We start from the raw sequence: 70,828 nt of genomic DNA on the forward strand, positions 1-70,828 counted from the left end.
ATAGTATAAAAGTGGAGTATAATATGTAGTGTGTAATATAGTATAGTGTGTAATATAGTATAAAAGTGGAGTATAATATGTAGTGTGTAATATAGTATAAAAGTGTTGAGTATAATATGTAGTGTGTAATATAGTATAAAAGTGGAGTATAATATGTAGTGTGTTGTATAGTATAAAAGTGTGGAGTATAATATGTAGTGTGTAATATAGTATAAAAGTGTTGAGTATAATATGTAGTGTGTAATATAGTATAAAAGTGTTGAGTATAATATGTAGTGTGTAATATAGTATAAAAGTGTTGAGTATAATATGTAGTGTGTAATATAGTATAAAAGTGGAGTATAATATGTAGTGTGTAATATAGTATAAAAGTGTTGAGTATAATATGTAGTGTGTAATATAGTATAAAAGTGTTGAGTATAATATGTAGTGTGTAATATAGTATAAAGTGTTGAGTATAATATGTAGTGTGTAATATAGTATAAAAGTGGAGTATAATATGTAGTGTGTAATATAGTATAAAAGTGGAGTATAATATGTAGTGTGTAATATAGTATAGTGTGTAATATAGTATAAAAGTGGAGTATAATATGTAGTGTGTAATATAGTATAAAAGTGTTGAGTATAATATGTAGTGTGTAATATAGTATAAAAGTGTTGAGTATAATATGTAGTGTGTAATATAGTATAAAAGTGTTGAGTATAATATGTAGTGTGTAATATAGTATAAAAGTGGAGTATAATATTACACACTACATATTATACTCAACACCTTTATACTATATTACACACTACATATTATACTCAACACTTTTATACTATATTACACACTACATATTATACTCCACTTTTATACTATATTACACACTACATATTATACTCAACACTTTTATACTATATTACACACTACATATTATACTCAACACTTTTATACTATATTACACACTACATATTATACCACTGAGGTCCCCTTGATGAAGGTCTCGTCCCCACACGCTGCTCCCCAAGGGTGATGGTTAAATACAGAGGACACATTTCACCGTGTCACCGTGTGCTGCGCTGCGGTGTTTCACAATGATTGTGGAGCCGTGAAGGTGTCAGGGAGAACATTCCATAGTCGGCCATGGATTTTAGTTTGGTTCTGGGTATCGAGCCGGTTTGAGTGGAGTGGATCGGCAGACAGGAAGACAGGACAGGAAGCCAGCGGAGTGGAGAACAGACGTGAGGCTGATGAGTTTTGGACGTATATCTTGATTTCTCTTTTTGGAAATCCCAAAGAGAAGGTGTGTTGCAGTCTATAGTCCAGTCTATAGGCGACAATGGCATGGATCTTGTAGGGTGAGAGTGAGGCGGAGTTTAGCGGTATTTCAGAGGTCTTGCACAGGTGGTTGACATGGGATTTTAACGCCAAGGTTAGTGACTGTTGCGGAGGTAGAGGATAAAGAGGACCGACAGGGCCAAGGACAGACCCTTGAGTGACCCCACACGTGACAGAGCTGTTTCGGGCGGGGCAGAAACCTGATGGAAATTTTCACATAGATTGTTTTGTTGAAGGTGGTCCTGAAAATGGATATGGTGATGTAGTTACAAATACAGGACATTTGTATGAAGAGTGGGGTTTTCGGTCTGATTACGGCTTTTTTTAAAACAAAGGGGACATGTGCAGCTTATAAATGAGGTAATGAGGGGACCTGGAGCAGATAAGGTATAAGGTTTCATCCTCCTGATAATGTCCTTCACGTCTTCCAAGGTGACTTCAGGAAAGCAGATCCAAACGCTAGAGGGTTATTTTTCCAGTTATATTTAAATATGAACAGAGTAGTTCAAAGGTCAAGGTCACCTATCAGATTTCACTTATATAACAAATGTAAATAAGATTAAAGGATTCTAACGCTCTCGTTTTTTAACCCTGCAGCTACATCGTGTTCAACATCTTCCCCACCATCGCCGACATCGTCATCGCCATCGCCTACTTTGCCTCCTACTTCAACGGCTGGTTTGGCCTCATCGTCTTCATCTGCATGGCCCTCTACCTCAGTGAGTAAATCTGCGGCCGCCGCCGGCTCGTCCGTGCGGTTAAATACTGACCCGGTGATCTGCTGCCGACGCAGCCATAACCGTCATCATCACCGAATGGAGGACCAAGTTCCGCCGGGAAATGAACCTGCTGGACAACGCTGCCAACTCCAAGGCTGTGGATTCCCTGCTCAACTTTGAGACCGTAGGACAACGTTATTCCAGAATACATGTTTAAATCAGAAAGAAAGGGGACTGATTGTATTTCTTTTAGGTGAAATACTACAACGCCGAGAGCTACGAGGTCAACCGCTACGAGGAGGCGATTGTCAAGTATCTGGTAATAGTCGCAGTCGTCTGGAATGAGAATAATTCGTCTTCGGTTGGTTGTGGATGGAGACGGGAATGTCTGCTTCTCCCAGGCGTCAGAGTGGAAGACCAACGCTTCGCTGGCCTTCCTGAACCAGACTCAGAACATCATCGTTGGTTTAGGCCTGCTGGCTGGATCGCTGCTCTGCGCCCACTATGTCAGTGAGGGCAAGTTTCAGGTGTGTGTGTGTGTGTGTGTGTGTGTGTGTGTGTAAAGGACATATGAGACATAATCAGTGAGAGAGCAGTCGTCCCTCTTCACACCCTGTCTCTCGCTGCATAGGTGGGAGACTACGTTCTCTTCGGCACCTACATCATCCAGCTGTACAGCCCTCTCAACTGGTTTGGGACGTACTACAGGTGAGACGTCCGGCTGAGGGACACGAGAAGTGCCGTATAGTCGTTATTGTTAAAAAACGGTAATAAAAGTGATGTTCATCCCCGCACAGATTGATCCAGAAGTCTTTTGTTGACATGGAGAGCATGTTCAAGCTGTTTGATGAGGAACAGGAAGTAAGTGTGTGTGGTTGTCCCGCTTGGATGCCAGTGAAGTGGGACATCGGAGGGATTTATATAAGCCGTGTCCTTTCAGGTGAAGGACGACGTTAATGCAGGAAACCTCCTGTTCCAGCTGGGGAAGGTGGAGTTTGAAAATGTGAATTTCAGCTACATTGAAGGGTGAATTAGTGGAGAACATGTGATCACGATTCTGCTTCTTGGTGCTGTAACCAGGTTTCCATGGTGACACTGAACTGAAATATCGCTTTTTTCCGCAGGAAGGAGATTCTGAAAGATGTTTCCTTCACTGTGTTACCAGGCCAAACTGTGGCACTGGTGAGTTTGTGGGAACCACGTTGACCAAGGTTGCCGTGTTCGTGCGTTTACTTCACTCACTTCATGTACTTTTTACAGGTCGGGCAGACAGGGTCGGGAAAAAGCACGATCATCCGCCTTCTGTTCCGCTTCTACGATGTCCAGGGAGGGTGCATCCGGATCGACGGCCAGGACATCACCAAGGTGAGAACTCCACCGTGAGATGGGACGGAGACCTGAGACGCTGGGCCTGACACTAGTGTGTGTGTGGGTGTGTGTGTGTAGGTGAAACAGACCTCGCTGCGTGCACACATCGGGGTCGTCCCTCAGGACACGGTGCTGTTCAATGACAATATTCGCGAAAACATTCGCTACGGTCGAATATCCGCCACTGACCAGGAGGTGGAGGAGGCGGCCATCGCTGCTGACATCCACCACAAAATCCAGAGCTTCCCTGAAGGTGAGAACGGCCGTTTCATTTGCAGTTCTGGTTTTATTCACTCTCTTTTTTACTATGAGACAGTTACAAGTTACTCTAGATATGGTCTAAACCGTCCTGGTCACGTTTCATCAGGATATGGCACCCAGGTGGGAGAGAGAGGCCTGAAGCTGAGCGGTGGGGAGAAGCAGAGGGTGGCCATCGCTCGCACCATCCTCAAGGCCCCGCAGATCATTCTGCTGGACGAGGTGTGTCCCCGCGGTGGACGTGGCCAAAGCCGTCGCATCGTGGGAGGCGTCGGTTTCATGTTCTCCTGTCTGTGCAGGCCACCTCGGCACTGGACACGCAGACAGAGCGCAACATCCAGGCGTCGCTGGCTAAAGTGTGCGCCAACAGGACCACCGTGGTGGTGGCGCACAGGTACCGCGTCATTTCTATACCCCCGTCTCCCCCTGGACTTTCTTCACCTGCCAACTTCCTTCCTGCTCCAGGTTGTCCACAGTCATTGCTGCGGACCAGATTTTAGTCGTGAAGGACGGCCACATTGCAGAGAGGGGCAGGTGAGTGACGGTGCGAACGGCGAGAACCGCTGGCGCAGAGAACCTGTGCAGAACCCGTGCGGGCCGTGTGTGTTCCAGGCACGAGGAGCTGCTGGCGAAGGGAGGACTCTACGCTGACATGTGGCTGAAGCAGCAGCAGAGCCAGGACGCCGACTCCGCGTCAGACTCCGAGTCCAAGGACCGGCAGTCGGAGAAGCTGCAGTGACGGGCCCGTTCTGGGGTTCCGTTCCATGTTCCGACTATTTATTTCAGATGTTTGGTTTGTGAGAGTGTGGATAGCAGAGAGCATCGTCTTCAGCATTAATATTTTTTACGCTTGTTATACTGTTAGATTCTGGTGTATACTGTAATATATTTAGAATTTATTTAAGAATTCTGAACAAAGTCTCATGTTAAGGACACAATATCGCGCTGACAGCTCTTATGATCCGATAACGTGAGGCTCAGTGTAATTAAATCAATTTAAAAAAGACATTTGTTGCTTTGTGAGCGAATGTCGGTGCCATGATAGAAATTCGGATGATATATTCTCATGTACAGGGTTTGAGTGTTTTTTTGGTGTTTTTGTGTTGGTATATGATTATAATGAATATCAATTCAGTACGCTGTCCAAATCTTTGAGTCTGGTTTGTGGCCAGTTGGTTTGGTGATTGAGGCACGCTGCTCCTGCGCCGACAGAGACGTGCAGCGGCAGCGGCCTGTTTGCCTACATCAATAACAGCTGGGGCAGGAAAGCTGACCAGCTTGCAGACATCCTCAATGTCACCAAGACCAAAGAGATGGTTGTCACCTTCAGGAAGAAACCGACTGCACATCGATGGATCGAGATGGTCAGCAGCGTGAACTTCCTGGGTGTGCACATGACAGACGACCTCTGCTGGAGCCTCAACACCACCTCCACCACCAAGAAACTGAAGAAGGCCAACCTCCCATCGTTCTACCGGGGGACCATGGAGATGTTCTCTGCTGCTACATCACTGTCTGGTACGAGAACTGCACTGTGGCTGAGTGAAGACAGCAGAGCGCATCGTTGGGGTTCCACTTGTGTCCTTTTGTGCCTGTCAAAGCCCCTTGAGACAAACTGAGATTTTGGGCTATAAAAGAAGTAAATGTCGTTGTTGTACACACAGTACATTTCAATCCATCTCACAGGAGATAAGATGACCCTTTATTAGTCCCACAAGTGGGAAATTTACATTGTCACGACAGAAAGTGGGCGGTACGAGATGTATAAAAAGAAAAGTGTACATGTACAGAGTGGATATATACACACACACATATTGCACAGAAAAATAAAGGAAACCGTGTAGTGGATGTGTGTGTTTGGCAGAAGATCTCTCCAGTTGGTACTGTGAAGAGTCTCAGGAGCTGCTCTGGGTTGCATTTATTAAGATGTTGGGAAGTGCGTCGCGCCGCTTCCTCCACAGGAAGTGGTCGCAGGCGCATCTCTTGATCTGATGGACCCACTGTCGTGTGACCGACTTGTCTGACGCTCGAAAAACAAAGGCCTCTCGCCGCATATCTAGGACCTCAAAGGTGTCCTCACAGTCCTGCTCTACTTGCACCACACAGTTGGCAAGGTGGATGGGCTTTCGAAGGACTGTGAACTTCCTCCTGCTTTTGTCCTTAATGAGCACCAGGACCGCGTCCCGTATCATCTCCAATGTCTCGTTCTGCCCTGCTCTTGGACCGTCCCCGTCCGCTGTGTCCCCTCGGATGCGCTGAGCGTGCACCATCAGCAGGCCCCGTACGTCCTCAAATGTCGGCGGCCGCCCGTCAGCAGGCCGCAAGAGCTGCAGCGGACCCTCCATGACGAAGTGCGTCCTGGCGTGGATCCACCCGAATGTGTCGATCAACATCTCCCGCCTCTCCATGTCGATGGCCTGGCGCTTGGCGTATCTGATGCGGCGGACGAAGCGCAGAGGCCATGGAACCTTCAGCTCGAGCGACTGCACGCGGCTCTTGGCGTTTTGCAGATGGGCGTGGTCTGGGTGACCTTCGGTGGTGTTCTCGATGATGTTGTTGAGCAGCGGTAAGCTCTCGGCGACATGCTGGATCGGTGTCTTGAGGAATGATCGCAAGTTCTGGCGTCGCAGTCGCTTGTTTTCAGCCTGAGACACATCCAAGAAAAGCCTGCAAAAAGAACCGATCGATCTATGCTTGAGACCTCATCTCCTTCACTGAAAGTAAAGGAGCATTAGGAAGGTACTTACCTCAGGGCCGGCTTCTTCTGCTGCAGACGCTCCAGCATGTTGACAGAGGAGGGCTGCTGAAGGCGGTAGGCCTGAAAGGCTGGAAGCATGTTGGCAAATTCCGAGAAGATCTCTCCAATGCGTACTGTCAAGAGGTCCTCGTCGCCCTGTAAAAGTAAGACAAGTAAAGATATCCTGAGCACAACAGCACCACCACACCAGTACACATCTACTCCACTATACAAGAGCAGAGACCAGTGCAACCGGGTGTGACCATGTTCCATTTGGTCTTACCTGATTGAGCGCATGGTCAATGCTCTCCTGCAGGCGTTCCACGAGCCGGTCATTGAGGCCAATGAGTTCCTCAAGGTTGCAGAACACCACAGCCAGCTGATTATTGTTGACTTGTCCCAATAGCTGCAGGGGACAGAAGAACTCCTCCTTCATGATGTGCAGGTCCTCTCCATGCCTGGACATGGTGTCGAGGAACTCCACAATGGCCTCCTTCCGGCCTGTGCGCATCTTGGCGCACCTTTCGCACGCGACTTGGCCAGATTTCCCGTCTTTCTGGCCACACGCGGGACACTGGGCCGGTGGGCCACCGTCCACGCGCTCCACATCAGCCCCAGCACGATGTTCCTCATTGGCTTTATGTTCGATTACTACAGTCATTACGTTCTTCTCCTTGGGCTCATCCAACGTTGGTTCCAGCTGAGCCTCCTCCTGTCTCTCCTGCTGCACTTCCATTAGCAGTAAACGTGTCTCCTGGTTCTGCTTTTCCAGTGACGTCGTCAATACTGAAGCTTTTTGTTTCAGTTCCTACAATTCCGTCTTCATGATTTCTAGATCGTTTTCCTTCACTTTCCTTTTCCTAAAGAAACGTGAGTACACTTTCCTAAACCACCCAGAAACTGTGCCCGCTTTGTGACCATGTCCTGTACTTTTTCTTCCTTTCATTCTTTATTCCTGTGAAGAAATGTATATGAAGACTCCACTGAAATTAGATGATTGATGCCTAAATAGATGAGTGGCAAGAAGTACGTCACTCGTTCCTGATTGGTCGGAAACTACCCTCTGCCAGATCGTTATTTACGTTACGTACATTAACACCTGCTTCAGGTATAACACACGTTTGTTTGTGTTATAATTTACCGTCATCTAAATTATATTTAACTCGCGGATAGAAATAGGTGATGGAGTTTGACGAACGGTCAACCAATCAGGATCTGAGAGAGGGTGGTATCTGGCCAATCAAGGACGAGTGGGCGGGACTGTGCGTCTAGTTGGGGCGGAGCTCGGCTCGGCTCGGCTCGGCTCTCCTCGTACCGAGAGCGGGTTGAGGTGAGCGGTTCCGGACGCTCCGTGGTGCCGGGCGGCGTGTTCTTGTCGCTTCTCGTGTACATGTGGCGTTTCTTCGCTCAGGATGGATTTCGGCGAATTGTTTGACGAGCGGACGTTTCCGTTTTCGGACTTCCAGGAGTTCACGGTAGGTCTCCCGCGTTAGGGGGAAATCGAGGCCGGGGATGCGGCGGGCCTTGTTTTTCGGCCTACTGAGTTGAACCCAGAGTCGGTTTAAATAGTGAATGGGCCGGAATGAGCGCGCTAGATACCCCGGTTAAAGCTCCGGTCTCCCTCGCAGTTCCTCCCCGGACACCAGCGGCTGTCTGACCGCGTCAGGAAGCGCCTGTACTACGGGCTGGAGCAGGACGGCGCGCTGGACGCGCTCTCATGCCCGGTAACAGGTGAGCTGGAGCCGCGCCGGCCGTACACGGTCCTCAACAGGTTCTGCATGGAGGTACACTTCAAATTCCAATTTATTGGTCACACACGCAGACCAACACGGTATGATATGCAGTGAAATGCTTTAGCGACTGTTGCAGACCACAGTATTGCAAATATTGCAAGTATACAACGATTACCAGTATGCAAATATTGCAAACATAACCAAATATTACACTTTTATGTCTTTAATATAAATCATAAAATATGCAACTGCAATGTATAAAGTGGAAAGAATTGTGCAAGAGTTTATTAAAAAAAAAATGTGTAAAAATTCTGGGGGGGTTGAGTCCAGGGTGATTGAATGTGGAAGTGAGAGTGGATCGCTGGTTAAAGTTGGCTAGAGATGGCCAGATTCGAGTGTGCCAGCACTAAAGACGGCCCTGTCCAGCAGTGCCGACATAAAGCGGCCAAAGAAACGGCAGAAGACGGTGAATAAAGCGGATCGTGTGAGCAGGCGCCTGTCAGAAGGGACTCGAGGGACCGTCTGCAAAGTGACAATAATTTAAAAAAAAAAATGCTCAATAGCTCAACTCCTACACAGCCCAGGGCAACAAAGACCCCGTTATGATCCTCCTAGGATTTCTTTATTGTAAGTATGTTTTTTTAAAGGAAAGTGTGATGCCACCAAATTCACGCCGCGCATCTAAAGTCTCTTTTATCACGCTACATCCCTTAGTTTTGGGAAATGTGCTTCCGTTTATTTTTAATGGGGAGAAACATCAGTGGCTTTGCGCGTGTTAACGGTGTTGCCACCAAATTCAAATCACGAACGCTTTATAAGTGCCAAGATATAGATTTATTTCCCAAGTGTGTGTTGTGAAGGTATTGATTTTAAAAATTATTTTAAAATAACCCGGGGCAAATTTCCTAAATTCTCCCTGGACCATAAGGATGCCCTAAGTGTATATGTGAATTTGGTGGCATCATGCTTGATTAGTGCAAAGCTGTTAATATATATTTTTTTCTCCCTTAAAAATGACTAAAAAAATTAACAAGCACATTTCTCAAAACTAAGAAGTGACCACAGGCATATAAAAATCAGCAAAGTGCAGGGATCTTGGTTTTATTGGGAAATTAGACTGCGTAGAAGTTGAGTTATTGAGCATTACGTTCACTTGTGTGTGTTGGTTTGCCGGTCTCGAGCTCGCTGTCCGTGTCCCCGCTATTGGATGGCGCTGCCTTCTGTGCTGGCACGACGTTTCATCCGGAACTTTCTCCGTCACGTAGCTCCCACAAACCACACATTTGTGTTCACATCTCTGCTCCTGGAGTGCATTACCGGGTGTAGATCGGTCATATTGTTCCGGTGTTGCAGTGGACTCGGAGGAACGTTGTTCCACATTTTCTGTGTACATATGCACCAAATAAAACCCCCTAGTACAATTCCACCTCGATTTCCATCTGTAGATATGGACAGAGTTAAATGAGGTGTGTGTGTGTGTGTGTGTGTGTGTGTGTGTGTGTGTGTGAGCTGCAGTTCAGGTGTAGTGCTTGTCCCTCACCTCTTCCCATCACTTGTCACTCAAGATATTGCTGTGGAGCTTCTGCAGAAGTCCGCGCCCAGTCCGATCCGCAAACTTCACAAGAAATATGCTGCACACGTTGCCAGGTGAGCGTCGTCGCTTCGTTACGATTCTGTTTCCGACTTCTGAGTTCAGAAAGCCACCGCCCTTTATTCATGTTGACTTGTCCACGATAAGAAGCTTTTTATTGTCATTGTACGATAACCAGGTAAGCGACCGGCACAACAAAATAACATTTTATTTTTCCCCGTTATGTCCACCCTCCGTCTCACCAGGGAGGCCTGCATCTCACCCTGCGCCATGATGTTGGCTCTCGTCTACATCGAAAGACTCCGGCACAGAAATCCTGAATACTTGCAGCAGATCTCGTCCTCAGACCTCTTCCTCATATCCATGGTCGTTTACGCTCTTTCTAGTTCAAATGTACATTTACATCTCTGCCATTTACCCGATGCCCTTGTCCAGAGCACCTTACAGACTGGAACAGTCCCCCTGCAGACGCTCGGGGACATGATGATAGACCTGGGATTTATATTAATAACGTGAACCGTATTAACGTATCGTGACGAGAATACGCTCGGGGACACGGTGATAGAAAGCGGGGTTAGAACCTGGGATTTATATTAATAACGTGAACAGTATTAACGTATCGTGACGAGAATACGCTCGGGGACACGGTGATAGAAAGCGGGGTTAGAACCTGGGATTTATATTAATAACGTGAACAGTATTAACGTATCGTGACGAGAATACGCTCGGGGACACGGTGATAGAAAGCGGGGTTAGAACCTGGGATTTATATTAATAACGTGAACAGTATTAACGTATCGTGACGAGAATACGCTCGGGGACACGATGATAGAAAGCGGGGTTAGAACCTGGGATTTATATTAATAACGTGAACAGTATTAACGTATCGTGACGAGAATACGCTCGGGGACACGGTGATAGAAAGCGGGGTTAGAACCTGGGATTTATATTAATAACGTGAACAGTATTAACGTATCGTGATGAGAATACGCTCGGGGACACGATGATAGAAAGCGGGGTTAGAACCTGGGATTTATATTAATAACGTGAACAGTATTAACGTATCGTGACGAGAATACGCTCGGGGACACGGTGATAGAAAGCGGGGTTAGAACCTGGGATTTATATTAAAAACGTGAACAGTATTAACGTATCGTGACGAGAATACGCTCGGGGACACGATGATAGAAAGCGGGGTTAGAACCTGGGATTTATATTAATAACGTGAACAGTATTAACGTATCGTGACGAGAATACGCTCGGGGACACGGTGATAGAAAGCGGGGTTAGAACCTGGGATTTATATTAATAACGTGAACAGTATTAACGTATCGTGACGAGAATACGCTCGGGGACACGGTGATAGAAAGCGGGGTTAGAACCTGGGATTTATATTAATAACGTGAACAGTATTAACGTATCGTGATGAGAATACGCTCGGGGACACGGTGATAGAAAGCGGGGTTAGAACCTGGGATTTATATTAATAACGTGAACAGTATTAACGTATCGTGACGAGAATACGCTCGGGGACACGATGATAGAAAGCGGGGTTAGAACCTGGGATTTATATTAAAAACGTGAACAGTATTAACGTATCGTGACGAGAATACGCTCGGGGACACGGTGATAGAAAGCGGGGTTAGAACCTGGGATTTATATTAATAACGTGAACCGTATTAACGTATCGTGACGAGAATACGCTCGGGGACACGATGATAGAAAGCGGGGTTAGAACCTGGGATTTATATTAATAACGTGAACAGTATTAACGTATCGTGACGAGAATACGCTCGGGGACACGGTGATAGAAAGCGGGGTTAGAACCTGGGATTTATATTAATAACGTGAACCGTATTAACGTATCGTGACGAGAATACGCTCGGGGACACGATGATAGAAAGCGGGGTTAGAACCTGGGATTTATATTAATAACGTGAACAGTATTAACGTATCGTGACGAGAATACGCTCGGGGACACGGTGATAGAAAGCGGGGTTAGAACCTGGGATTTATATTAAAAACGTGAACAGTATTAACGTATTGTGACGAGAATACGCTCGGGGACACGGTGATAGAAAGCGGAGTTAGAACCTGGAATTTATATTAATAACGTGAACAGTATTAACGTATCGTGACTAGTTTATAATGAAGGGGATTATTGCTCCTGTGTAGATGGTGGCCAGTAAGTACCTGTATGATGAAGGCGAGGAAGAAGAAGTTTTCAATGACGAATGGGGAGCTGCTGGAAAGCTGGATGTGCAGACGGTCAACGTGCTGGAAATGAACTTCTTGAACGCTATCGTAAGTCGTGAGAAATACTCGTAAGTATTTGTGAATGTGTAAATGAAGTAATGTGAAGGCGTTCCCGACATGAGTCCCCGTTCCTTCCGTGCCGCAGGAGTGGAGTCTCTTCACCGAACCCAGCGAGTTCTTCAACATACTGAGTCGTCTGGAGACCAGGTTGGTGGCAGCTTCCACTGTTCTTCATGGGATGAACGTATGTTCTCTCACAACGAGAAGGTCTCATAAATACTGAGAGTTCAACGCATGTCTTTAATACTTCAAAAAGTTGGTTTATTTCTTTACGGCGAAACTTCATCAGAACAGGGTTCCTTCGGTCATTATAAACCTGGAAAAAACATGGAAGAGACTTTTTCCAGGTTTTGAGAAGTTTTTTTGGAATACGAAGTAAATAAATAAAGTTCTGGAAAAGGCATTGAAATCTGAACACGTTACGAAGTTCCTGTTTGCGAGAAACGTTTAGCTAGCGCAGCTCTATAGTATCTCCGCTGGCTTTACGGACTGGACCACGTCACGTTCCTTCCTTATTCCAGCACCCACGTGTCTCCTTAAAAAAAAAAAAAAAAAAAAGTTTTAGAGAACATATGGCCATGACAATGTGTGTGTGGGGACGGGACCTTCATCAAGGGGACCTCAGTGGCACCTCGGTGGTTAAGGGTCCGTTTTCTTTACCCGCTAGGCCACCACTGCCTAAAATATCCGATCTTGTCACATCTTTCTGTCCAATTCCAGTAAATTTCAGTAGTTACAGGGACAGTCCCCCTGGAGACACTCCGGGTGTCCTGCTCTGGTTTGTAGGCGAGTTGAAATGTTGTCTCATGATGATGGAACTCTGCATCTCCAGGATAGCGGAGCGCCAGGGCTTGAAGCGCGGCTGGTTCACCTACACGGACCTGTGTGTTCTGCTGGAGCAGTCGTCATGGCGACAGGCCCTGACCGCCATCTACCTTCACTTCGCCAAGGTACGAGAGCGTGAATGAGAAGGGGGTGGTGGATGATGATGATGATGGTGGTCACCTGTCCTGTAATTGTCACATTTCCTCCTGCAGGTGGCCTGCATGGTAGGGCTGCTCTACCTGACTGGTGTGGCGGGTCTGATCGCCACATCTGCAGTGCTGCAGCAGCTCAGCCACGCCCCTCAAGCCCTAGGCCAGTCTGAGGCTCCTCGGACCCCCGTCGTACCCCCGCCAGTTCCCCTGCACGACTGCTGCGTTCGCGGGAACGACAGCCGGGACCGCCGCCCTCCGCCCTCTTCCACCGCCTCCGCTCCGTCTCCAGCCGCGGCGCTCTATGTCTGGGACGCCGTCCTTTCCGCTCTGCTCCCACCGCCGCCCAAGATGGAGAAGCACGCGCCCGGCTCCGCCCACAACCGCTCGCTCGCGCACTGCCACAAAGCGGGAATCCTGGACGCCTGGCTGACCTCGCCGGACGTGGGCGGAGTCGCGTCCCTCAGGGGGGCGGCGCTGCCCACGCTCCTCATGCCAGGCTAGGGACACCGAGGGTCACAGGTCAACGAATCCACGACGAAGACGATGTCCCTCCTCCCAGCGCTGAGGAGACCAGGCGCCGGGGATGATGCAGTAGGCGTCTAGAACTAGTGGGCGTGGCTTTTATTTTTGCTTTGAAACTGAGTTGTATTGAAATATAGCACTTTATATCCCCTAAACGTTCTTCTTCACGCGCGTAACATGATGCGATTGGGTGGTGTTTTATTTTGTTTTATGAAATATGCGTGGTTTAGTTTTCCAGCGCGGCCCATCAGATGGTGGACCTTCAGGTCACCATCCTTACCTGCTTTCTTACTGGTCAGTCATGGCTTCTTCTCGCAGGACCACGTCGGGGTGCGCGACGTTGTACAGAGTGTGTAATAAAGAAGTGGTTTCCAGTTGGAGGTGTTTGGTCGTGATGGACAGCGAGAAGATCTTACATTTACAGCGTTTACCAGACGCCCTTATCCAGAGCGACTTACAGTCAGTAGTTACAGGGACAGTCCCCCCCCGGAGACACTCAGGGTTAAGTGTCCGGCTTCTACCACTCAGAGCATTCGTGCGTTTTAATGAAAATGAACGGAACGGGAGTGAATTTGGAAGAGTTTTTATTGTGGCGAGAGTGAGGAGGAGGTGGCCGCTGGCCGCCAGGTGCCTCGAGCACAGCTGGCCGGTGGTTTGGTGAGACGGGGAGACCCCCACTTGATGAGTGGCCGTCCCTCGCTCCCCCGTTTCCCACCGGACCGTGGAACGTCGCCCGGGGGGACAGCAGAGGAGAAACTTTCAGGGGGAAAAAAGGAATCCAAAAAAAAAAAAAAAAAAGAATGTGGTGACATCACATAGTCCTTTTTGTTCCATTGTTGGTCTTGGAAACTGTTGGATGTCCTGACACCAGGGGGTCTGCAGACGTTTTTGACCACTCCCACGGGGCGGAGCTCTTACACAGACAGGATGTGCTTGACGAAGGCTGTAGGAGGCAGGGACACATGAGAAAGAAGGAGGCAGGGACACATGAGAAGACGCCTAAAAATAAACGCTAGCAGGAGGAGAGGACAAGCACGTACACTCGTAGTTGACGCTGCCGTTTTCGTCCTCCTGTCCTGTCATGAGAGCGTCGATCTCGGGCTCCGACATCTTCTCGCCTGCCGACAGAAACACAGAGAGCCCCCGTCAGCCGGGAGAGTCTGGTCCACGGGACGTGCAGGACGTGCAGCGCGGGGACGAGAGACGTACCCAGTGTGGACAGGACGATGCGCAGCTCGGCGCCCATCACCGTGCCGTTGCCCTCTTTGTCGAAGACGCGCAGGCCCTCAACGTAGTCGTCCACGGTTCCCTTGGGCATGGCGTCCACCTCCTTCAGCATGGGCAGGAAGGCGTCAAAGTCGATTCTCTTGTTGGCCATGTCTGCGGGGACAGAACCCGCGTTAGGAACCCGCAGAACGGGGCCGGGACGAGCACAGCGCGCCCGGCGTCTCCTCACCGTCCGCGTTGGGGTCTCCCAGGATCTTCTTCACGGCCTTGTTGGTGGGGTTCTGGCCCAGGGCGCGCATGATGTCCGCCACCTGGTTGAAGGCCACCTTGCTGTCACCGACTCGGTCAAACAGGCCGAAGGCCTCTTTGAAGTCTGGGAGGAAGGAGGGGGACAATGAAAAGCACCTGCTGGACAGGAAAGTCCAGGAGATCTCCTCCACTTTCCCCGCCTAATGCAGGCGACAGCTGTGTACACGCGGCACGTAGGGGGCGCCGTGTAGCGCCAGGCTATTTCTACGGGGAAAGTGAAAGGGATCCGACGACCAATTAATGGCCTCCGGGCGGCAGCTGCCACGGCAACCGATATGGCTGCACTCCCCGCCATATAAGGAGCAGGGCCGCGCCTCACCAGCGCCCAAGATAAACCGGGGAATGCTGAGCCCACTATAATCTGTAATCCACACCTGACGGGACGTCCTGGACGTTAACCTGCAGCAGACGACCCTACAAACCAGCCCGACCCGACCCGGGCCTGGAGGAGGACAAGCGCTTCATACATACTTCACCATCCGGGCTGGTCTACTACACAATATTACATATGAGCCATTATTAACCTGCGCTATATAATATATAACACAATGCTACATATAAACCATTATAAACTGCGCTATATAATATATAACGCAATTCAGGCTCATCTAATACACCATATTACATATGAGCCATTATTAACCTGCGCTGTATAATATATAACACAATACTACATATAAACCATTATAAACTGCTCTATATAATACACCATATTACATATGAGCCATTATTGACCTGCGCTACATAATATATAACACAATACTACATATAAACAATTATAAACTGCGCTATATAATATATAACACAATACTACATATAAACAATTATAAACTGCGCTATATAATATATAACACAATACTACATATAAACAATTATAAACTGCTCTATATAATATATAACGCAATTCAGGCTCGTCTAATACACAATTTTACATATGAGCCATTATTAACCTGCGCTATATAATATATAACACAATACTACATATAAACTATTATAAACTGCGCTATATAATATATAACGCAATTCAGGCTCGTCTAATACACCATATTACATATGAGCCATTATTGACCTGTGCTACATAATTTATAACATAATTTAGGCTCGTCTAAAACACAATATTACGTATAAACCATTATTAATCTGCGCTATATAATACATAACACAATCCAGGCTCGTCTACTGCACAATATTGCATATAAACCAATATTAACCTGCACCATATAATATATAACACAATCCATTACATATAAACCATTATTAACCTGCGCCATATAATATATAACACTATCTGGGCTCTTTTACTGCACAATATTACATAAAAACCATTATAAACCTGCGCCATATAATATATAATGCATTCTGGGCTCTTTTACTGCACAATATTACATATAAACCATTATAAACCTGCGCCATATATAATGCATTCTGGGCTCGTCTGCTAAACAATATTACATATATATTATATTCCACAGATAAATAATGGTTTATAACAGATTCTGGGCTGTTTTACTGCATAACTCTTATAACACGTTATTTATCTCTGCAATATATCATATAACCCAATCTGGGTTATTTTACTGCACAATATTACATATATATTATATTCCACAGATAAACAATGGTTTATAACAGATTCCGGACTGTGTTAGTGCACAACTCATATAACACGTTATCTGTGGAATACAATATTTAACAGATTATGAACGATTTTACTGTGCAATAGAATTGTTTTACTTTGATTGGAGTTATTGGGATGATTCTTATTCCGGATTTGGAATAACGGTGCTACTAATGAGAACTTGTAGAGGACGTGTGAGTGGAGAAGATCTCCCTGCCAGGTGCTAAACCCCCCTGGACAGCTGAGGACCAGGATCAGACCCTCAAACCCCAGCTGTTCACAGAAATGCTCCTCGTTTTACTCCAGCAGCTTCTGAATGGGTGTGTGGGGTGAGATGGTGTCCAGACTTACCCTCGATCTGGTCAGCTGAGAACTCGGCCTGTCAATCACAGCAGACACATTGATTAGGCTTTGACATTCCCTGTCTGATCGACAGGAATCGAATCGTTCCCAGCAGTACGCACCATGATGATGATGATGAGGAGGAGGAGGATGAGGAGGCGAGCAGCAGCAGGAGAGACGAGTCCCAGGAGAGGTGGTCCTGAGCCGCGCGCGCGACCCTTCTTATTTAACGGCCGCGTGTGACGTCACGGCGCGGATCAGGTGACGCGCCGCAGGTCCTTTAACTTTCTTAGGGCAACAGACGCGCCGCGTCTCCTCTACAAGGGCTTCTGGGTAAATTTAGAAACGCGCGTCGCGCGTCTTTTCGCTTTTAATGCGTCGCGCTGCGGCGCATGGGCGTTTTAAACCGTGGAACAGTGAAAAGGCTGAGAATCGGACCTACTGTTCATAAAGGGCTGCAGTAAGGCCGCAGGCCAGGCCCAGCCCCCCATTAATAATCATAATCATCATCATAATAGCGCTGATGATGAAATATGTCGTCAGGTTGATGGCGGAGCTCTCCGTGGTGCTGATGGAAAAAATTCCCGAATTCCACAACGTCCACTGTCAGAGATGAACAGGATTCAGATTTTAAATATTAAATAAACACAAAAAACGAAAAGAGTCGATAAGGAAAAACAATTATAAGACAACAGCAACACGTTGGTGCAGGATTAGTGATTGGTTGTATGATTTGTAGTTAGTTGCAGTGTTAGTAATTGTAGTATTAGTCGCAGGATTGGTAGTTGATGGCTTAATTTTACTAGTAGTGTGTGGTTAGTAGCATAATGTATAGTTGTAGCATTAGTGATTAATAGCGGGATTGGTAGTTGATGGCTTAATTTTACTAGTAGTGTGTGGTTAGTAGCATAATGTATAGTTGTAGCATTAGTGATTAATAGCGGGATTGGTAGTTGATGGCGTGATGTGTAGTTGAAGTGGTTAGTTGTGGGATTGGTAGTTGATGCCGTAATGTGTAGTTGTAGTGGTTAGTTGTGGGATTGGTAGTTGATGGCGTGATGTGTAGTTGTAACATTAGTGATTAATAGCGGGATTGGTAGTTGATGGCGTAATGTGTAGTTGTAGTGGTTAGTTGCGGGATTGGTAGTTTATGGCGTGATGTGTAGTTGTAGTGGTTAGTTGTGGGATTGGTAGTTGATGGCGTGATGTGTAGTTGTAGCATTAATGATAATAGTGGGCTTGGTAGTTGATGCCGTAATGTGTAGTTGTAGTGGTTAGTTGAGGGATTGGTAGTTGATGGCGTGATGTGTAGTTGTAACATTAGTGATTAATAGCGGGATTGGTAGTTGATGCCGTAATGTGTAGTTGTAGTGGTTAGTTGTGGGATTGGTAGTTGATGGCGTGATGTGTAGTTGTAGCATTAGTGATAATAGTGGGCTTGGTAGTTGATGCCGTAATGTGTAGTTGTAGTGGTTAGTTGAGGGATTGGTAGTTGATGGCGTGATGTGCAGTTGTAGCATTAGTGATTAATAGCGGGATTGGTAGTTGATGCCGTGATGTAGTTGTAGCATTAGTGATTAATAGTGGGATTGGTAGTTGATGGCATAATGTGTAGTTGTAGTGGTTAGTTGTGGGATTGGTAGTTGATGGCATGATGTGTAGTTGTAGTGGTTAGTTGTGGGATTGGTAGTTGATGGCATGATGTGTAGTTGTAGCATTAGTGATTAATAGCGGGATTGGTAGTTTATGCCGTGATGTGTACTTGGGGACAGTGGTGGCCTAGCGGTTAACGAAGCGGCCCCGTAATCAGAAGGTTGCTGGTTTGAATCCCGATCTGCCATGGTGCCATTGAGGTCCCCTTGATGAAGGTCCGTGCTTGCTGGGTGCCTGTCATGGTGCCCAATGCATGGTTAAATGCATATGGCACGTTTCTTCGTGTTGAAGTTTAAAGTGAAGTGATTGTCACTTGTGTTACACAGCAGCACAGCACACGGTGCACACAGTGAAATGTGTCCTCTGCATTTAACCATCACCCTTGGTGAGCAGTGGGCAGCCATGACAGGGTCCCGGGGAGCAACCTTCTGATTACGGGGCCGCTTCCTTAACCGCTAGGCCACCACTGCCCCTGTGTGTGTGTGCTGCGCTGCAGTGTCTCACAATGACAATCACTTCACTTTACTTTAAAGTTGTAGCATTAGTGATTAATAGTGGGATTGGTTCTTGATAGTATTAGTGGTATTAAGCTAGACTGGTAGTTGATGGTGTGATTTGTAGCAGTAGTGGTTAGTTGCAAAATTGTAGTTTTGTAGGCGTGATTTGAAGTTGTAGTACTACTGGTTACTAGCAGGATTGGTAGGTGATGGCATGATTTGTAGTTGTAGTAGTAGTGGTTAGTAGCAGGATTGGTAGGTGATGGCAAGATTTGAAGATGTAGTAGTAGTGGTTAGTAGCGGGATTGGCCGTGGGATTGGTAGGTTATGGTGTGATTTGAAGATGTAGTAGTAGTGGTTAGTAGCAGGATTGGAAGGTCATGGCATGATTTGAAGACGTAGTAGTAGTGGTTAGTAGTAGGATTGGTAGGTGATGGCATGATTTGAAGATGTAGTAGTAGTGGTTAGTAGTAGGATTGGTAGGTGATGGCATGATTTGAACCTGTAGTAGTAGTGGTTAGTAGCAGGATTGGTAGGTGATGGCAGGATTTGAACCTGTAGTAGTAGTGGTTAGTAGCAGGATTGGAAGGTGATGGCATGATTTGAAGACGTAGTAGTAGTGGTTAGTAGTAGGATTGGTAGGTGATGGCATGATTTGAAGATGGACTAGTAGTGGTTAGTCATGTGATTGGTAGGTTATGGTGTGATTTGAAGATGTAGTAGTAGTGGTTAGTAGTAGGATTGGTAGGTGATGGCATGATTTGAAGATGTAGTAGTAGTGGTTAGTCGTGTGATTGGTAGGTGATGGCATGATTTGAAGATGTAGTAGTAGTGGTTAGTCGTGTGATTGGTAGGTGATGGCATGATTTGAAGATGTAGTAGTAGTGGTTAGTCATGTGATTGGTAGGTGATGGTGTGATTTGAAGATGTAGTAGTAGTGGTAAGTAGCGGGATTGGTAGGTGATGGCATGATTTGAAGATGTAGAGGTAGTGGTTAGTCGTGTGATTGGTAGGTGAAGGTGTGATTTAAAGATGTAGTAGCAGTGGTAAGTAGCGGGATTGGTAGGTGATGGCATGAAGATGTAGTAGTAGTGGTTAGTCGTGTGATTGGTAGGTGATGGCATGATTTGAAGATGTAGTAGTAGTGGTTAGTCGTGTGATTGGTAGTAGATGGCATGATTTGAAGATGTAGTAGTAGTGGTTAGTCGTGTGATTGGTAGGTGATGGTGTGATTTGAAGATGTAGTAGTAGTGGTAAGTAGCGGGATTGGTAGGTGATGGCATGATTTGAAGATGTAGAGGTAGTGGTTAGTCGTGTGATTGGTAGGTGATGGCATGATTTGAAGATGTAGTAGTAGTGGTTAGTCGTGTGATTGGTAGGTGATGGCATGATTTGAAGATGTAGAGGTAGTGGTTAGTCATGTGATTGGTAGGTGATGGTGTGATTTGAAGATGTAGTAGTAGTGGTTAGTCGTGTGATTGGTAGGTGATGGCATGATTTGAAGATGTAGAGGTAGTGGTTAGTCATGTGATTGGTAGGTGATGGTGTGATTTGAAGATGTAGTAGCAGTGGTAAGTAGCGGGATTGGTAGGTGATGGCATGAAGATGTAGTAGTAGTGGTTAGTCGTGTGATTGGTAGGTGATGGTGTGATTTGAAGATGTAGTAGCAGTGGTAAGTAGCGGGATTGGTAGGTGATGGCATGATTTGAAGATGTAGTAGTAGTGGTTAGTAGTAGGATTGGTAGTCCATGGCGTGATTCGTAGTTACATGTTTCGCAGTGAGAAGGAACAAAGCAGGAGTCGTAGACGTGGTGACCTTGGTAGGACTAGAGGAGCAGCACGGCTGCTGAAGAACTCTGGGTCGTATTGTGTTCTGCTGGCTTTGGTCCCAGCCCCTGGTGTTGAGAAGTGACCCAGGAGAACAAGGGCTGCTTCCTGCCTCCAGCAGAAGAGGGTGGAAGAAATGCTGGTAGTACCACGCCCAGGAGCAGATGAGCTCTATATTTAGGCACTCTCTTGTGGAGTGTAGAGTTTCTCTGGAGAAATCTTGGTGGCCAGTAGCTCAAGACATTCTACGACACCCCTGTCCCCGTGCCAGCCTGGACTCATAGACACGTGACCTGTAGAAGAAGTTGCCCTTCTGATAAAGTTGTGCCCTTTCAGCCATGGAGGAACAGCAGATTTTAAAGCAAAAGGAACTGAAATATCTGAACCCATCATTTAGGGGAAACTCAATGCTGCCGTCTGAAACTCAATTTAAATTTCAAACCACCTTTAAACTGGAATTCTTCAAAAAGCACCGTCTCCAGATCATTATCTCAACAGATGGATTTGATTGATATTCTAATGACCTGAGATAACGGAATACAGACTAGGAAAAACGAGAAGTTCTATCTAAATCACTACTGCTTGCCTTTCACAGCTGCCCACACATTCCAGGCTGTGCTGTGCATCACAATAACTTCCCTTTTTCATCGTTGTCAGTTCAAGACCCCGCCCCTTCCTCTAATTCTTCTCACCTGTAGGCTAAATGAACAGGGTGCAAGAGGAAAAATGTGATATAATGTACTATATTATTGTGACTATTACATCTACTTTAATACTTAGCTCATTTACAACATGATGAAGTTCCTACAGACTTAATTTTAGAAATGAGGAGCTTAACCTCCAAACTGAGGGACGCTCTGGCGCCACACAGTGTAGAGGCCTGGAACTACAGACCGTCCATCAAAGGATAAGAAGGTGCAGAATGTGTGGAGGTGAGGCAGAAGGCGGACGCGTAGAAAATACGTTCTTTATTATGAGATGATGAAGATGTAAGAAATAAAGGGTGTACAACGCTGTACCTGTAGCGAGTAACGTACAGTTCAAATGTTTCCGCTTATTTACACTCACCTTCTCACTCCTTTTTTAAATTTTTTTTAGAAAAAAGGCTGTGTAACGTTACACAAAACACTACAACAGTATAACAAAAATATATATATAGGCATGCGTAATGCAAAAAAAAAAAAAAAAAAAAAAAATGAAGCATAAGAGTGAGAGACATCAATGTACACTATTGAACAAATTCCACTCAGTCCAGGTTACTGCAGGCCCAGGAGCGCTGCATGATTATTATTAATAATAATAATAATAATAAGAAGAAGAAGAATAATAATACGCACATGAAAGAGAAGCAGCATACATGTAGAAAAACGGGCAGAACATCGGGTACAGAAACTCCATTTGGTTCGCTTCATCACTACTGACGTGACACTAATGAGACATTTCCATCCACCAATCACGTCTCACGACACCTAACACACAGGAAGTGCTCTTTTTAAGGCCATCAATGCTAGTGGGCTTGGACACACTTGAAGCATGCAAACTCACGCATGAAACATGAAGATTCCCACTTTTCTAGCTTCTAGCTATCTAACTGAGCCAGGGTCTCCAGTATGGATCCACTGGAGCCACACAATGATATGTTACGAGCCTATGGCTCTTATGTAATAATTATAATAATAATAATAATAACAAAAACAACCCATTAGATCTAAGATGACATGTGATGTGAGTATGAAAAATTGGTGAAGTTTTTGAACGTTGTGAGCTCCCATGGACAAGCAGAGAGACACGTGAAAGAAAGTTCCAGAACAAATTCAGCATCGTCACCGACGTGGCGGCACTCAGGCCACCTTTACACTTCAAACGCTGGGAACTTTGACCTCATGGGCTGCAGCAGATCGGCCAGGAAGTAGATGGTGCCGGCCATGCCTGGGTCCAGGAAACAGGAGAAAAGGTTAAAGTTCAAGCACCATAACTACTGGACATCAGTATGAAAGTCTAAAATAGCGGGAATCGTAATCAAACTAATTAGCTGGGCAAAATCTCCCTTTACTTACCTTCAAAGAGAGAGAAAGGCGTGTCAGGGGTCCGGCAGCCATGTTTGCCGTAGTTCATGCACCAGTCTGCAAACTAACGGGGCAAAAAAAACTAATGAAATTAAGAAGCTCCATCATTACAGAACTCACAATTATTCAGAGTATTAAGCATCAAAATCACGGTATATTATATATATATAAATGGTTCCAGGTGGGGTGCAGTTGGACCTGGTTCTGCAGGGTCTTTAAAGGGTCCCTTGACATGATCACCTGCGGGTTCTCCCAAAGCTATTAGACTGGCATTATTAGCAGCCTCTGTTCAGGTGTTGTCCAGCCTTTGAGCAGAAGGGAGATCTGACTTGTTTGAAATCGGCGATAGCGAACGGTCCGTCAGGGCGCACAACCTGCAGATCGCTAACAACTCCTGCACATCAGCGCTGGGTGGAATGTTCACCCCGATAATAAAACCTGAGGTTTTGCATCCAACAGTCACAAACTCCGCCAGCGATGAACAGCAGCTGGAGACGAACCCCGAGTTCTAGCACCATTGCGTGTAGATGTAGATGGCAGGATAATGAAGCCGGAAGAGTTTTTTCCCCGACTGTAGACACGGATATCACGGTCTTTTCCGGTGTGCTGAAGGTCGCTGCCAGCTACTGTCTTGGAAGTTTTAAATAGTTTATATGGGATTTTATTTAGTGTTTTTTTTTTTTTTTTTTTAAATCATGTTTGTCTTAGCTTGTTTTATGAACGGATATTTAATATATATTTTTCTGTCTGTACTGCACTTTGGATCCTAGGATTGAATGTTAAAGTAAACTTAAAATAAATTAAGTTGGACGGTCGATCTATGGTGGCCAGAAATGGCGAGAGGTGTAGAGAGTGGAAAAAGTGAAGTGATTGTCATTGTGAAACACTGTAGCACAGCACAGTGTGACACAACGAAATGAGTCCTCTGCATTTAACCCATCACCCTTAGTGAGCAGTGGGCAGCCATGACAGGCGCCCGGGGAGCAGTGCGTCTTCTGATTACGGGGCCACTTCCTTAACCGCTAGGCCACCGCTGCCCCATTTGTCCATTCTGCTTCACCGTTAAGAGAGCGGAAGCTCAGATGGTTGGATCTGGAAGGGGATTCTGGAAAAACATTGTGGTTGGTGAATGGTGTTGTTGGCGCCACTTCCGCAAATGCCCACTCACTTCTATTGGCCGCCCTCCTCCTCATTAGCATTTAAAGCTACAGACGGTGAAACGGCGCCTCCTGGGAAATCTCATTGTGGGACTGGATCAAAGTGGCTGTAATTCTCCACCAAGAGACTTCAGATACAGAATTAGGGGACCAACAAGACTGATATAAAAGCGGAAAAATAATCACGTCACGGGACCCTTTATACCAGATGTGGTAAGTTATGATTGTATAATGGAAGTAGTTCATTTAGAGCTTCTGTCTGAATATTGCTTCATGTCATAATATTTCAGCTCAAATGAAGTTGGAAAATGTATTAATAGTATGGAAATAAAGTAAGTGATATAAAGAGTACCTGACCGGCTCGGCCCAGTGTGCCCTCTGAGGAGCTTCTAAACTGAAGCAGCCCACCAACGGTCCATTTGAAGGAGAAGTGAATGCCCTTTAGCAGATTCCGATGTATTCATAATTTCCCATTTTCAGACTGGACTGCGGCCAAAGGCTTTTGCAGAGCAGGTATAGATGCAGAACGCCGCTTCAGAAAATGCTAATGTAATTCTTATGGATGCATAAGCTGGACTGGACGGCGGCCAGTGGGGCTCATTTGGAAAGTCCAGCATAGAGCTCATTTGCATGGAGTAAGAATGTCTCACCATGCAGGCTCGGTACAGGTGCCTGGCCTCTCGGGTCACCTTGTAGAGAGCCAGGAACCCATAGGCGTTGCCAGCGGCCCCGTGGCAGAGGCCGTAGCCCTTCTTCAGCAGACCCCGCTGCCAGAGCACCTCCCCGCTCTGCAGGGCGTCCTCCAGGTACTGCTTCACCCCGAACACCTGCAGGCCGCAGAGATCCAGAGACACACGCGTTACAACATGGACCACTCTTCTTAAAGTCTCGTAAAACATCACGCTCGAGCATTAAAGCAAGTAATAGGTGATACACAGCACACTGTGCACACAGTGAAATGTGTCCTCTGCATTTAACCCATCACCCTGAGTGAGCAGTGTGTGGGGACGGTGCTTTGCTCATTATTACAGCTCAAACATCTTTTAAAAGCAACATTTTCAGAGCCTCTTGTTCTGCTTCGGCCCGGTAATCACCGCGAATTTACAGACCCAGGTTCTGTTCTGGCACCGCCTCTTTCGAACCATTTCAATCCGGACTAAGATGAGAGACTGGGGACGGGCGTGGCTTCACCTTGTAGGCCTGCAGCAGCATGTAGATGACCCCGGGCGAGCCGTGGCACCAGTGTACCAGCAGGTCGCGCTCGTCCCCGACACACGGCGGGTAGTTGCCGGACGGGAACTTCAGCTGGCAGACGAAGTCCACGCTGGGCTTGACCAGCGACTGGACCCGGTCCTGGCCCGCCACGAAGCCCGGCTGCACGGAGACACCAAGAGCACGTGTTTCGGTTGCCTTCAGTTCAATAAATATCGATACAGACTAAATTCACACAAGTTATTTATAACTGATCACCTTCATAATCAGCAGATAAAAAATGATTAGCTATTTCATCTCAGTTAACACCCATCTGTCCCTCAAAAGTGCTGATTTTCCCCAAGCAGCCATAACAACCACCACTCACAGGTGACCTGAAGAAGCATTTATCATCAGAAATATTCATTATTGATTATTGATATCCAACATTGATGAGACGGACCTGCATGAGGAAGTAATAAATGCCAGCCAGGCCGTGGGCCGCGCCCACGTACTGCTCCTGGTACCACTCGTACATCAGGGGACTCTGGTCCTGGGTCCGGTTCCTCTTCGCCAAGCTCTCACCCGAGGCCAGAGCGGCGTCGCAGATCTGAGACGAAACACACAAACACCGCCCGCCCAGGTCAGACGGTGCGCCTGACGTGGCAACCGCGGGTTGGCCACCGCGTCACGGCCGGCGCGTCACCTGCTGGATGTACTGGATGGGGATCTTCTCCTGGCCGAAACTGCTGGTTGATGAAGACGAGGGAGTAGAGGAAGCCCGCGCGGGCCGTACAGCAGTCGTCGGGGAGGCTGCCACGCCCTTCACCACGCTCTGGTGCAGCTGCATGCAGCCTGCCGGAGCCGATCGCACGGCAGCATGTAGGCGGGGCGGGGCGGGGCCTCAGTGTAAAAAGGGGGAGAGAGCTCTGACCTGTTGATGCAACTCGTCGGCCTTCCTGGACGCGCTGCAGGCGGTGGTAGGACCACGGCCCGGGATGGCCCGCGGGCCCCTCGTCGCCACACAGGAAGGGTGACCCAGCGGGCCGGTTTCAGGCTCAGGCTGCGGCTCACGTACTCCAGCGCCCTCTGCAGGTAGGAGGACTCGCCGAACACGCCGTGCAGGTGGAGGTAGAGCAGGGCGATGCCTAGAGCAGCAAACCGCAGTTTAGCTCTTACACAGACAGGAAGGCGAAGGGAGGTCGGGGCTATTCAAATCTGGCCCTCGGGTGCACGTCCAGGCCTGTTTCTCGACAATCGCCGACTGGCCAGATTATCCACACGTGTGACTCACGGGGAAAACGGCAGAACTCAGGCAGCGAGGACCATGATGTGAATAACCTCACTGTAGCACATGTGACCTGTGTGTGCAAATTGGGAGAAGCAAGAGTTAATAGCACGCATCACACCACGTCCACAACCACAGACTAACAGGCAGCAGCGGCGGGGCGGTAACGCACGAGGGACGTCCTGGCCTCCAACCGGCCCGTCACATTTACATAGCACAGGGTGGTAGAGGTCTAGTGGGTAACACACTCGCCTGTGAACCAGAAGACCCAGGTTCAAACCCCACTTACTAGCGTTGTGTCCCAGAGCAGGACACTTAACCCTGAGTGTCTCCAGGGGGGGACTGTCCCTGTAACTACTGACTGTAAATCCCTCTGGATAAGGGCGTCTGGTAAATGCTGTAAATGTAAACATAGACCTATTATTCAGGACCGGTGGACTACAGATCCCACAATGCAGTGCGCACGTCCTACGCAATGAGTTCACACGGCGCTTTGGTGACTTTGAAGCACAAGAGCTGCTTCACAACCCATTTTCTGTTGCCGCGGAAACCGCTCCGGGACAGATTCAGCTGCAATTTGGCATGGCAACTGAAGCACTGCACTGTGGGATCTGTAGTTTGTCATCTGCGCTTCACCTCGCTGGGCCGTAATAATAGATCGTTGTGAAGCGGTCTCGCAGGATGTGGCCCGCACGGTGAGTTTGACGTCCCTGATTTAAAGGCCCCGCCCCACTGATGCTGGTCTGCCAGTGTAATGCAGAAGTGACCTTGAAAAGGGGACGGTGTGACCCGCATACCAGAATTAGAACCGCTGCTGCAACGCGTTTTAAAATTACACTTGTGTGTTGGAAGTAAGACCAGAGATGCTCACAAGCAGAACAAATTTAATTAGAACTTCAGCAAGTACCAGGTTGAAATCCCACTTACTACCATCGTGTTCCTGAGCAAGACACTTAACCCTGAGTGTCTCCAGGGGGGGACTGTCCCTACTGATTGTAAGTCGCTCTGGATAAGGATTATTTATCTTTACATGGTCAAAGTGAAACACACCCAGTGGGCAGCAGCGTGTGGAAACGGGACCTTGATCAAGGGGACCTCAGAGGCGCCTTGGCGGTTCGGGACTCCAACCTGCAACCTTCCGATTGCGGGGTCCGCCTCCTTACCCGCTAGGCACCATCGTTCTTGCTGGCAGTAATACATCGTCCTATGAATCTGGTACACCTTGTTATGCACCAACCACATCCCACTTCTCAGTTTAGCTCTTCCGACAGATAGTCCTGTCTGGGGACAGCGGTGGCCTCGCGGTTAAGGAAGCGGCCCCGTAACCAGAAGGCTGCCGGTTCGAATCCCCAACAACCAAGGTGCCACTGAGGTCCCCTTGATGAAGGTCCCGTCCCCACACACTGCTCCCCGGGCGCCTGTCAAAGTTTAAAGTGAAGTGATTGTCACATGTGATACACAGCAGCACAGCACACGGTGCACACAGTGAAGTTCATCCTCTGTATTAACCCTGAGTGATGGTTAAGGGGGCGGGATTCGAAACCGGGCAACCTTCTGATTACGGGCCGCTTCCTTAACCGCTAGGCCACCACTGCTCACCAAGGGTGATCTGCGCTGCAGTGTCCTCACAATGACGATCACGTCACTTCATAACAACCGTGAATTGGCTCACACCTGCACCAGCCCGGTAGCCGGTACAGTCCTCTGGGGTCCGCAGACTTCAGGCCCTTCTCCATGGCGTCAGGAGGTCGTTAATCTTATTAGTGATGCGGCCGGCGAAGGACGGGGTCGAGCTGTGGAGGTCAGAGGTCACACGCTTTACAACCCGCTGTTGCTCAGGATGTTAATGACACTGAAGCGGCCTGCTGCGGGCCGCCATGGCGCCTCTCCCCCCGGCCAGGTACTCACGTTGCCCTGCGGGTCGAACAGGTTCTGCGTCCCGTCGTAGTCCTTGTACGGGTTCTTCAGGGCGCGCTGGTCCGGCATCCTGCTGCGGAGCTTCCTGGAGACTCGCTGGGGGAAAGAAGGGCAGAGACACCAGGCTGAGACGGAGCAGGGCCCGGCCGGGGACGCGGGCGGCGGCCCTCCACCCATGACCGCACGCCGCCGGGCGGCCGCCGGGGGAGGGCTGCCCCGCCGCACCGGCACCGAGCCGCCCGCGTCGGCGGGACGGACGGACAACGTACCGAGATTAATAGCGACCTGCCGCACTGTTGATCAGTTTCTTCGGGGGAAACGCAGACGGCGGAGCCGCGGGGCGGAGACGCCGGTCGCGCCACCTGGCGGACGGGAGTAACTCCGTCTCACCGCGGATCGAGATGAGGCTTTATTAGTCCGGTACTAGATAAAAAGAAATAAATAGCATAGAGAATATGCCAACTGAATAATATAAACTAATAAAACAGATGACGAGAGTATAAAATATCTGTGTGTGTGAATTTATATATATATAATTTAATTTGTCACATACACAGTCATACACGCTATAATATACAGTGAAATGCTTTTGCGACCTCAGTATTGCAAATATTGCAAGTAAACAATGAACCAATATGCAAATATTGCAAACATGACCAAATATTATGTCTTTACCTAAAACATAAATTATGTGTCACAGGTAGGGTGAAGGTGTGCAAATAGGTAAGGTAAAAAGAGTTAAAAATGAAATTAGTAGTTTGTGTAAGGATTTCTGTCCAGAAGGGATTGAGAGTGAAAGTGCTGGGTTATTGGAGTTCTATGAAGTGTTGTTATTGTTGATATTGTTGAGCTATATATCAACAATAACATATAACAACAACATATATATAACAGATGTATTGTGTATATCTGTATACATAGGATATATGTACAGAGATAAGTGTACAGAGTGTATAGACATGGTGTAAAAATTGTAAACAGCTGTGTGTTCTGGGTAGATAAACGTGTATACGATTATTCAGAGTCGACTGACATGTTTTATGTCAAAGACATAAAAGTGTAATATTTGGTTATGTTTGCAATATTTGCATATTGGTTCATTGTTACTTGCAATATTTGCAATACTGTCTATTGCAGTTGCTAAAACATTAAACTGCATATCATACTTTGTATGAGACAAATAAGTTTGAATTTGAATCAGAAAATCACAGAAGGAAATTGCTGAATCTGACTGTTGACAGATTGAAGGTTTTTTATTTGTCACGTGCAGAGTTATAGCAGAACAACACACAGCGAGTTGCATCCCAACTTGGGCCCAACACAACTCGCAACTCGTAACCCGGCTGCGGTGACGGTGTCAGGGAAGTAGTAGGACTGGAGTCCAGGGTAGGAGTTTAAAAAGGATGAAATGTCCTGGATCTTGACATCTACAAGCAGGAAGAACCCTTCCTCGGTTCTTACAGTCCGATGCAGTCTGGATGCTCCGAACAGGACGGATTCAACGACTGACGTGTAGATCGGACTCGTCCAGTTGTCTCATCCTCTACTGGCCTTTTTCTGAGGATGGCAGAGATGTTGCTCTGCCAATGGTGCTACCCAAGGGTTCTCCACAGTCGACGGAAGCCTGTTGAATACGGTGACGGGTGTCTCCTGAAGTCACCCTGAGCCATGGTCTCGTCTGTGTTCACAAGACGGCACAGGTCCAGCAGACGTTCTGCAAGGTTCTGCAGATGGGCAGATCTAAAGAGGAAGGTGTTGAGCTGCCGTGTGAAGGTGCTCAGTGACTGAGCTGGAAGTTCATTCCACCACCGAGGGGCCAAGACGGAAGAAGAGTCTAGATGAGCGTCTTCCTTTTACCTTCAGAGATGGAGGGACCAGGCGAGCAGTACCGGAGGCTTGTATAAAAACGTGTGTCCACGTAAGGGAACCCGTGACTTGTTCTCATTACATATTCAGCACCACACGTCCCCGTGAGGGACAGAAGAAGCCCCCTTTGTTTGCCGTGCTTCATCAGGGATTGACATTTTCCAGAGGTGTCGTTCCGCGGTTAATGAACCGCACGCTCGGCGACAGTCTGATGACTAAGTGCTTCCGTCCTTCTCCCCACATGTCACATTAATCCCGCGGTGAAGTGACTGAGCTCCGGCTTATCTGCTGACGCCACTTCAGGTCCAAGAGATCAGGCGAGGCGGAGAGCAGAGCTCCACCGCAGGATTAGCGATTGTCATGGTGACGCCTTCACATTGGTTAGAACGCTGAAGAGCCGAGACATGTTGCTGCCATGGAGATGCTGGCGTCCGTGGAAAACAAGTTAAACTCCCTGCAGATCTTCAGGTCTCATCTTTTACACGGCCCTTGCGCTTCCTGAACCCAGAAGATGAACTTTGGTGATATCTTCTCCTGGAAGGGTCAGGGCGAGAAGGTCCAGCACAGACCCCCATTACTCCACATGCAGTCGCTCTCTCCCCCAAAAGCAGGAGAACTTTGGTTTGCGTGGAAGAATTTTCGGGAGCAAGTTCATGCTGAAGAGGATTACAACCTCGTACACACACAGTTTCAGGTCATGACATCACGACAGAGACTGTGGCATCAAGTGACACGGGGCCAGTGGTGGCCTAGCGGTTAAGGAAGCAGCCCTGTAATCAGAAGGTTGCCGGTTCGAATCCCGACCCTCCAAGGTGCCACCAAGGTTCCACTGAGCAAAGCATCGTCCCCACACACTGCTCCCCGGGCGCCTGTCATGGTGCCCACTGCTCACCAAGGGTGATGGTTAAATACAGAGGACACGTTTCACTGTGTGCACCGTGTACTGTGCTGCTGTGTATCACAAGTGACTTTATCATTTAAATCGTTTCCAGATTCCATGAAATAATATAGTATAAAACCATACATCAAACCATGAAGAAGCAGCATTTAATGTCACCCATACGCTGTTTTTTTATTGTAGCTGCAATTTAAACTTTAAAAACTCACACACACACACACACACACACACACACACACACACGCAACCTGCATGCACGCTGCCCACCTCTCCGGCTTCGCTTCAGCCCACGCAAACACTGCCCGGCTGAACTGTGCCGCGGCGCCGGGCTGCCTGGCCTTCACACACCTTTCATCTCCAGCGCTTCTTAAGAAAAGTCCCACACATCCACACACCCCCCGAGTCCCCCAAAGTGGACTTATTGACTTGGCAACTCTTTCATGCCTCTTTCTCCACCACTTCCTCTCCTGCAGTTAGCCGAGCTTCAGAGCCGCTGAGGGCCGCTTGATGTTCCGGAAAATTCGAGTTACATTTCACTTGTGCGGCGAGACGCGTCACCGGCATCCGGAGAACATCGTGACTCGCCTCTAAAGGACGCTGATGCGGTGAAAATGCGCAGAATCGTCAGGAGTAACATGCTCTGTGATGAGACGCACCGAACCCTGATAATCGCGTGTAAGAAATGCCAGTTTCCTGCGGTAAGATAAAAGGGCGTGGCATTGGACTCGCCGCCAAACGTTCCAACCTTGCAGGATCTGAGCCAATCACCTGCGTCGTAGACCCCAACAAATCAACCCGATGGAGTTTTAATACAAATCATGGACTCACAAGTGATTCCGTATTCGGTGAGGGATGAGTTGGAACCCTGGACAAGCCTATCTGGACTGAGGTCCACAATTTAATGCCGCATAACATTTCCAGCATTTACCAGACACCCTTATCCAGAGCGACTTACAGTCAGTAGTTACAGGGACGGTCCCCCCCTGGAGACACTCAGGGTTCAGTGTCCTGCTCAGGGACACGATGGTAGTAAGTGGGGTTTGAACCTGGGTCTTCTGGTTCATAGTTGAGTGTGTTACCCGCTAGGCTACTACCAGCCACAGCACAACTGCTGCTGGTGGCCAAACGATGAGGCTGGTCGCTGAAAGCGACGTGATTGGCATTGTGAAACTCTGCAGCACATCACACGGTGTCACGGTGAAATGTGTCCTCTGTATTTAACCATGGCAAGCAGTGTGGGGACCCACTTCCACTTCCTCACTGCTAGGCCACCGTCCACCCATCATGGGACTCCTCCTTCTCTGGAGATTGAGTCCACGCCGGGTCACCGTGAAGAAGCCTGCGGGCTCAGATATGGGGTCACGATGGCCTACAGCACGCTAATTATAGAGACGTGACGTGAGATGGGAGAACGGGACCCGCTGACCCCACCGGATCCTTTTTTTGGGTTGTTTACGGCGTCGTCCTGCAGGAAACTGGACCCGGACAGCCGCCCTCTATAAATAGAGGAAGCGGGAGGGAAGGAAACGGGACACCGGGGGAGCGAACTTTGACCTCTGCGGGGATGGGATGGGAGAACTTGAACATCGTAGGGCCTGTATAGGTGGTAGTCGGCTGAATGGTTCCATGGTTTTACGCGCTGCCTTCAGGAACAGAGGAACCGTGGAGAAACTGTCTCTGTCTCTGTGTCTCTGTCTCTGTGTAGAAGTTCCACGGGCAGAAAATCTCGAGAAGATGATGTGGGAACAGGCAGAATGCACAGCCTCGTAAATGACCTTCTGGTTCTGGTCGCCGATCTTCTCAGGAAGCCCTCAACCTTCTCCTCCTAGCGACTGCGGAATTGAGTTATGAAAATTTGATTGTGCTTTGAATATGAGAAAGGTGGCCGTGGCCAGGCCTGGTGAGAATAATCAGGCGGGGGCCCCGCTTCCACTTGTTGGTGATTACAGCGCGCCGCTGACGGCGTGGAGGTGGGGGTTCTCCGGGAGGAACAATGCTCTTCTCCCTCCTGCCAACTGTCTGTATAATTACCGAGGCGGCGAGGAACAATGGCGGAATGCGGGGAGTAATTGCGGAGGTATAATCCCTGCCTCTCTGCACTCGAGAAAGTTTTAATATCTGAGCAGAGGCAGAGATGAATATTAAACGCCAAGTGCGCCTCTTTCCCAGAGTGGAGATTAAACGAGAAGTTCCGGCTTCTTCTGTCCATCATTGTGCCATAAACACCCCAAAAACATGAAAACATGTGAAAGTCAGCAGCACAGCACACGGTGACACGGTGAAACGTGTCCTCTGCATTTAACCATCGCCCTTGGTGAGCAGTGGACAGCCATGACAGGCACCCGGGGACCAGTGTGGGTTTGGACCTCGGTAGCACCTTGGTGGGTCGGGATTCGAACCGGCAACCTTCTGATTACGGGGCCCTAAACTGCGGGAAGGAGGAGCACACCGGATTTAACCCCAAGAATAATACGGTTCCTCCTGAAGTGAGCATGAAGAAGCCTGCTCTCGCGGTGCAGGACACGCCTCTGACCTCTAGGTGGCACTGTTGCCACGGCGACGCCTCTGCTCTCCTCCGGCGCTCTGACTCACAAAGTTTAGTCTGAGCACCTGTGAAATTATGTAATCCCTGGCGCTCCCGCGCAGAACCGTGTCCCCCACCGACCCGTCCCGTCTGTCCATAAACACAAGAAAAGACCCAAACAGGCGCGGTGCCGCCGCCGCGGCCTTCTTTTAATGGTGCGGGCCTGCGGCCTCATGGGACAATTCGCCGACGTTCCATCGTTACCACAGACTACCGTCTGGAGGGTTCCGGAAGCGTAGAAAAACGTGGATCTGACAGCGGTCGTCTCTCCTCGTGTCCCCCGACTGAAGGAGGACATCGTGCGGATCTGTCCCGCCGCCGGCGCGCTGCCTGGATCCCACGGGTCTTATATAAAAGGAAGGTTCCAGCTATTTTCTCTTTCGTGACTCACGCGCCCGTAAAGTCACCCCTGAATCCGGGGCTCCGCTCAGAAATAGTCGCCGAGCGGCGCTCGCTGTCAGCGGAACAACAGGCCGGAGACGGAGGAAGAGTAAAAATACGGCGGGGCCTTTACTCTGGTAAAAATGTGGATCCCTGGAATGGAAAAGTCTTTTAGCCCAACATATATATATATTTGCCCGGCAGGCGTGGAGATAAATGGCTTCCTCTGAAGTAAATGAAGATGCGTGTCAGAAGGTGGCCGTGGTGGCCTAGCGGTTAAGGAAGTGGCCCCGTAGTCAGAAGGTTGCCGGTCGAATCCCGATCTGGTACCACTGCGGTGCCACTGTGCAAAGCACCGTCCCCACACCACTGCTCCCCGGGCGCCCTGTCTGGTGCCCACTGCTCACTCAGGGTGATGGTTAAATGTAGAGGACAAATTTCACTGTGTGCACCGTGTGCTGTGCTGCCGTGTATCAACTAGTGACAATCGGGATGACGTTTCGGGATAGGAATACGGACGTAGCGGACTTGAGAAACACGCCCTGCCCGGCTTTGTACTCGGTATTTATCTGGCTCCAGGACATTCCCGTCGGCGGTCCGGTTCTTGCCCGTGGCTCCAAATGTCTTATTATCTGGACGCATTACTGTGATGAAAGCGGCGGAGTGGACGTGCTGTCCGAAGAAGGTGAAGAGAGCGGGAAAGGGACCGGACCACGATGCCGGTGATGAATATTAGCGCCGAGGCGCCGGGTGTTTATTTCCGCGCCCATTATTCAGCGCCATGGCCTGCATCCACCACCGCCGCCCGGGGGGCGACTGGACTGGGTTGCCATGGGGGACAAGAGGCTCTTTAGTACAATTCCTTCAACCTGGCTGACATGTGGACACAATATCACCAAAGCGGCCATGTTATCGCCTAAAAGGAGCCGGAGACATTAAACTCCGTCCTCATGTGTCAACAACGCAACTTTCACACGAGCCAATCGTCCGTTTCCTGGTTTCAACCACCCGTGGTGAATAAAAGCAACGTTGAGAATACATTTCCAGCACTTACCAGACGCCCTTATCCAGAGCGAGCGGTAATGACAGGGACAGTCCCCCCCTGGACACGCTACTAAGTGGGGTTAGAACCTGGTTTATATCTGGGTGTGTAACCGGCTGGATTAACAGGATAAATCAAGAAGCCGCGCACTTCGGCATGGAAGTAGGACGCTTTATTAAAACCATCATCTGCAAAAAGCCTTTGGATTGATGACAAACTGAGTCTGAACCATCACGTTCTCCAGATCTCCAGATCCTGCAGGTTCACTCGCTACAACGTTCGCAAGATTCGGCCTTTTCTCTCACAACAGTAACTCACAATCTATAGAAACCGAATGAGAATTGCTGGTGTTCTCTTGTAAGTCGCTTTGGATAAAAGTGTCTGCCAAGTAAAGTAAAGTAAAGTAAAGTAAAGTAAAGTAAAGTAAAGTAAAGTAAAGTAAAGAAGTAAAGTAAAGTAAAGAAGTAAAGTAAAGTAAAGTAAAGTAAAGTAAAGAAGTAAAGTAAAGTAAAGTAAAGAAGTAAAGTAAAGTAAAGTAAAGTAAAGTAAAGAAGTAAAGTAAAGTAAAGAAGTAAAGTAAAGTAAAGTAAAGTAAAGTAAAGTAAAGTAAAGTAAAGTAAAGAAGTAAAGTAAAGTAAATAAAAAAAAGAAGTAAAGTAAAGTAAAGTAAAGAAAAGTAAAGTAAAGAAGTAAAGTAAACTTGGTACAGAGCAAAGAACGCGGTCGTTTGTAGACCTTGTAGGTTCACAGGACTTGACCACTTTGTAGTGACATGATGATTCCCGAACCCCAAGGTGCCACTGAGGTCCCCTGGTTAAACGCCACAATTCGTTGTGTCACCGCGTGCTTAAAAATGAAAATAATCACCACTTTCACCGCACTTTCACCTGGAAGCATCGCCCGGGAGGCGGTAAAAGATGCTGGTGGCTCCCGGTGGTGACCATGGTGATGGTTCTCACCGCCCGTATGAGTGAACTCTGTTTCAGAAGTTCCCGTCTCGCCTTCACTCGGCCATGTTTGCGGCGGGCGAGATTGGACTTGCCGCGGATTGGCCGGAGCTCCGATCGGCGGCGCGGCCAACTGTAGCCCTTTGATGATGGCGCGTGGCGAGGTTTGGACTCAACATGGCCTCGCCGCCGGGCGCCGCGGACGTGCGGCCTTCACCGCCTGCCTGCCTGATTCACCGTGAAGTGTTTACTTCTCTTCCCCCTCGTTCTCCTCATCCACAGCTTGTTGTGACCAATTTCAGGGGCAGGCGTGACTCCTCCGCCCTCCGCCGCGGGGTCGAGGCGGGTCCTCGCTGCCGCCGTGCCTGGCCGCCGTGGCAGCAGATGATGGGTAATGAAGAACCGGACCTGCAGCGAGGAGGTGCTGAGGTGCCACCCGGCATGGGGTCTCCTCAGATGTTCTACCTGCAGCAGGAAGAGTGAAACATTCACATGGAAAAGGAACCGTCATGTCAGGTGGTCACTAACAATGAAGCATGCTGAGCAAGAAGAGCACAAAGTCCTCCATCGCTACCATCGTGTCCCTGAGCAGGACACTTGAGTCCCTTTCACTGCTGACTCTGAGGCGCTCTGGAAATGCCGGAAAGTGGCCCTGTCTCACCAAACAAGGAAAAGTCTGAGAAGCAGAAGAATCTGCTGAAATGATTAAAAGCGTTTACCATTTATGTTGCTTTAGACTGACTTGCATAGCGTGTGGCGGATGTGGCCTTTGTTCTGGCCTTTCTGTTTGAAATTAATTGCAGTTAATATTTTAATTGTCCTTTTTTACACGTAAAAGTATACAAATTTCCAGATTATTTTCCTCACACAAAAAGCATGAATTTTTCACCCTTTTTGAGGGTGAAAACACGGCGTGTCCTCGCGCGGAACCCCGACTTGTGTGCGCGCGTGGAAGGGAAATAATTGGATGTCTGAAGACAAGGGCTCTTGAATCAGCATATTGTTCCTCCGTTGTTTGGAGGGTTTATTGCGTGACTCTGGGATTTAGGAACTTCTTTGGGGGAAGAAGTCTAATGGAGAGAAATGTTTTTCTGATTATTTTTGCTGTTGGTGGGAGGTTTGGACGGGAAGACCGCCGGTGACAGGGCCGCTTTGAGACCCTTGGATGAACGGAATGAGGAATAATATTTGACTGAGAAAATCAATACTGAGATCTTTTGTTGGGCAGGAATAATATCTGATGAAGACACAGCATGGGCCTTTCACCTGATTGAGTGATGCTGGGCTGCACAGGCTTTGTGGTTTCAGGAAGGTCTCTGATGGACCTGAACACAGGGAAGTTGTATAAATGAAGATACAGATTAAACGAATCCTGCCTTTGGAAGCACTAGTAATAAATGTTCATTCTTCTCTAGCATGTAGGCTCATGTAGGCTTGGTTCTGAATTAGAGCCGGTAGTAGAACTCATTTTCAAACCCTTCATCCAGAGCGGCTCGTGCCTGGTGAGCAGATACTGTAAGTAAAAACTGGGTTTTAAAATATGATTGAACGTTTTAGGGATATGCTTGAATAAAATCATATTTAAACAGTTAACAGGCTGTGAATAGTGTTTATGATGAATACTTTGCTTTTCCATATTCAGTCATGAGGAAACATCTCTCAGGGCTAATTGACTGTGGCGAGATGGCTGTTTACAATATCTCGATTAACTCGGAGTCACGCTGAACTCTCACCTGAACTTAACCCTGAGGACTTCATGCAATACTTCAGTGACAAGATACGATTAATCCATTAATCTAAACTGAGCCAAACAGAAGTGGAATTCTGCTACGTCCTTTGAGGTCAATGTAGAGTGGTCTGGGGGTGTTTGCTTGTGTGTTTCCCTTTTAGACTGTTTGCTGGACGGAAGTTGGGATTGATGGCTCCGCCTACCTATTTCCTCATCATCAGTCTGCCAATCAAACTCATCAGACAGGAGCATTTAAGGACGTCTCCAGCCACCAGATGGGGACCCATTGTTGTGGAAGCCGGAGGAGAGTTTCGGGGGCTGAAGAGAAGTTAGCGATAAGGCCTTTGTTGCGTGTTAGAGTGGTCAGTGTTGTAGTTGTGTTAGTTGTGTGAATGGATAGTCTCTTCTTTATGGTGTGTTGTTTCCTCCTGCGGGTTGTTGTTATGCGCGCCCTTGTCAGAGTTACAAATTATCTGCTTATGTCATTGGACCATGACTGCTTTTTTATACTCATTCTAGTTGATACACTTTTGTCAATATCAATAGTGAATGCATTGGTCCATATATGGAGTACCCCAAGGATCCATACTAGGACCAATACTGTTTTCTCTGTATATGCTTCCACTCGAAAACATAACTCAAAACATTGTATCAACTACCACTGTTATGCAGATGACACACAACTGTACATCTCCACCAGATGCAGAGACAAAATTTCTAAAACTGAGGATGAACAGAAACTTCCTCAAAAGACTGAAATGTTGTTACTTGGTCCTAAAAACATTTGAAATGTAAAAATCATCTACTGTAATGCACTCAGATACAGTGGGCAGTACTTAAGTTCAATCTAAAGGCATTTCTTTTCATCCAAATAATTTTTATAATCTTTTAGAAATTTTTCTTTTGTGGTTCAAAATTAAATTATTATTTCTTTTCTAAAGCCACAGGGAGCCACAGTGTAAGGATAAAAGAACCCTGGGTTGCCAACCCCTGAGCTAGAGGGATCTTCAAATGGACCAGTAGCATCATAATGGACCATGTTACTGGACCAGCTGAAACCTTCACTGCACTGTCCAGGACCTTCCAACATGGACATATCCTTTCTCCAAGGCACCATGTTGGACTATTTTAATACCAACCCTGCTGTGACAACCTACTGCACCCTCACTTTACCCTGGAAGTGGCCCCATCTGACTCCCATTTTAATTAAAATGATCTATTCCTTTAAATTGCAGCAGCACTGAAAAAATAAAACACGTCAACTTAATAATAAAGCCCATTCAGAAACAATCATGCCAAAGCAGAGTTCAGCTAAAACAGAAAGGGGAGTTCAGCCAAACAGTTCACAGCGTGTATGTGTGCGTGTGTGTGTGTGTGCAATAAAGTATTGTGGCAAAGTCTTCATTTTGTTCAACAAGTGTAAGTATTACTATTTACATTTACCAGCATTTACCAACGTCCTTTACAGAGCGACTTACAATCAGTAGTGACAGGGACAGTCCCCCCCTGGAGACACTCAGGGTTAAGTGTCCTGCTCAGGGACACAATGGTAGTAAGTGGGGTTTGAACCTTGGTCTTCTGGTTCATAGGCGAGTGTATTACCCACTAGGCCACTACCACCCACACTCGGAGCGACTTACGATGACTAGTTCTTGCAGTTCTTGTGGGATATTCCTGGTCTGAGCCCAGGCCGGAAAGCTACTGTAGATCAAGTTGATGCTGGTTCTGATAGACCAGTGTGAGAACAGAAGGGTGTGTATTTAAAACCATATTTTACATTACACTCCACACACTACTGCAGAGGGAACTAACCAAATCTGACGTAAAGCTGCATAAAACCTTCGTTGTTAGTGCTTCGTTTCCCCTCAGAATTTAGTGGATTTAAACTGTGTCTTCTGACGGCCTTTGCTGTTGGAGTGAAGTCAGAGCTGTTTGTTGTTTGCCCATTCCCATGATTCCTTTCTTCTTCCCCCAGTCCCTTGCTCCTTTCTTTCCTTTGTTTGCTGCCTTGTTGCCAACCTCACGGTCGTCTTGGATTACTGTTTTATACTTATGTGTTTCTCTCTGGGAGGGTCTTCAGTGTGTGGAAATTTGATGTACAGCAGCTCCAGACCCACGTTATAACAATTACTGCATTGCTAGGCTGAGAAATTATGTGGAGAAGAGCAGAGTACAGTCAAGTCGGTCAGCACTGACCTGCATACAGTACAGGCCAAAAGTCTGAACACACCTTCTCATTCAATGTGTGTTCTTTATTCAAAACTATGAATGAACACATGTGGAGTTCTGTACTTAACAAAAAGTGGAGACGTGACCTCCACAGTCACCGGACCTGAACCCAATCCAGATGGTTTTGGGGTGAGCTGGACCAACAAGTGCTAAACACCTCTGGGAACTCCTTCAAGACTGTTGGAGAAGCATTTCAGGTGACGACCTCTTGAAGCTCATCGAGAGAATGCCAAGAGTGTGCAAAGCAGTAACCAGAGCAAAGAAACTAGAATATAAAACATGTTTTCACTTATTTTCACCTTTTTTTGTTAAGTCCATAACTCCACATGTGTTCATTCATAGTTTGATTCATTATATATAACTTATTCCTCTAGTTGCAAATACTGGATGTTTTCATATTAATTACATTAAAATGGCATCAATGGGAGTTAATCAGATCCTAACCAACATCACACATACAAACTAAAAGGGACGTAAAGGCTTGTTTGCAGCTTGGACATGAAAGACTTCAGAAAGAAACACGGCCTGCCCTGCAACAGCCCACGAGATTAGAAAGCTTTCTGAATGCAGCTGATTAAACCACATCTGACGAAATAACTCTGCATGATTTTTAATTTGCTTTACTTGCTCTCAGCTTTTTCTTGCATTTTCCGCCTTAATTAGACCTGCCCCACATTGACATTTGTGAGATATATTCGTGATTTTTTTTCCTTCGTCGCATTGCACTCTTTTTAGGAGGAATCTAATTGGCCTAAAATGATATGTTTTGATAATTAGCATAACAAAACCACTCAAGTCTTATCAATTCCCTTGTTTGGTGAAAGGGGGGGGTGTGCAATTAAGCATGGCAGGGAAAGAGAGAAGAACCCGGAACACTCCCATCTTTACTCTCATGCGGCCAACACACTTCTCCCGGCATACTAAAGGAGGCCTGCCTGTCTGCCTGATGTCTGTCTGCCTGATGTCTTCCTGTCTGTCTGCCTGATGTCTTCCTGTCTGTCTGCCTGATGTCTGTCTGCCTGATGTCTTCCTGTCTGTCTGCCTGATGTCTGTCTGCCTGATGTCTTCCTGTCTGTCTGCCTGATGTCTTCCTGTCTGTCTGCCTGATGTCTTCCTGTCTGTCTGCCTGATGTCTGTCTGCCTGATGTCTTCCTGTCTGTCTGCCTGATGTCTGTCTGCCTGATGTCTTCCTGTCTGTCTGCCTGATGTCTGTCTGCCTGATGTCTTCCTGTCTGTCTGCCTGATGTCTGTCTGCCTGATGTCTTCCTGTCTGTCTGCCTGATGTCTTCCTGTCTGTCTGCCTGATGTCTGTCTGCCTGATGTCTTCCTGTCTGTCTGCCTGATGTCTGTCTGCCTGATGTCTTCCTGTCTGTCTGCCTGATGTCTGTCTGCCTGATGTCTTCCTGTCTGTCTGCCTGATGTCTTCCTGTCTTCCAGCCTTCTATTATGTTGTTCCATCATATTTCCTGTAATCGTAGCATCCTAACAAGCTCCTCTTTATTATTCACTAACTGCATGAATTTCATTACATTTATATATATAAACACACACTAAAATCAATTGCACTAACTAATTAAATATCATATATATATACAATTATATAATATTTTGATGATATTTAATTAGTAAATAAGTACATTATTTTATTGTGAAATTTGAGCCACCGTCTCCCATTCCTGCATCGTATGGATGTTCCGTACACAGCATGCTACGTGGTTGATGGGGAGGAAACGTTCCTGATAAATATTGACGGCAATGGCGTGGTGTGATGGTGGAACGAGGGTGGGGATGTGAATCCGTCTGACGTGTAGACACGGGAGAGAACTTTCCACCCGCTCTTCTCCTGGCTTCTTCTCCGTGTTTGTTGGTCTGATTGTCTCCTATCGGCGCTGGTTAGGGCCGGGCGGCGCTCTCGCTGGCTTTTGCTGATGGGCCCGATGATTGCTTCTCGCTCCCGCCGCTTGCTCCACTACCTCCGTCGGGTCCGCGGCCGTCCTGATGAACCCCCGCCGCGCCTTCTCCTCCCTGCATGCGTCCTCCTCCTCCGATTGGACGGATCTTGTGCAGAATACCTCCAGCCACTTATCCCCGCCGATGTTTGTGACTGGTGTTCTGAGAAGGGTTAGTGGGCGGAGGACGCCGCTCGGGTTCCGCGGGCTCGCTGTGGCCTTGCAGACAGTTGTAATTGTGGCCATCGTAGGAGTTTTTCTGCTGTTTACACCGCTGAGTAAATATGACGCAGTGCTGGTGTAAAGGTCACCTCTGCATACCGAGAGAACCTCTGAAATGCCATGATGGATGCTCCACCAGATCAGCAAATCAGCAGCAATGCCTGCGATTAAACTGGAATTTTGGGGGGTTGTTTTATGAGGATGATGATGATACTTTATTAGTCCCACAAGCGGGAGATTCACATTGTAAAAGGGCTGAAGAAGAGCAGAGAATAACAGGATTACACAAGGAGAGTGTACTCCAGTAAAAAAAAAAAAAATTGACATGATTGTCACTTGTACTTTCTAGCATTTACCAGACACCCTTATCCAGAGCGACTTACAACCAGTAGTTGAAGGGGACAGTCCCCCCTGGAGACACTCAGGGTTAAGTGTCTTGCTCAGGGACACGATGGTAGTAAGTGGGATTTGAACCTGGGTCTTCTGGTTCATAGTCGAGTGTGTTACCCACTAGGCCACTACCACCCAACTTGTGATACACAGCAGCACAGCACACGGTGACACAGTGAAATATGTCCTCTGTATTTAACCATCACCCTTGGTGAGCAGTTGGCAGCCATGACAGGCGCCCGGGGAGCAGTGTGTGGGGACGGGACTTCATGAAGGGGACCTCAGTGGCACCTCAGTGGCACCTAGGTGGACCTTCTGATTACCTGAGAACGCAGGACCGTCCAGTGTTGACCAGAGGAGGATGGGATCCTGGTTTTCTGTCTTCGTGGATTGGACAGCGACGTGCTGCTGCAGTCATTGATCAGCTGTTTTCTGCTGGGGATTTGGAATGAATGAATGAACTTTTCTCTCTACCCTTTCTCTTCTCTCCCTCTCTCTGAGTTTACTACGTTGTTTGAAATATTCATCTATCATTGTTTTTGATCATTTCAGAACGTCTGTAACTGTATGTGATCTCCAGACGAACTGAATAATGGTCCGCTGTGCGGCTCAGACTGAAGACCAACAGGAATTTCCTCGGGCGGATACATCAGTGACATCAGTACAACAATATTAAAGTAGTAAAGACAATAGACTATATAGAATAGAATAGACAATCGAATAATTGAATGACCTAGAAAGAGGTTTGTTTAAAGGTGGAAGTGACATGATGTCATTGTGACACACTGCAGCACAGCAGAAGGATTCAGGGAAATATTAACGCTTCTGGGAAGGAAACGGCTTTCTAGTTACTATGGTTATTAGTAATGGTGAGTGTCTGTTTTCTGAGCTGCACCAAGCCAGGCGTCCATCTGTGTCCCTCGCTCCGGATTCAGCAGATTTCGGGGTGATTTATTCTGCCGGTGGTTCACCGAGTCATGTCTGAGCTCCTCAAATATTCATGACAATATTTATACAGATTTATATTATAAATCCATTTATAGATGATTTCCTGCCTGCTCACCTGATTTAAAAACATGGCCACCTTCAGGTCCAGTGGAGCTCAGGCCTCGGTGGGTCAGGGGTCACGTTGCTGCTGTTAAAGCACACAAGTGGAACATGATTTTATGAACAGGAAATCTACATCTAGGATTCGGATTCTGCACCAACATGATTGTTAGAATAACTTAGTAAGATCAAACCTTAAAAACTCATTTTAAAATCAGACATGGGCCAGGTAAGCCATGCTGAACATCTGCTGGATCTTCTGCAGGTGCTTACCTGCCACAAAAGAGACATGGTGAAACCACGAGGGCCTACAGGACACAAACCTAGAAGTCTGGAAACTCCAGGTAATTAACACTTCCTCCACTGTCCAGATGTTGCTCCATCCAGACCACTCCAGCAGACCCTGGGGGCGGCTTCATCTGCTGGGCCCATCACAGTCATGTCTAATGAACGTAATTGGCCTTTTCATTCTGATGGTCCCCAAACCTGCTCCAGGGATTCCACAGGAACTTTGATGAGCCTTTGATGGGCTTGACTTCACCAGGGAGGTGATGACAGTGGACGGATGAAGTTGGGCTCTATGCCGGGTGTTTGTCACCAGTCCGTTGTCACCAGTGACTCTCTGGAGCTTCCCCTGCTGCTGGAAAAATGAGCCAGGATGCAACTGGAGGAGATAAATCCGAGAAGTAACCGCCTCCGCATTGACGGGCCGTAATTAGTTTTTTGGAGCCATAAAACATCAACTTGTGCCGCATAGAGAAGCCCGGTTGAGGTGCTGAGTGAAGGATGTCGGTGAGGGCGAGAGCGGGACAGAAACGGGTGAAGTATGGGGCAGGTCTTTCCACAGAGTTCCCCCTTTCAGCAGCCAGGAGTCGATAGTCATTTAAAGGCCGGCGTAACATGGACGCGTTACTCCCAACAGCGGATTTACTGGCACGCTGTTAAAAAGAGAACTTATCTCTGATGGGAGCCAAATTACAGCCACGTGCCACTCCTTCAACTAGTCGAATAAAGAAAAGGCGGCATTGTCACCTGACAGCCATTCCGTATCGATTTTACACTCGCCGCTAAGAGCCTCTGTTTAGGATTCGGAATTCTTGGCTCCATGTTCCCCCCATTTCGTTTGTCTGAAATCACAATGAGTTCCTCACCAGGTTTTCTATTCTGAAAGCAGAAAAAAAAAAGCAGAAATGTGTTCAGAATCAGCGAGAAACAAGGATTTCCTCTTCAGAAAGGGAGGCCATTTTTTCCAACGTTAGAAGAGGAGTTTAATAACCCACTCGAGCAACGTTATCTTCATTAGTTCTCATTACTGGGAGTGTACGGCCTCAGTAGAAAAGTCCAATCACCTGTGAACAGGTGGAGTTAGTGATGATCTCCTGGTTGGTATTCAGGTGATGGGGATCTGGTGCTAGTAGCCTAGCGGGTAACACACTCGCCTGTGAACCAGAAGACCCGGGTTCAAACCCCACTCACTACCATCGTGTCCCCTGAGCAGGACACTTAACCCATGAGTGTCTCCAGGGGGGGACTGTCCCTGTAACTACTGATTGGTAGTCCCCTCTGGATAAGGGCGTCTGATAAATGCCGTAAATGTAAATGCAAGTTCAGGTGCTTCAGAACCCGAGGAAGCTTCTGTGCTTTTATGGATGTTCTGGCCCACTGGAGAAAAGAATTGAATTTAAACGCTTTAAATGATTTAGTTAATTTCCTCGCTGGGGGCAGTGGATTCCTTGCCGAGACGAGCCGCATCAACAAGCACCTCTGCTATCACTCCATAAGGAGAAAGCAGGAACAGAGACAACCCCCTGAAAGTGTTGTGTGTGTGTGTGTGTGTGTGTGTGTGTGCGCGCGTGAGTGGTTTTCAGGCCATTTCAACACAGATGGACGCGCAACTCATGATCACCGACATGACACCATATACATCTTCAGGATGTACACATACAACCAGGCAGAAACAGGATATCTGCGTGTTGGAGAGGAGGAACTAACTACCTTTTTGGTGGTGTGCAAGATATGAAATCTTAACAATACTTTTATTAGGGGTGGGAATTTAACGCATTAATTGTGATTAATTAATTAAACATGTAAAAAAAAACTATGGATTTAATCGCACTTTTGTCAGTGCTCGCATATCCTAGTGGACAGATTATTTTGATCGGGGCTCTCAGTCACGCGCATTTTCAGCAAGTTCACAACGCCACACACGGCAATTTGTCACGCTCAGAAATTCCTACAGCACGTTTTACAACCGGCCAAAGCTTCCAGTTTCAAGCACCGTGTCCAAGGAATGTGCAGCGGAGGGAATCAACGCTGACCGCCGCCATTCCCGATCTCTTCAATCAGCTCCATGCAGCATGAGCAGTGTAAAACTGAGGAGAATGGAGTAAAAATCTCTCTCTACACACTGTATTAAAAACCACTTCCAACCGGATTAGTTTAGATCAGATTAGATTCAACTTTATTGTCATTACACATGTACAAGTACAGGGCAGTACAAGTACATGTTACCTGGCAGAAAGAGGCGTGGCACATTAGAGGTTAAAGGATGAACCGTTTCTAAGTTTATTAACCCCAGTATATTATTATAGCAGTTTCATGGGAATATTGTATGTAAAAGGTACCAATGTTACAGAGAAAAGACAGAAAAAGACAGAACAGCCTGAACCAAGCTTCAGAGACATCACCTGAGAAAAAGGTGATGAGGATGAGAAAAGACTCTGGAGCTGGAAGGCCCGGTTCCTCACGTTCCCTCACGTGAACATTCCTTTATACATTTGACCCACAGGAAGTTGTCACAGACCAATCAGAATTAGTTTGGTTCTGTCGTCACGCCCTCAGAGTCTCCTGTCTGGGGCGGACAGAGAGAGCAGGCCGATCTCAAAAAACATGGCTGGCGCTTCACACCTATTATTTACCAAATGGTCGCAAGAACAAAGAACAGGAGACCGACCCCACGGACCATCACCACCAAATGGCCACGAGAAACAAAGAGGTGTCTGCCTCTCCACAAGGCAAAGTTGCAGAAGTACCAGAAGTGGTCCTCTGTATTTAACCATCACCCTTGGTGACCAGTGGGCACCATGACAGGCGCCCAGGGAGCAGTTTGTGGGGACGGTACCTCATCAAGGGGACCTCAGTGGCACCTTGGCAGTTCGGGATAAGAAATCATTCCTGCTCCTTGAAAAATGAGAAGACATCAGAAGCATTTTAACTAAATGTACCTGACTGGTTTTGGTAACAAAAAAAGGTGAGTTAGATCAGAAGAGACGATTCTTGCCTTCATCACAGCATCACAGATTCACTGCAATTCGCAACCTCGTCTCTCTGTGTACTTGTATCTGGTGACATGACAATAAAGTTGAACCTTCCAGCTAGTGGGCTGCCGTGGCCTAACAGTGTTTCACAATGACAATTTAAAAAGGTTCTTTGGAAATAACATTCCTGATAATTTGAGACTGGTGAGTTTCATATTTGGAAAAGGCGTAGCACCTGTAATACTGGGAACCCCCATAGTATTAATATGCATGCAGAAGATTACATTCATTCATCGTGCTTCCGTTTCCGATGTGGAATGATCTCTAATCAACAAAATAATGTCACGATCCGGTCCGAAAAGGGGTTACTACTCCGGTCCGGGATCTGGTCATAATTCTACATCATTTTAATTGTACGCCATGTTTTCGGTTTTTGTGAAGGCCACGTTATCCTGCTCTATTCCATAACCACATTTTTCCTTCTTTCTTGACTGTTCCATCCGTTTCTAGATCAGGGAAATTCTTCATGGATCCTGGGCTGTTTCCAAAATAAAACCAGATTCACAATTTCTAAAACGATTAGATGTTCAATCAGTCCCACTCTGGAAAAGAAACGGTGCAAGACCAAAAAACTGCATGAATACTGCATGTCCGTTTCAGGGCCGTAACTGTAGGTCCTGCTTTATAATGGTTTTTATTGTTCATTATGACTCCTAGATTTATAATTGATCATAAATACAATAACTACGTTCATGATTGTTATGCATTTGGCAGAAATGCTTGTTACGTGGTAGGCAAGGAGAGCACAAGTTCATCATAATTATGCAAACACATTAAAGAGTGATAATTTAGAATAATTTAATATGATGCCTTTTAAGCTCTCTGGTTTTGCTTATACATTGTGTGTGTGTGTGTGTTGGTTTTTGTCCTTCGGGCAGCGGACTCTAGTTTTCGCGGATGGACTCAATCATTGGATGGCGCTACTGAGGCACTGATGCTCTCTTGGCCTGCCTCAGGAAGATCGTTGCTGGCAAGCTCCGATAATCAATAGTTGTGTCTATAGAGAGCCGAGTTTGGACATCAGAATGACGTCCAGCAGCATCTTCCCGGGCTTGACTGGCAGTGACGGGCGCATTAAGGCCGAGGCTGGCAGGGCGGGGCGGGTATTTTAATGCTGTCATCTCGCGAAGTCATTCTCCTCCCCCCCTGCTCCTGGCGCCGGGGATCCAGACGTCCGCAGGAGAGTATTCGGGCCCTGCCAGAAGTTATTGTAGGTGGAAGCGTGATTTGCTGAATTTATGTGGAAAATAAAAGTTAGAAAGATAGCGTAAGAGCCAACAGCTGGTGCAGCTCCGGGGATAATGCAGGGAGAACAGCCCCTCCCACTCCGGCCCTTATCTCCGCCTCCCCTGGGCGGATCCTGGATCCCGGACAACAGACCTTATCAGCGTGCATCTTGTACAGCGACGCTGCGAACGAGAAAGACAGCGAGCTGCTGGGAGGAGGGTGAAGACGTGCTGGTGCCTCCCTGGCCAGGTCCACGGCTCTTCATCAGTTGTCACGCTGTCATGGAGTATTGCTGGCGGTGCAGGATGTCCTGGAGGACGTGAGCGAAGTGACGCTGATAGACTGATAACTGGGATTTTAACAGGACTTTTCGGTTCAAAGTAAAGTAAAGTTGTCACATGTGATACACAGCAGTACAGCACACGGTGCACACAGTGAAAATTTGTCCTCTTGCATTTAACCATCACCCTGAGTGAGCAGTGGGCACCGTGACAGGCGCCCGGGGAGCAGTGTGTGGGGACCTCAGTGGCACCTTGGCGGATTGGGAATCGAACCGGGCAACCTTCTGATTACGGGGCGGCTTCCTTAACCGCTAGGCCACCACTGCCCCACTGCTGCGCTGCAATAGTGTGGGGCGTGTGAACTTGGTGACACTCAGCACTGAGGTCGTCCAGGTCACGCCCACGTCCATCACGTTACAACTTTATATCAAGCGCTGATTCAAGATTCTACACAACAGTTACAGTTCGAGTCCCGACCCGCCCCCGTCCCCACACACTGCTCCCCGGGCGCCTGTCATGTGACGGTTAAATACAGCGGACCACATTTCACCGTGACACCGTGTGCTGCGGCTGCAGTGTCTCACAATGACAATCTCTTCACTTTCGTATCATATATACGGCGTTAAAACTGAGCTGGGTGAGCAGCGCTGGGGTATTTTTGTCACTCTTCCTCTCCCTGCTGTAGCCAGCGGTGTAATTATTCCCGTTCGAGTTGATGGGGCAGGCGGCTGGGAAAGTGGGAGGGGCCAGACGTGTGTAGTCTCTCTTCTGACACTCTGGCTCTGTCTGCCTCCCCGTGGTGCACTGCAGAGGAAGTCAGCACCGCAGAACCCGTTCCAGAACCCACTCATCTCGGCCCCTAGCCCTCAGCCGGCCGGACGTTCTCACAGGGAGAAGAAAAGAAGGGTCCATCAACCCAGGCATGAAACGCTCCACAACGCTCGAGTAATTACTTTAGTGACATTAAACTGTGCTCAGGTGAGAGGTCAAATAACGACCTCTGGGTTGTGTGTGTGTGTGTGTGTGTGTGTGACATTGTGAAAAGTGCAGGTTGCGTTGCGGAGCTCTGAAACTCTATTGTCTCTATTCTGTTGCTGCAGGCCGCTGGAATCGGCTGAGAAGGACTGGCACGCAGGTACGAATATGTTTCTGTTCTTTGTAATGGTGGCGGTGCAGATAAACGACGGTTAAAAATCAGATGCGACATGAGGCTGAGCGCCAGAGACGGGTACCGGCACGGAGGCAGCAGGCGGTGCTGTTGGACCTGCTCTGCAACCCGTCACATCAATCCAGCCTTTTATCTAGATTCCTGCACGGCCTGGCTGTCGGGATGTACATCCGAGTGGCCGGAGATGCTGGTCTACGGTGATGGTCGGATCAGTTTTATTCATGTGGATGGATGATCTGCTGTGTCTTGTCCTTCAGTTGTCCTTCAGTGCCCTTCGGTTTCCTCAACAAGGACCCAGAGAAGCGGCTCTTCTGAACAACCCTGAGTGTGTGTGTGTGTGTGTGTGTGTGTGTGAAATCAAGATGAACAGACCATGAGGGCAATACAGACTAGAACCACTGACGGCTTAGTGCTGTAGTAGCCTAGCGGGTAACACACTCACCTATGAACCAGAAGACCCAGGTTCAACCCCACTTACTACCATCATGACCCTGAGCAAGACACTTAACCCTGTGTGTCTCCAGAGGGGGGACTGTCCCTGTAACTACTGATTGTAAGTCACTCTGCTCGTTTTTCAAAAAGTCTCTTCTTTTACTATAGAAATGACTCCTAGATTTTTCCATCGAGCTTCTTAATGGTTAAAATACTCAAATAAGCAGTTTATTACAGTTTTTTTTACAATCACTTTTGCACTAATAACAGAACATTCATGTCATTTTTCAAAACTTTAGACACATAAATCATAACCAATGATCAAAATGCTCGTTTTTTCAAAACCGTTAACTCTTTTTTTCAAATGCTTGGATACAATACATTTAAGCCAAAGATCATTTGTTCATTGAACTAAAATCACTATTCAAAATGACACAACTTAACATCAAAGTATTACTATTTCAAAATGCAAATCACACATCCACATCTGAGTTTGGTGTCTATTCATTTCATTATAAAGATCCAACTATCAATTGAAACAACTGCTTAAAATGATAAGTAACTGTTGCATTACTCTTGAAGCATAGCTTTTATGAAAAATGTATTATTAATAGTGTATGTTTAGATTATGACAGTTTCAGGAAGGATCATTTGATACCAATTAGCACAGAATATGACCCCCCGGTGGACTTTCTTTCTTTACCAGATATAGTGTCTATGGTCCCATGTACCACTTTTACAGAACACATTTTCATATTCAACATTACTGTATGCAAGATGTCACTTTTTTACATGATTGCTTTGTGGTTTTAATGTGGTCATTACTGCTGATTGATTTCACATGTTTGTATGTATATATAAGTAAGATGAGTGGTATCCCACTGTAGTAGCCTACTCAACATAGTGAGGACATGGAGCCAGAAGTGGAAGGTGAAGGCTAGAATACCTAGTGGTCAAAGGAATAGAAGGGGACAAGCACCCCTTTTGAGAGGTGGCCGTGGGCCTCGTCATAGAGGCGGGCTTAGGCCTCTCCAGAGAGTTGGCCGTGGGTCTCGTTTGAGAGGTGTGGGTGAACGTGGTAAAGGACAAGACCATAGACCTGGACACCGTCAGCAGCAGCAAAGGGTGTCGAATGAAATCAGGGCTATGGTTGTAGACTATGTCATAAACCATGGCATGACGATGACAGCAGCAGCTACAATGTTTCAACCAAACCTCAGAAGATCTTCTGTGGCCTCCATTTTCAGAACTTTCTGCAATGAAAACCGGTAAGTCTTCAGAATCTACTCAAATTTTCAAACTGTTGCAGTGAATTATGTATACAGCATGGCAGTGTGTACCAAAGGGTGTGATGTGATTTTTTTTTGTAAATTTGTTCTTACTATGACTTTCTCCCTGCAGAATAGAGATTAGGCCAAATAGGGGAGGCAGAAGCAAAATTATGACTGACCAACTAGAGCACGCTGTGGTCAATATGGTTCGGGTCAGAAATGTTATTCGCCTTAGAGAAATCCAGCAGCACATCTTGGACAATGATGACTTATTCAGCAATGTGAATGCCATAAAGTTTGCCCACTATTGCACAGGTGCTGAAAAGACATCAGGTGCTTTAAAACAACGATATCACGTGCCTTTTCAAAGAAATACAGAAGCAACTGAGGTCTGAGTATGTTCAGGTATGATCAATTTGCCTGTTTTAGGGGGAGAAAAAAATCTCCAAACATTCTGTCATTGTAATCAGTAATTGATTTATATTTTAGAGGGTGATGGAGCTTGACACTGATGAAAACCATCACAAATTCTTGTTTTGGATGAGGCATGGTTTCAGGCCATCCACAGTTTCTCGCCCTACATTTACCTCCATACTCCCCTTTCCTTAACCCAATTGAAGGTGGAGGTCTATGATAGGCACCCTCACGAACAAGTCACTCTTCTCCAGGCCATGGATGATGCTTGCAATGACATCACAGCAGATCAGTGTCAGGCCTGGATTCGCCATGCCAGAAGATTCTTTCCCAGATGTTTGGCGAATGAAAACATCATTGTGATGTAGATGAGAACCTGTGGCCAAATCCACAAGACCGGGTTGGTGGAAACATAGATCCATAGTGCAGTGAAGAACACTTCCGTTTACAGTATACAGTATTGTTTTCTGTTCTTTTTGGTTTTTTAAGTAATCTACAAATCTTATGTTGTGATTTGATTTGATCAGTAAATTCCACATTGCAGGATTTCAATAATGCCACTGTGTCTGTACTATTCTCTCTAGTCTTCAATAAAATAATGAAACCTGAATCACATAATTTGTACACCTATATTTAATGATTGTACTAACAAATACACAATGAAGCTATGGGTATCTTGTGTATGGGTGATCTAAAGTAATGTTCCTATGATATTTCATAATAAATTTGATTTTTAGAAACAATGCTTCTGCAAAAGCAAGGCTTCTCTAAAGATATGAAAGCAATATGCAAAGTTTTGAACACTAGACAGCCTGTGTTAAAAATAATGACCATTCTGAGTTTTGTCTAGAATTTTGAAAAATGACATGAAGGTTCTGTTATTAGTGCAAAAGTGATTGTAAAAAACTGTAATGTCAAAATACAAAATGTTGTATTGCACTGTTATTTTAGTCAAATATGGCTTGCTATTCTTAGCAGGTTTGAGATACAACATTACAAGATACGTCATCCATTCGGACGGATGAGATTAGTCTGACCTCCCCACCCCCCCGGGAATAAAGCAGAAATCTGAACTTCCCATCACTGGGTATAATCCTGCTCCAGGTATTCCAGGCAGAGAGACAGATGCAGGTAGAAACACCTCAACATGGCTGATTAGTGGTGTGTGTGCGCGCGTGTGTGTGTGTACACGCCTCATCATCATCATCATCATCAGCCACGCCGACTGACTCCATTTGCCGTTGACAAGTGTGCCACTCTGAGCCCGTTGTCATGCCGCCTGATGAAAGCGGCGGCGCTGAGAGGCGTCTAGTGCGGCAGCGTCTCGTGATTAAATAAAAGAAGCTGTTGGGATAAATGCCCATAATTGGTCCTCCTGAGTTTTGTCAGGCCCGTTTCCTTTATTAAGTACAACCTGTCAGTTTATCACCATATTCATATTCACCCAGCAGCCCAGGGTTCCCAGCGGAGAGATGCATGGATCCAGCGTTCCGAGCGTCAGAAGAGAGGGATCGGCACACATGCTAATGGACTGGAATTCTGAAGATCCGCACGGAGTCCGATGGTCTACTGTGAAGGTCAGTCTCTTCATAGTCACGGTTTGATGGATTTGGTGGAAATTGTGATGTTTTCAGTTGGTGTCGGTTTCACCAAACAGCATCATGCTGAAAGTTTCATGAAGAGCGCAGCAGGCCGGGCGGAGACTCCTCAGCAAGGCTGTCCAGACAGATTCCTCTGAAGCATACATCTCACTCGACTCCCTCAAAGTCCACGCCTCTCAAAGGCGCCTGAGAAGACAGCCAGACATCCACAAACAATGAAAAAACTTTCTCTTCTTTTCTTCCCACTTCTACACATATTTCATTTTTAAAATGGTGATGATCTCAAAACTGAAAAAGTGTGCAATATAGGAGACTCGGAACTGTCTGTAGATGTGAGAGTGAATGTGTGAGTGAGTGAGTGTGAGTGAATGTGTGAGTTAGTGTTTGATTTAGTGAGTGAGTGAGTGTTTGAGTGAGTGTGTGTGAGAATGTGTGAGTGAGTGTGTGTGTGAGTGTTTGAGTGAGTGTTGATTTAGAGATAGTGAGTGTTTGAGTGTGTGTGTGTGAGTGTGTGAGTGAGTGTTTGATTTAGTGAGATAGTGAGTGTTTGAGTGTGTGTGTGTGTGTGTGTGAGCGAGTGTGTGAGAATGTGTGAATGAGTGAGTGAGTGTGTGTGTGAGCGAGTGTGTGAGAATGTGTGAATGAGTGAGTGAGTGTGTGTGTGTGAGCGAGTGTGTGAGAATGTGTGAATGAGTGAGTGAGTGTGTGTGTGTGAGCGAGTGTGTGAGAATGTGTGAATGAGTGAGTGAGTGTGTTTATTTTTAAGTTATGGTGTGCTGAACTGTAAGTAAATTTGAGGTACTATGGGGTTGTATTAGACTAGTGGGTAAAAAAATGCCCTATAAACCAGAAGAGCACAAAGACTCGAACCCCACTTACTACCATCATGTCCTTGAGCAGGACACAGGACACTGTCTCCAGGGGGGGACTGTCCCTGTCACTACTGACTACAAGTCGCTCTGGATAAGGGCGTCTGCTAAATGATGTAAATGACAATGTAGTTAATTCTTACTTTGTACCATTTAAATGAAGATTCTTATTGTTATTATTATGAATAGTATTATTATTATTCAAATAATGACATCTTTTCATTCATTGTCTGTAGTTGCAGTCCAGGGATAATTCTTGCCTGGGAGGCTCCTCCTGTTGGCTGTTTGTCGTCTCCTTATGTTCTTCTGTCTCGGTTTTATGTGGAATGGATCCGCTGGGTAACTTTCATCATCTTGCTGGTATTTTAACGTTGGCAAGAGGTGGTTTGTTGTTTGCCCTTCGGGCCATTAAACAGTGGAGCCTAACACGTCGGTGCAGAAATCTCCCGTGACCATTATATTTTCCGGTAAGCGGACTGTGTCTGTGTGTGTTGAGAAGATTGACGTGTGGAACAGTGCGGTACCGAGCCGGCATCCATCGTGCTTCACTTTCCTCGGTCACCCTCTCCAAGTCCAGAATTAAATCCCGGGGAAAGGCGCCTGTAGCTCAGGCGCGATGCCAGAATCGGTGGAGAACCACCGTGGAGAAGTTCTCCACTTCACCATCTTCACTCTGAACCACGACCTTCTGGGAGGCTGTGCTTGTTTTTGCACCGTGATGGTTATTAATATTCCCCGTGGCGTGGTGGCCACGCGTGACGTCTGGCTTGGCGCTATCTGCCACCCTCTACCTTCTCATTTCCTGTGGAGCGTGTGTGGGAGATGTGTGAAGGATATTTCGCCCCCGCAGCCTCGTTGGAGACGCGCGCGTGCCACTCCGACTCGTCACTTTTTATAGAAGTTCGGTGGCAAGCGGAGAGCGTCGCGTCTTTTTATTCATCCTGAAGGCAGCAGAAATGATATTTCGGAGGCCAGAGGGCACGCGGATTTTAAGACAATGTCGTCTTCTTCTGTGTGCTGCTGACTCCCGCTAATTGAAATGCCCCCCGCCTCTCCGTGGTGGCATCACCATGCAGCAGAGCGCCGTGCGGAGAAGCAGTACGTGTCAGGAAGGCATCGGGCCTGTGGAGTGTGAAGGGAATTCGCCGTGAATGAGCGGCTTCTGTAGCGTAAGTGTTTTCATTTCAGCCGAGAACTCTGAAGGTGCAGAGTGGTCACGTGAAGCTGGTGTGAGTTCATATGAGCCCTGTGAATGCGCCTCAAACCTGCGATTCTTACATGGTGGTAGTATCCTAGTGCGGGTAACACACTCGCCTATGAACCAGAAGACCCAGGTTCAAATCCCACTTACCACCATCGTGTCCCTGAGCAGGACACTTAACCCTGAGTGTCTCCAGGGGGGACTGTCGCTGTAACTACTGACTGTAAGTCGCTCTGGATAAGGACGTCTGGTAAATGCTGTAAATGTAAAATAAAAATTGAGGATTTCTCATTGGTCGTCACAAAGCTGCGTTTTGCATGATGCTGCATGATGATGATGGGAAATTTGGAGCAGTTTGTATGATTTTGTCTTTTCCTCCAAGTGCTGTGCAGTAAGGCCCGGCGGACGACATGAAGACGTACTCCCGGCATGTCCATCAGATCAGGAGTCATGATGAAATTTGAATAATTCCCTTCACTGATCCACCAGCAACCCTTGTAGGTGGGGTGTGGGTCTGGTGAACATCAGTGGTGTTACGTAAGATAAAGTGCTATGCAGATTAAACAAATTTTACTTGTCATTAGAAATTTGCTCTCATTTTATACAGATATTCCCTCTCTTTCTTGCCCTCAACAGCAGGTACTCGTCTTCTGTTTGTCCTCTTATCTCACACAAGAGTTTACTTGGCAGTAATTACGCCATTAATCAAGTTAATGGAAGAGCCTGGAAGCAAGTAACTTCTCATGTCCCACCTCTCTGCTGCAGGACCAACGGGATAACAGGAAGGGAATCAACCTGTTCTTCCCTTATGAATAAGTGACTTTGCATTTCCTTCCCCCCCCCCCGTCTGGTGAGTTGGTGGATGAATCCGAGACAGAAGAATGTCAGACAGGCGATTGGCTGGAACAACTGGGTTCAGAACGTGAGACGGGCCGGGGCAAGTCCGTTAGAAGAGTCGATAGAACACGGCAGGGTCAGTCAGATAAAGCCAGCAGCACAATGTTCAACGCCTGCTTCCGGGTGGCCGTCCCATGGGTGTGGCAGTACTCTGGACCGATTGATTCGATCCCGTGTCATTTGTCATTAACTCGTGAGTGTCCCTGTACGCTGGTGTATCCAGTAAATTCCTGTGTCGATAGGTTTACATCCTTTGTTCCCTGCCTCATATAAAACGAGGGCCGGGGTTTTTAGCTCAGGGGCCACACTGACGAACCGGACCAGCACCATATGCATGCATATCAGACATAAACATAAAAAGGCATGACAGTGTTCATATTTACACAATCAGTAACACAGGACGGATCTCCTACACTGCAAAACAACTGCACCCAAGTATTCCTCCTCACGCTGGAATTACAGGGAGTGCAGAATTATTAGGCAAATGAGTATTTTTGTCCACATCATCCTCTTCATGCATGTTGTCTTACTCCAAGCTGTATAGGCTCGAAAGCCTACTACCAATTAAGCATATTAGGTGATGTGCATCTCTGTATGAGAAGGGTGTGGTCTAATGACATCAACACCCTATATCAGGTGTGCATAATTATTAGGCAACTTCCTTTCCTTTGGCAAAATGGGTCAAAAGAAGGACTTGACAGGCTCAGAAAAGTCAAAAATAGTGAGATATCTTGCAGAGGGATGCAGCACTCTTAAAATTGCAAAGCTTCTGAAGCGTGATCATTGAACAATCAAGCGTTTCATTCAAAATAGTCAACAGGGTCATAAAAAGCGTGTGGAAAAACCAAGGCGCCAAATAACTGCCCATGAACTGAGAAAAGTCAAGCGTGCAGCTGCCAAGATGCCACTTGCCACCAGTTTGGCCATATTTCAGAGCTGCAACATCACTGGAGTGCCCAAAAGCACAAGGTGTACAATACTCAGAGACATGGCCAAGGTAAGAAAGGCTGAACACAAGCTGAAACGTCAAGACCTGGGCCAAGAAATATCTCAAGACTGATTTTTGTAAGGTTTTATGGAGTGATGAAATGAGAGTGAGTCTTGATGGGCCAGATGGATGGGCCCGTGGCTGGATTGGTAAAGGGCAGAGAGCTCCAGTCCGACTCAGACGCCAGCAAGGTGGAGGTGGAGTACCTGGTTTGGGCTGGTATCATCAAAGATGAGCTTGTGGGGCCTTTCGGGTTGAGGATGGAGTCAAGCTCAACTCCCAGTCCTACTGCCAGTTTCTGGAAGACACCTTCTTCAAGCAGTGGTACAGGAAGAAGTCTGCATCCTTCAAGAAAACATGATTTCATGCAGGACAATGCTCCATCACACGCGACCAAGTACTCCACAGCGTGGCTGGCAAGAAAGGGTATAAAAGAATGAAAAACTAATGACATGGCCTCCTTGTTCACCTGATCTGAACCCCATTGAGAACCTGTGGTCCATCATCAAATGTGAGATTTACAAGGAGGGAAAACAGTACACCTCTCTGAACAGTGTCTGGGAGGCTGTGGTTGCTGCTGCACGCAATGGTTGATGGTGAACAGATCAAAACACTGACAGAATCCATGGATGGCAGGCTTTTGAGTGTCCTTGCAAAGAAAGGTGGCTATATTGGTTGCTGATTTGTTTTTGTTTTGATTTTGAATGTCAGAAATGTATATTTGTGAATGTGGAGATGTTATATTGGTTTCACTGGTAAAAATAAATAATTGAAATGGGTATATGTTTGTTTTTTGTTAAGTTGCCTAATAATTATGCACAGTAATAGTCACCTGCACACACAGATATCCCCCTAAAATAGCTATAAAATAAAAACAAACTAAAAACTACTTCCAAAAACATTCAGCTTTGATATTAATGAGTTTTTTGGGTTCATTGAGAACATGGTTGTTGTTCAATAATAAAATTATTCCTCAAAATACAACTTGCCTAATAATTCTGCACTCCCTGTAAATGTTTAATCGTTTGATCTGTTTCTTATATCTCACCTTAGAAAGGAATGAAAATGCATGTATGAAATGCAGCATATAGTATGAAATGCAACATAGTGAAACGTCGGCAAAAGGTTTTAAGGGCTAAAATGATGTTGGTTAATTGCTGGATTGTTAAGGGGAACCTCTGGGTGTGGCAGCTGGGTGCAGGAGATCCGTCTGACAGGACTGAGACCGTTAGAATACCAGAAAACTGCGTATTTACGCCGCCCTGGGTAAAAAGGCTGTTTTTTCCCTCTGTTCTGTTGCAAGCTATAAAAACCTGGAGAATTACTGGTCCTGACTGCTCGCCATACCTGACCGCGCAAGCCAGTATAAAAACGGGGTTCGGGGCGTAGAGCTTCAGCTCTCTCTGGGCCTAAAGCGCCACCTGGTGTAACGTCAGGCGTTGCAGGAAAACTAACGCAGGTAGAATTATGGGAAATTATCTGGGCAGTTCGGTACCAATCCACAAGACCAATGCGCCGGATGTGGCCTGCGGGCCATAGTTTGCCCACCCCTTGGTTTAACCCATCAATTTAGTGAGTGGTGGGCAGCCATGAATGGGCAGTGCCACCTCCGGTGACGAGTCCGCTTCCTTACCCGCTTGGCCACCATCAGCCTGTTGGACTGCGGGGGGAGGAGAGCATTGTGAGAGATGTCAATCATTCATTCAGGCTCCTCCCATTTTAAAAATCCATTTATTAAAGACTGTGTTCTGAATGTCCAGCATGGTATTTGTGATGTTCAGTGTTCACATGTCTGTGTTTATCTGGCAGGATGCTCTCAGATCTCCAGCTACACCAAACACCAGTAACCTTCATTCCTGAAGCCCCTTGCAGACAGAATTCCTGGAATTGCCTGTCCAGGCTGCTCTTCAGGCGAGATGAGTTTACCCTGCAGATCCGAGCAGCAGCAGCAGATGTCCACAGACCCTCAAGAAGGCGTGACACTGTCCCTGATAACTCACGACTGCACAGGGGACCTGTTTGGTGATGGTGCTCCTGGGTCCAGGCATTAACACACATCTTGGGTGATCTGATCACATCTCAACTGGTCACTTCTGATCAGATTTCATTTCCCTGCTCAACAGAGCATCATGGTCTTCAGCATGTTGAGGAGAACTCTGACTGTGACTAAAATGCCTGTAATCTGCCCTGATGTGCTGAGAAGTCTTTTTTGTCCTAATTATTAGATATATTGTGGCAGCAGAGTTTAGTTTGGTTCTGCTTTAGAATTTTGAATCTGCCTGTTTTCATAATTCTGCTCATTTAAAGATGACATCATGTATGTATTAGGTGAAAATGACATTTTTTATTTAAAATATTAAAAATGTGCGGCTTCCTGCATAAATAATGACTTTACTTTGACCACAACAGCAACTGCCTGTGATGAAGGAAACTTCCTCGTCTTCACTCGACACGTTCCATCTTTAGTAAACGCTGATGTTGGAGATGGTGGAGATGGTGGAAGTTAATGGTCTGACGGATTTTAAAATGATGCAAAATGTCACCGAGCCACACTGCAAGCCTCATCTGATTTATAGGTTAGTAACATTTGGGACGTCTCTGAGGAGCTCAGCAGCAGAGCCGGAGGGGCTTTCTTAGGGCTGCACAGATTACAGGCTAAATGTCACTTGTTCACTCATGTCATCGTGGTTTGTAACATGAATCCGATTCTACAGATTTTATTAGAAACATTTTTTGTCTGATTTTGCTGAGGTTACCTTTGAGTTGTAGAAGAAGAACCAATTTACCACCCAGACCTTTTTGTTGGTGTCTAATCATATCTGACACCCAGAAAATTAACTTTAATGATGTTTTTATGAACAAAGTTTAAAAGGGAGGAGCCTGTATGCATGATTGACAGCTCTCACACCCCTACTTCCTCGTTCTGTTTGATTTAAAACCCCTCCTGTCAATACCTGACACGGCCAGGTGTAGCGGCAGCGTCCATCTCCTCCCTTTTCTCCTCCGTTTCCCCTCCTTATCATGATTGAATTAAGGTTTGGACGGGATCTCATCTCCACCTTTAAGAAATCTCTTGAAGACTCATGTATTTTGAGAGCACCTCCTGTCCGTAAACCAGTTCCTTCAAGCTCACGTGCTTCCACTCGAGCAGAGTTTGTCATCCATCATCATTAAGATGAATTGTTGGTCGTCATCTGCGGGTCGCTTGGATAAAAGCATCTGCAAAATGACAAAATGTTAAGTAAATGTCATTCTCATTTCCATTTGGTTCTGCCTGTTCTTTTGAGCTCTCTTATCTTGTACTTTTTGCACAAATAAGTGTCCAGATTATCTGTGCACTCGCAGGTACAAGGTCCCAGGATTTGTTCGTCCTTCTTACTGGGTGCTCCAGCTGGAGAGCTCTTGTTTTGTACTAGTAAAGCTCCATCCGGGGCTGAAAAGGTCTCCAAGTGCTTTACTGCAGCACCACTACAAGGATAAACTTCATTATCTCCAGAGTGCAACTTCATTCTACTACAGCTTAGAGTAACCATAGAAACCAGTGCTGAATGCAGCTGTAGGGATGGAAAAGAAGAATAAAGTCCAGTGCAAGGGCATCCGGCTATTTTTCTGTCACAAAATTGTTTAAAATAATGAAAGGGTTTTGCGTTGGACCAATGGGCTTGTTCAATAACAGAATAGTGATCTTCTGCAATCACTGCACGAACGTACCTCCAGACACGAGACAACACAGATATTAAAGACTCCCAGCTTGGCTCATTTTTAAGGGGAACCCATTGCTGATGGAGATTTGTGGCCAGGGCGGGTGGAGTCTTTATGAGGGAAGGGGTTGAAGCTTGGGGGATATATGATTGATATTCCCATTTTCCCGGTGACAAGGTGAGTGCAGAGCTGCTGTAATGAATTGTGACACTTTAATTAGCTTGTCCAAGATAAACAATATCAGCGCAGCCTTGTTTTCCGAGTCAACACTCAACCCATTACCAGCTGAGCAGGTTCAACCACGAAGCCGAGCACGGGTCCCAGCCAGCTTCTTCTTCATTCGTGCATGTATGTGCTGCGGACGCACACTTCCTCTCGACGTTGATGATCCTGCATTTTGACACAAAGGCTAATGGCGTGTCGAGGATATTACAGGTTCTGAATCATCAGTCCCTCCATCCATTCATCCATCCTTCAGGAAGTCTTCTCCCATTAACACCATGCTGGGATGCTGGGAAGATGTTTCAGAACCATTTTGACTAGAGACTCACCATGGAGCAGGGGTGGGCAAACTCCGGCCCGCTGGTCTAGAAGTGGCGGAATAAAGTCGGAATTGTGCGGCTCTCATTTGAACTCACCCTGTAGGTGGCGCATTAGGCGCAGATGGAGATCTTCGCCTGAACCCAACGGGTTTTTACACTGACTTGCATGGTAAATTGGCGATGCATTTCAACTAGAGAGAAAGATGCATAAATGGTGAGAAGGTGCGGAGTTGATTACAGGGAGTGCAGAATTATTAGGCAAGTTGTATTTTTGAGGAATAATTTTATTATTTAACAACAACCATGTTTCTCAATGAACCCAAAAAACTAATTATTATCAAAGCTGAATGTTTTTGGAAGTAGTTTTTAGTTTGTTTTTATTTTTTTGCTATTTTAGGGGGATATCTGTGTGTGCAGGTGACTATTACTGTGCATAATTATTAGGCAAACTTAACACAAAAACAAACATATACCCATTTCAATTATTTATTTTTTACAGTGAAACCAATATAACATCTCCACATTCACAAATATACATTTCTGACATTCATAAACAAAACAAAAACAAATCAGCGACCTATATAGCCCACCTTTCTTTGCAAGGACACTCAAAAGCCTGCCATCCATGGATTCTGTCAGTGTTTTGATCTGTTCACCATCAACATTGCGTGCAGCAGCAACCACAGCCTCCCAGACACTGTTCAGAGAGGTGTACTGTTTTCCCTCCTTGTAAATCTCACATTTGATGATGGACCACAGGTTCTCAATGGGGTTCAGATCAGGTGAACAAGGAGGCCATGTCATTCGTTTTCTTCTTTTTATACCCTTTCTTGCCAGCCACGCTGTGGAGTACTTGGACGCGTGTGATGGAGCATTGTCCTGCATGAAAATCATGTTTTTCTTGAAGGATGCAGACTTCCTGTACCACTGCTTGAAGAAGGTGTCTTCCAGAAACTGGCAGTAGGACTGGGGAGTTGAGCTTGACTCCATCCTCAACCCGAAAAGGCCCCACAAGCTCATCTTTGATGATACCAGCCCAAACCAGTACTCCACCTCCACCTTGCTGGCGTCTGAGTCGGACTGGAGCTCTCTGACCTTTACCAATCCAGCCACGGGCCCATCAAGACTCACTCTCATTTCATCAGTCCATAAAACCTTAGAAAAATCAGTCTTGAGATATTTCTTGGCCCAGTCTTGATGTTTTCAGCTTGTGTGTCTTGTTCAGTGGTGGTTGTCTTTCAGCCTTTCTTACCTTGGCCATGTCTCTGAGTATTGCACACCTTGTGCTTTTGGGCACTCCAGTGATGTTGCAGCTCTGAAATATGGCCAAACTGGTGGCAAGTGGCATCTTGGCAGCTGCACGCTTGACTTTTCTCAGTTCATGGGCAGTTATTTTGCGCCTTGGTTTTTCCACACGCTTCTTGCGACCCTGTTGACTAGTTTGGATGAAACGCTTGATTGTTCGATGATCACGCTTCAGAAGCTTTGCAATTTTAAGAGTGCTGCATCCCTCTGCAAGATATCTCACTATTTTTGACTTTTCTGAGCCTGTCAAGTCCTTCTTTTGACCCATTTTGCCAAAGGAAAGGAAGTTGCCTAATAATTATGCACACCTGATATAGGGTGTTGATGTCATTAGACCACACCCCTTCTCATTACAGAGATGCACATCACCTAATATGCTTAATTGGTAGTAGGCTTTCGAGCCTATACAGCTTGGAGTAAGACAACATGCATGAAGAGGATGATGTGGACAAAATACTCATTTGCCTAATAATTCTGCACTTCCTGTATGTTACCACCAGGGTGGTAGTAGCCTAGTGGGTAACACACTTGCCTATGAACCAGAAGACCCAGGTTCAAACCCCACTTACTACCATCGTGTCCCTGAGCAAGACACTTAACCCTGAGTGTGTCCAGGGGGGGACTGTCCTTGTACCCCACTGACTGTAAATCTCTATGGATAAGGGTAAATGCTCTGGTAAATGCTGTAATGTAAATGTTTGAGTTGCATTCTTGACAAAGTAAAAGAGCTGCATGACGCGTTCGTTCTGGCTGGAATGAGAGATTTTTATTTTTACACGCTGGTAGCCGAAGTCGCAGAACGCGCTGTTCTTACTCTCTTGGAGTAACCAAACTGTGTTTAACCCCCACATAACACACATCTCAACAAGCAACATTAAACTGTTTACACCCAACTCGCTCGGTTCTATTTCCTTCTCAGTCTTGCAAGCCTCTCTCTGAAGTGAAGGCCGATCAGCAACGCAGTTCCCGCTGAAAAGTTAAAAGTTTGCCGACCCCTGCGAATACGATTTCACGACCATCCATCTGGTCTTCTCAGGAGGTCAAGGAACCGGGACTCACTTTGGTTTTGGTCTCTTATGCAACTTCGTGGTCTACAAACCTCATGAACGCCATGTATAAGAAGTGATGGCGGTCAGAAAGTGTGTGTGTGTGTGTGTGTTTTACAGAGGGAATGTGTGTATGTGTGTGTGTTTTTTCATTGAGAATGTGTGTGTGTGTTTCACAGTGAGAATGTGGGTATTTGTGTGTGTTTCACAGTGAGAATGTATGTATTTGTGTGTGTGTTTCAGACTAAGACTGTATATGTGTGTGTGTGTGTCTGAGTGAGAATGTGTGTGTGTTTCAGACTAAGACTGTATATGTGTGTGTGTGTTTTTTCAGTGAGAATGTGTGTGTGTTTCAGACTAAGACTGTATATGTGTGTGTGTGTTTTTCAGTGAGAATGTGTGTGTGTTTCAGACTAAGACTGTATATGTGTGTGTGTGTGTGTTTTTTCAGTGAGAATGTGTGTGTGTTTCAGACTAAGACTGTATATGTGTGTGTGTGTGTGTGTTTTTTTCAGTGAGAATGTATGTGTGTTTCAGACTAAGACTGTATATGTGTGTGTGTTTTTTCAGTGAGAATGTGTGTGTGTTTCAGACTAAGACTGTATATGTGTGTGTGTGTGTTTTTTCAGTGAGAATGTGTGTGTGTTTCAGACTAAGACTGTATATGTGTGTGTGTGTGTGTTTTTTCAGTGAGAATGTGTGTGTGTTTCAGACTAAGACTGTATATGTGTGTGTGTGTGTGTGTTTTTTCAGTGAGAATGTGTGTGTGTTTCAGACTAAGACTGTATATGTGTGTGTGTGTGTGTGTGTCTCCACGATTCTCCATGTTCTTTTATTCCGGACCTTCTGTTTAATCCACTGAACGCTGCACCGTCTCCTCCTGCTGTGTGTTGCTGCTCCTGCCTGTGTGAGTCGGCTGTGACACCGGGGTCACCGTCGTCGTGGATATCGATGTCCTCGGGCTGGCCGGGCCGCTGAATGAGTAAAGCGTGTCCCCGGGGAGCTCATTACAACCCTGAGCAGCAGCGGCGTGTCACAGCGCCTCCAGCAGACGCGTCCCTGCGCTGCATGGTGATAAGGGCCCGTTGGGCGGCGGCGGCGCTGACAGCTTCTCACAGACCCTCCGTTATTCCACATTACACAGTCCGAGTTGGAAAATGAGGTTCAGGGGGGTCGCGATAAGCAGTCATTAATTTATGTGCTTTTGAATTTTAAAAATGCTTCTAGATGCGTTCGTGGCATACATATCTGGCAACCAGAGAAGTGAGGAGGGGGTTTGTTCAGCCAGCCTGACATTAAAGGCTGGAGAGATTTTCTGGACGATCCGGAAGGTGGAGCAGGGCTGCAGCTTCACGCCTGGGGATGAGTGGAGGTCGTCTGGGGAGCTGCGGTCTGGGTGGGGAGGCCTGGAGATGGAGGGTGGGTGGTCCTCTCAGCTGAGATCAGGTAATGTGGTCCAACTCATCCTGCCAGCACACTGTCACACGCACGTTCCATTCACATTTACAGCATTCATCAGTCAGTGGTGACAGGGACAGTCCCCCCTGGAGACACTCGGGGTCGTAAGTGGGGTTTTCCATCATGACCCGCCCACACACCTTCTCACCTTCTCTCCGCTGTCATGCTGCTGTGGTCACTGAATAATTTTATTTTGTCACAGTGCTTTTAAAAAAATGTGATTTTGGAATGAATGGTTCAGCCTGATCCCAGCACCACTCCTCTAATCCATCCCTGCTTTAGGAGTATGATGTTCTGCATCATATCAGCCCCTAGATCCCTGCTGGAGATTCATGGGCCGTGAAAAGCAGCTGTAGGTGTGGATTTTATATGAAATGCTCGCTTTTATGGGATCACAAACATTGACTTTAAATCACTTTTTTTTCATCTGCCAGAATCAAAACGGGTCTGATATGTTTCAGATTTCATGTGTTTTCCTGGTGTATTCTTCTCAGGCTTCCCAAAGGGCCCGTGTGCACCTGCCTCCACCCTTTTTAAAGTCCCTTTATTATTTAAATTACGACATGACAGCCAGAGATGAACATCAACAGCAGACTAGTGAGACAGATCCTTCAAAAATCTGGAATTGATCGATGGAAGTGTCAGATCCACCTACTGGCCTGACATACACATGACATTTGATGGCATTTTTACTCAATGTTTTTCGGAATATTGCTACGTTATTTTCTCCACGTTGTCACGATCCTGTCTAGGGGGAAGGAACGTGAACAACATGAACTAGGTGGACGGTGACAAGGAGGAACATACTGGCCAGAGGGAGAACCGAAACCAACGCTAGAGACGAAGAACAAGAACAAGTCCAACCAACACCACTCCAAAGTCCTCCACGAGCACTAGGCCACCATCTTCCTGTCTCAGGCCTCCTCATATACTGGGGCAGGAGGCCGGGGGTGTGGCCAGCAACCAGAAGCACCGCCCCTTCAGGCCTGAAAGGAGGACACACCTCCCCACGAACACGCTCCCTGGCACTAAGCACCCAGGAACATAACAACGTGTAAAACGTTCTACCTGGGGAAAGTTCTACCTCACCTTAATCCAGACCGTGCAAGGCACAGAAAAAATACACACAGCGGGCGGGGCAGGTACAGCCAACATTTACATAGGAACATTCAGTGTTAGTCGGGAAAATGATCATCCAGGCGCAGTTGTTACGGATTGGCCTGCACGTGCACGTGTTGGTGTTTCCGGCAGCTGGTTGGTCCAAGTCAGACAGGAAGTGCTGGATGATCGTCAAATGAAACGGAGTCGTATTCTATCCGGGGTTCGTCCAGACGTGTTGACCCGAGACTTTCATTTAAATCCAGCAGGAACACGGTTACTACCACAGGGTTTACGTTCTATTTATTACTTTTTCCCGATTCCTTTTATTAAACTTGTGTTTTCGCCGTTCCTACCACGACAATGTCAATAGGAGCGCAATGTTGTCACCATTAAATCAAACCCTCGAATATCAGTTGATTCGACTGGCTGTACATTTTTGAGAAGATTTGATTGGCTACCTTTTGTAAAAACACATTCATGTATCGAGACGTTCACAAATATATACGGTGGTTTGTAAATGCAGGTTTACGGTTCGTGAACGAATGTAGCCGCACCCACATTTCAATGAGAAATGCATCTGTGAACGGTGTTACTTTTATTTGTAAGTGATAATTGATATTTGTGAATCTCTTTACATTTGTTGCTGGAGTATATTTGTGAACGGTGTGATATTTATTGTAATATTTCGTGAATTTTGAATCTAAACCATCTCCACATACCGCTGGTGTTTTATCTGTTTTTATCTGATTCTGTTTATCAGGTCCAGGTGCAACTGGCCGTTGGTCCTCCTACTCTTGTGTCTGGCTCCTCCTCATTGGTGAATGATGTTATTTAAGTTTTTTTCCTCTCAATTTTATCATCTCTTTTTTTTCATACATTCAACGAATCGCTTTATGAAGGACAGAGTTGATGAGACTTGATAAGAAGATGACAACAGTGCAGGTTACATCAGGTGATGAGCTGTAAAAGTCATCTGCTTCAGAGCCTGAAGTTCATTTCCAAAGGGACGTGAAGACGACAAATTTACAGTCAGCAGATTCGAGATGCTGCCGTTCCTGTAGAACCTGTAAAAAAAAAAAAAAAATGTTCCTGCAGCAGCAGCAGCCGGAATGAAAGTTGCTGCCAGATCTGAGATTGAGGAGAAAGTCCCAGTGTGATCCCACCATCCACGCGACTGTGAAGACCCACTGGGACCCAGAGTATCTCACCAGCGTTATGCAGGAGATGTTTAAAAATGCGGTGATTGTGTTTGGTTTCTATGCTGTTTCTTTGTTGCTTGTACAGCAGAATGACACCAGAGTCGGCTCTAGTAAATACTTTTGTAAGCAAGGAAAGTCTGATTCTGTCTGAAGGAGTGTGCGTGGGCGTGTGTGTGTGTGTCTGAGCAGGAAACGGAGGGTGGTGGGCTGGAATTGGTCATGAGATGGTGGGCAGGGTGGAAATTAGAGCGCTCCATCTCTGTCTGCTGAACAAAACACGACCATGGAGCACAAAGAGCTGAAACGTGGCTGGAGGACGGCCGATGGCTCGTGTGTGTCAGTGTCTCTGCTCGCATCCTGGTTCTGGGGCGACCTCTTAATGTAGATATAACACAACACGCACATGGACACGTACAAACACACTCACACACACACGTTCTGTTTTGTTGGACTGATTCTGGGTTAGACCGGAATATCGTGTGATGGGATTTAATGCTCTGCTGTCATGTCCGGTTGGATTTTATTTCAAGTTTAATGTCTGTGTTTCTGAATTTGTGGGGAATTCAGACAGAAAAAGATGAGAAGAGTCTTGAGTGAATGAATGAGGAATTTTATCATTCACCATGTTTGTAATTCTGCCCTCTAGTGGCGGGTAGAAGGCTTGAAATGACTCATTCCAGGTCATTTGTGCACCAAGACATTGGTAAAAATTCAGCATGGATTTCATCACACATATCTGCACAGATAAAAGTAAAATGAGAGTGGAGCAAAACACAGTGAACAAAACACGTTTCATTACTCAGCAGAACTACAGCAGAGTGAAAGGTTGAAAAAGTGAGATTATGGAATCATGTTTTTTCCCTTCACTTTGTGTTTCAGTGATTTAATGATCAAAAAAGCTGATGAATCGGCCAAAGCCTCTCTTTGTGGCCACGCTTCACACCCGTCCACCTTATTAGTGCCCCGGTGATCCCAAACTAAGTTAAGTGACGTCCAGGCCGAGGTGAACAATTGATTTGATTTGGTATACGAACGTTGTTTGGTCTGCATCAGAACTTTCTGGATGCTGTAAATCATGAGTGGGAAGTGGGTGGAGCAGGTGGAGAAAATTCTCAATCCGACACTCTCTATTCTCACTCACTCTCATCACTCACTCTCTATTCTCACTCCCTCTCATCACTCACTCTCTATTCCCACTCACTAATTCACTCACTGTGTAATCACACTCACTCTCTGTTTTCACTCACTAATTCACTCACGGTGTAATCACACTCACTCTTTATTTTCACTCTCTGATACACTCACGGTGTAATCACACTCACTCTCTATTCTCACTCTCTAATTCACTCACTGTGTAATCACACTCACTCTCTGTTCTCACTCACTAATTCACTCACGGTGTAATCACACTCACTCTTTATTTTCACTCTCTGATACACTCACTGTGTAATCACACTCACTCTCTATTCTCATCTCTAATTCACTCACTGTGTAATCACACTCACTCTCTGTTCTCACTCACTAATTCACTCACTGTGTAATCACACTCACCTCTTTATTTCACTCTCTGATACACTCACTGTGTAATCACACTCACTCTCAGTTCTCACTCACTAATTCACTCACGGTGTAATCACACTCACTCTTTATTTTCACTCTCTGATACACTCACTGTGTAATCAACACTCACTCTCTATTCTCACTCTCTAATTCACTCACTGTGTAATCACACTCACTCTCTGTTCTCACTCACTAATTCACTCACTGTGTAATCACACTCACTCTCTATTCTCACTCTCTAATTCACTCACTGTGTAATCACACTCACTCTCTTCTCCCTCTCTAATTCACTCACTGTGTAATCACACTCACTCTCTGTTTTCACTCACTAATTCACTCACGGTGTAATCAACCTCACTCTTTATTTTTACTCTCTAATACTCTCACTGTGTAATCACACTCACTCTCTGTTCTCACTCACTAATTCACTCACTGTGTAATCACACTCACTCTTTATTTTCACTCTCTGATACACTCACTGTGTAATCACACTCACTCTCTATTCTCACTCTCTAATTCACTCACTGTGTAATCACACTCACTCTCTTCTCACTCTCTAATTCACTCACTGTGTAATCACACTCAGTCTTTATTCTCACTCACTAATTCACTCACTGTGTAATCACACTCACTCTCTATTCTCACTCTCTGTTCTCACTCACTGTGTAATCACACCCACTCTTTATTCTCACTATCTAATTCACTCACTGTGTAATCACACTCACTCTCTGTTCTCACTCACTGTGTACTCACACTCACTCTTTATTCTCACTCTCTAATTCACTCACTGTGTAATCACACTCACTCTATATTCTCACTCTAATTCACTCACTGTGTAATCACACTCACTCTCTGTTCTCACTCATTCTCTCACACAGTCTTACTTACTGTATTCCCAACAAACTTTCTTTACTGACATAAAGGGTTAAACTAATTACACTTTCATTATGACAGTGCTGTTAAATTAAAACATGACAGACACTTTTAACCCACATAATGTCCTTCAGTTGTACCCTACATCCCTCCTACAAAACCCATCATTTCATTACTAAAAAGCTGCTCGTAAGCAGATCAGGGTTTTATCCAATCAAAATGTTACATGGCCTGAAGACATCGGAAAAGCTAATGAGCAGAAAACGAGGGACACAACAACAGCAGCACACCTCCCTTTTCCTCACCTTCCTCCTTAGGACTGCAGCAACTGCAGAATGTCGTTCGAACATCATGAGAACATCACAAGAGCAAATTCACAGTGCTGTCATAGAACATCATGAGAACATCATGAGTCCATATACACAGCGCTGTCATAGAACATCATGAGAACATCATGAGAA

The 70,828-nt window shown here is 46.6% G+C and overlaps 4 protein-coding genes across 4 annotated transcripts in view; 2 read left to right on the plus strand and 2 right to left on the minus strand.

Moving 5' to 3' along the window:
- The window catches only part of abcb6a (ATP binding cassette subfamily B member 6 (LAN blood group) a), an 11,393-nt gene extending 6,588 nt beyond the window's left edge, over window positions 1–4,805 (plus strand). The window contains exons 7-20 of the mRNA XM_028969066.1: window positions 1,916–2,037; window positions 2,112–2,221; window positions 2,291–2,356; window positions 2,439–2,564; window positions 2,669–2,745; window positions 2,835–2,898; window positions 2,978–3,063; window positions 3,162–3,219; window positions 3,298–3,402; window positions 3,484–3,658; window positions 3,773–3,885; window positions 3,963–4,057; window positions 4,129–4,197; window positions 4,276–4,805. Coding sequence (XP_028824899.1) covers window positions 1,916–2,037; window positions 2,112–2,221; window positions 2,291–2,356; window positions 2,439–2,564; window positions 2,669–2,745; window positions 2,835–2,898; window positions 2,978–3,063; window positions 3,162–3,219; window positions 3,298–3,402; window positions 3,484–3,658; window positions 3,773–3,885; window positions 3,963–4,057; window positions 4,129–4,197; window positions 4,276–4,402 — 1,393 coding nt within the window. The 3' untranslated portion in view covers window positions 4,403–4,805. The remainder of the gene's footprint in view (window positions 1–1,915; window positions 2,038–2,111; window positions 2,222–2,290; window positions 2,357–2,438; window positions 2,565–2,668; window positions 2,746–2,834; window positions 2,899–2,977; window positions 3,064–3,161; window positions 3,220–3,297; window positions 3,403–3,483; window positions 3,659–3,772; window positions 3,886–3,962; window positions 4,058–4,128; window positions 4,198–4,275) is intronic.
- Window positions 4,806–7,677: 2,872 nt separating this feature from the next.
- Window positions 7,678–13,917, plus strand: LOC114783563 (protein CNPPD1-like). The gene is made up of 8 exons (XM_028969062.1): window positions 7,678–7,875; window positions 8,029–8,131; window positions 9,699–9,780; window positions 9,970–10,090; window positions 11,900–12,028; window positions 12,126–12,187; window positions 12,873–12,990; window positions 13,078–13,917. The coding sequence occupies exons 1-8, from the start codon at window positions 7,813–7,815 to the stop codon at window positions 13,516–13,518; spliced, it is 1,119 nt and encodes a 372-aa protein (XP_028824895.1). The 5' UTR covers window positions 7,678–7,812; the 3' UTR covers window positions 13,519–13,917.
- A 191-nt stretch (window positions 13,918–14,108) lies between these two features.
- LOC114783564 (myosin light chain 3, skeletal muscle isoform) lies at window positions 14,109–17,279 on the minus strand. The gene is made up of 6 exons (XM_028969063.1): window positions 17,158–17,279; window positions 17,045–17,072; window positions 14,996–15,139; window positions 14,749–14,919; window positions 14,580–14,657; window positions 14,109–14,482 (listed from the first exon to the last, which is right to left on the minus strand). The coding sequence occupies exons 1-6, from the start codon at window positions 17,158–17,160 to the stop codon at window positions 14,454–14,456; spliced, it is 453 nt and encodes a 150-aa protein (XP_028824896.1). The 5' UTR covers window positions 17,161–17,279; the 3' UTR covers window positions 14,109–14,453.
- A 4,951-nt stretch (window positions 17,280–22,230) lies between these two features.
- LOC114783565 (glutathione S-transferase LANCL1-like) lies at window positions 22,231–28,450 on the minus strand. Its single transcript, XM_028969064.1, has 8 exons — window positions 28,389–28,450; window positions 26,392–26,639; window positions 26,133–26,281; window positions 25,890–26,036; window positions 25,427–25,609; window positions 24,886–25,062; window positions 23,070–23,142; window positions 22,231–22,941 (listed from the first exon to the last, which is right to left on the minus strand). The coding sequence occupies exons 1-8, from the start codon at window positions 28,448–28,450 to the stop codon at window positions 22,865–22,867; spliced, it is 1,116 nt and encodes a 371-aa protein (XP_028824897.1). The 3' UTR covers window positions 22,231–22,864.
- Window positions 28,451–70,828: the final 42,378 nt, after the last annotated feature.

The sequence above is a fragment of the Denticeps clupeoides genome, unplaced genomic scaffold (genome assembly GCF_900700375.1).
Source record: "Denticeps clupeoides unplaced genomic scaffold, fDenClu1.1, whole genome shotgun sequence".
In the NCBI taxonomy this organism is placed as follows: Eukaryota; Metazoa; Chordata; class Actinopteri; order Clupeiformes; family Denticipitidae; genus Denticeps; species Denticeps clupeoides.

Excerpts from the sequence above, each read along its gene's own strand:
- LOC114783565 (XM_028969064.1), bottom strand. The coding sequence starts at position 28,450 with ATGGAGAAGGGCCTGAAGTCTGCGGACCCCAGAGGACTGTACCGGCTA. Across the intron at positions 26,282-26,391 it reads CCTACCACCGCCTGCAGCGC|GCTGCATGCAGCTGCACCAG; the intron begins GTCCAGGAAGGC and ends CGGCTCCGGCAG. Across the intron at positions 25,063-25,426 it reads TGCTGCTGCAGGCCTACAAG|GTGTTCGGGGTGAAGCAGTA; the intron begins GTGAAGCCACGC and ends TGCGGCCTGCAG.
- LOC114783564 (XM_028969063.1), bottom strand. Across the intron at positions 14,658-14,748 it reads CATCGTCCTGTCCACACTGG|GCGAGAAGATGTCGGAGCCC; the intron begins GTACGTCTCTCG and ends TTCTGTCGGCAG. Across the intron at positions 14,483-14,579 it reads CGGCAGCGTCAACTACGAGT|CCTTCGTCAAGCACATCCTG; the intron begins GTACGTGCTTGT and ends TGCCTCCTACAG.
- LOC114783563 (XM_028969062.1), top strand. The coding sequence starts at position 7,813 with ATGGATTTCGGCGAATTGTTTGACGAGCGGACGTTTCCGTTTTCGGAC. Across the intron at positions 10,091-11,899 it reads ACCTCTTCCTCATATCCATG|ATGGTGGCCAGTAAGTACCT; the intron begins GTCGTTTACGCT and ends GCTCCTGTGTAG. Across the intron at positions 12,188-12,872 it reads CTGAGTCGTCTGGAGACCAG|GATAGCGGAGCGCCAGGGCT; the intron begins GTTGGTGGCAGC and ends CTGCATCTCCAG.